Source organism: Physcomitrium patens, chromosome 9 (genome assembly GCF_059467195.1).
Source record: "Physcomitrium patens ecotype Gransden chromosome 9, ASM5946719v1, whole genome shotgun sequence".
Lineage (NCBI taxonomy): Eukaryota > Viridiplantae > Streptophyta > Bryopsida > Funariales > Funariaceae > Physcomitrium > Physcomitrium patens.
In genome coordinates, this window is record NC_143418.1 from 1218285 (window position 1) to 1290373 (window position 72089).

General features: G+C 32.8%; 4 protein-coding genes across 5 annotated transcripts; 2 read left to right on the forward strand and 2 right to left on the reverse strand.

Annotated features, from left to right (window-relative positions):
* Positions 1-12861: 12861 nt before the first annotated feature.
* On the forward strand, positions 12862-15753 carry LOC112287090 (plant UBX domain-containing protein 4). The gene is made up of 5 exons (XM_024529744.3): positions 12862-13541; positions 14021-14360; positions 14598-14693; positions 14945-15121; positions 15325-15753. Exons 1-5 carry the CDS (start codon positions 13057-13059, stop codon positions 15538-15540), a joined length of 1314 nt encoding a protein of 437 aa, XP_024385512.1. The 5' UTR covers positions 12862-13056; the 3' UTR covers positions 15541-15753.
* Positions 15754-27873: 12120 nt separating this feature from the next.
* Positions 27874-29849, reverse strand: LOC112287155 (uncharacterized). The gene has a single exon (XM_024529914.3). The coding sequence runs from the start codon at positions 29048-29050 to the stop codon at positions 28046-28048; it is 1005 nt and encodes a 334-aa protein (XP_024385682.1). The 5' UTR covers positions 29051-29849; the 3' UTR covers positions 27874-28045.
* A 10072-nt stretch (positions 29850-39921) lies between these two features.
* On the reverse strand, positions 39922-45203 carry LOC112286220 (COP9 signalosome complex subunit 2). The gene is made up of 12 exons (XM_024527905.3): positions 45115-45203; positions 43811-43903; positions 43568-43646; positions 43042-43282; positions 42517-42591; positions 42214-42348; positions 41830-42017; positions 41622-41690; positions 41115-41205; positions 40800-40934; positions 40445-40557; positions 39922-40323 (listed from the first exon to the last, which is right to left on the reverse strand). Exons 1-12 carry the CDS (start codon positions 45122-45124, stop codon positions 40233-40235), a joined length of 1320 nt encoding a protein of 439 aa, XP_024383673.1. The 5' UTR covers positions 45125-45203; the 3' UTR covers positions 39922-40232.
* Positions 45204-50235: 5032 nt separating this feature from the next.
* On the forward strand, positions 50236-53850 carry LOC112286398 (uncharacterized). Of its 2 annotated transcripts, XM_024528256.3 has the most exons (5): positions 50768-51079; positions 51255-52251; positions 52586-52676; positions 52794-53339; positions 53457-53850. In XM_024528256.3, exons 2-5 carry the CDS (start codon positions 51350-51352, stop codon positions 53553-53555), a joined length of 1638 nt encoding a protein of 545 aa, XP_024384024.1. In that variant the 5' UTR covers positions 50768-51079; positions 51255-51349; the 3' UTR covers positions 53556-53850. The 2 variants fall into 2 exon arrangements, with proteins under 2 accessions (XP_073392167.1, XP_024384024.1); XM_073536066.2 differs by having other exon boundaries at positions 50236-52251.
* The last annotated feature ends 18239 nt before the right edge of the window (positions 53851-72089 follow it).

Genomic DNA, 72089 nt, shown 5'->3' on the forward strand with positions numbered 1-72089 from the left:
ATCTGAAAAAACCATCAAGAAACGAATAACATTCGTGGCCTGCTACTGCGTCTAAGATACTATCCGTAAATGGTAAAGGAAAGTAATCCTTCTTTGTAGCAGCATTCAACTTTCAAAAATCTTGGCAAATTCGGACTTTTCCGTTCTTCTTGGGAACCATAACTATCGGCGAAACCCATTCACTATGTGGTACAGGATATATAAATCCCACCTCCAGAAGCTTATCCAATTCCTCCTTTACCATCAATGAATATTTAGGATTCAATCGATGTTGCCTTTGTCGTACTGGTGTAGCCGTGTCCTCCAATTTTATTCGATGCTCACAAACTTCAGCTGGAATACCCTTCAAATCTTTATAAGACCAAGCAAAAGCTGATTTATGTTTTATAAAATAATCTATCCAAAGCTCTTTAGTTTTACCCGTTATACCATCATAAATTTGAATCAATTTAGGATTATTCTTTGTGCCTAGATTTATTGATTGACACTTTGGTCCATTAAGAGCTTCAGCGGTAATCTTCTGCTCTGTTTCGGGAATTTTAAATAAACTCCAACAAATTAGAGCTTTCCAATTTGGGATCTATAGCACCAACTTGATTAACATCTCTTCGCTGCATCTAGTGTGCAATCATATGATCTGAATCATCAATAACGTCTAGAGGAACAAAATATTCTCCTGGTCCTCCACAATGGTAAATATTTCTATTTTGTACTGCAACTTCCCGTGCCTCGACAGCCTTTGATTTTGAAACAACCAGTTCTTCTTTTGTATACTCCTGTTCGCAGTCCGATGTATATTCTGGACTGGTAATTTGAGTTTCTCCATGATACTGGTCAGGATACATTTGGAGCACTATTTTATCCTTACCCTTTCCAATTGTTAGCGTTCCACGACCCCAATCATTCCGAGCTTCAGCTTGATATAGCCATAATCGATCCAACAAAATTAGATATGACAATACTGTGCTTTGCAATCGAAATACAATATAATCAATTGTGTATGTAATCCCCGCAACAACTGTATCAATTCCTCGTAAAATACCCATAGGTCGGACTCGACTTGAATCTGCCATTCACAAAACAACCGTAGTTGGCATTAATTGGTCCAATCCCAATTCTTCCATTGTATCCACATTCATGAGGTTAACGCTAGTCCCGCCATCCACTTGTATACCCTGAACTAATACTCCATCAATTGATACATCAATAGTCGGCGCGCCTGGATCCGGATTCAAACTTACTTCACGAATTTCTTTTTGACGAGTTCTTCGTCGAATCAAAGAAGAGTTTAAGGTATTACGGCATTCTGGTGCTACTGCCAATAATTGCTTTATTGTGATTGTTGGTTGAATTGAACCTAAATCCTTCAGAATATCATAGGGTTCCATATTGGTCATGATTCCCAATATCTTTTTTTTCTTACGGATTTCGGATCCCGGTCCCCGTATATTGGTACTTCTAATATCATGAATTGGTACTTCCTCGATTTCTGGTTGCAACTGCTCCTTGAAAATTGGATCCTTTAACTGGTGCGACTGTCCACCGTATTGGTGTAATATTGGTACTTGTGAAATTGGTGGACGCACCAATATATTGGTCGAATTGGGTTGTGACGGTGACGCTTCGTCCAATAATGGAGCAGATTTTGGTATTGGTCTGTTGACCGGGGTTGGTATCGATTTCTCCAATATTTGAATTGGTTCTTTGCCTTTTTGCTGATTTCTTGTCAATACTGCGTGAATCGCTTCCACCCGATGTACCGGTGATTCCTGTGGTTTGTTTGTTTCTTCTATAATTTGCACTGTTGATGTCATGTGCTGGTCCCTACTATTTGGATTAAAAGGCACATTACATTGGTAGTGGTAATGACCAGATTGCTTACAATTTGTGCAAAGAAGTGCGTATTCTTTGACAAATCTTGGGTTGTTGCAATCACTTGCATAATGACCCAATTGGCGGCATCGAAAACAACGAACTGGTTTTCTTCCTGTCCCATCAAGTACATTGGGAGTCTCCGTTGGGACATACCTTCCAGGTCGGTTCCATGTTGGTGCAGTAAAGGATCCAAGTTGACTAGTTGTCGCCATTGCTGAATTGGTCTATTGTATTGGCATCGATGGTTGATTTCCCATTTGATTTTGGCCACCATTCTACATATTGGTCCCGTAGGGCTGATTATAATTAGGATTTTGGAAATTTCCGAAACCACGATTCACTCTATTATTTCTATTTCCATTCCATCCACCCATATTTCTTGTTTGTACTTGATTTACATCCCATACAGTTGGTTGTATCATTGTTTGTTGTCTTGGTAAGTACCAACAATTGGCAGTGTTATGCTTTCTTCCACAATACATACACTGTCCCATCTTCTGATGAGGTGGAGGACATTTCGTATCAAAGTGTCTCTGCCCTTTACAGTTGTTACACCATACATTAGGTCTCATATTAGAAGGTTTATGTCTTTTCTCTTTATCTTTAGTTATATGCACGGCTAATTCTTCCATTTTCTTCATTATATTTAACAATAGAGCTTCATTAGAATCGTTAATTGTTGCATTCATCGGTATTTCAGGTTGTCGATATACCATCGGCAAAGGATAAGTTGCCACGGGTGGTATCGCCTGCAAAGGAGTGGCATTAACTACTCCTTGAGAATTGGGATTTCACATACTAGGCGCAATCATTCGTGGGTAGCTCCCTATCATCGTATTGGTCATTGAAACTTGATTTCCTATACTAGGAATCATTGTGGTTCCCACCATCAATAGTTGATCATAATGGCACTCCTCCCACACCTTTGCACGTACTAAGGAGGTAGCTACCGTAATTGGTTGAGACTCCTTAACAAACATCTTCAATTCTGGGGGATGCAACCCATTCACTATTATTGATAATATAAACGCGTCTGGCATTTGATTGTTTGGCCATTTACGTAATATATCTGCAACTCGGCCATAATACGACTGCACCGATTCTCCCACAAAGATTTTACTGTTCAGCAAATTTTCTCGAAGACGATCTTCGAATCCTATTGGTCGAAAATGAGTTAAGACAGCATTTTTCAATGCTTCCAAATTAGAAAATTGTCCCACTGGTTGTTGAATATACCATTCAAACGTTGTATCCTTTAAGGTCACTGACAGCCATCGCAGCCAGACATCTTCAGTTCTGCTATTATTGGCTACACATGCTGTCAAAAATTGGGACAGGTGTTGATTGGAATCAGAACCTGGCCATCCATTAAACGTGGATAATGGAGCCATGCTGGTGGTGCGATCTCCAATTGCTCCCATCTGTACCGCTATTGGCACTGCGGGTACTTCTTCTGCCATTGGTACTTGTGCTGGTCTTCTTGCTATATTAATATGAATTCTTCTTTTTGTTCCAATTTGATATTTGCTCACTCTTCTTTCTTCTAAACTATCGCTATTATTCAATTCTTCTGTACTTAAACTTCTTATAATTACTGAACTTGACTCTGACGCTTCGTTACTCGCGGTATCCTCTACAAGCGCTCGCGGTAATTTCTCCAATGGTATATAATGGTGCAATATTACACTTCTTTCAGAACTTGGATATGCTCGAATACTTGCACATGCATGCAGCCACGGCTTTATCCAACTCCATCGACGTTTCTTATGTTGAATCCCTTTTTGTTGTTGTCGTAATAAATTTCTGAAATAAAATCGCTCCTGTCTTTCCTTTACTTATTGATTCCTTCTGTAATTATCATAGTCGTAATCACCGCTCATACTCCTTCGATCTCGTCTTTTGTACCATCAATTCTTTAACATTTCATACTATTGTCAATCCCCGACAGCGACGCCAAAAATGTAATCGTCGTTTGACTCGGATTCAAAACACCAAGATATTTGATCAGTATAGGTGGATTCGATCTCGGAGAAAGACTCGTTGTATGAATTGGATATGTTATGTCACAATTGATCATGTATTAATTATCTAAAACTTCCAAAGTTCTCTTCCTCATCTCAATTCAATCCCTTCACAATCTCTACAATCGTTCATTGCCCTGCAGCTACTCAATATCACTAACATTCCTGACATCTACAGGATGCTTAATCTCTTTCCACAGTACTTCAATTCTCAATTCCTTTACTTTTACTCAATCTTCCAGTGCTACTAACACAATGCAATAATCTCTATTATCACAACCACACTTTCTTTCTCCAAATTAATTAATTCGAATTCATAATTTTCAATATCTCAATCACAGTTTCAGCAATCCTTTTCTTAAATCCAATACTAAAGAAAAATACAAAAGCAAAGAAAACAAAAGGGTAGCTCCAAGCTTTACCCTGGCTCATGACTATCACAGTCTGGCCCCCATTCCTTCTTCCTCAACCTCTTTATCCTACCAAAATATGAATCGTCATTCAGCAGATTCCACAAGTTGTGAAACTTTGGCTTCTTAACCGCATATGTTCATAACTTCTTACTATTAACAACTAATCGAACTAACCATTCATCTAAATCCCAACATTACTACTATTTAATCGATAACGAACCAGAAAAGATATTTATACATTCTTCAAGAACATAAGACCTTCCAAGAAGGTGATTAGGTGTTACTCTCCAATGCTAATTTGCCACTTGCTACATCAATCCAAATCTGTAAACTAGCATCTTACTGGATTGTACCTTTCTATATTTTTATAGTGATTTCTGATATCGCATACTACGTCAAGCTTCTGCCACATATTTGGATCCATTTAGACTTCTATATTTCACAAGTGAAGGAATTTCATACCAAGCTAAAGCTTTTTTTGAATCGACAAATTTTTTTCTTTGTCAATTATGGTTATCATCTATAATTTGATATTTTTTACTTTTAAAAAGTTGATAATCCTTTAGCAAATAATTTGACAAATTATTTGTTAGAATTATATGCAATAATGAAGGCATAGTTAAAGGAAGCTCAAGAACAACAAAAGATTAATGTAAATGCCTATCACAAGGAACAATTATAATTCAATGTAAGTAACAAGGTATGGTTACTTCATCACAATATCAAGACTACTTGTCTTTGTAACAAGTTGGACTATTGTAGGCTTGGACCTTTTTCTATTAGTGATCCAGTCAATCCTGTTGCTTATTGATTATATCTATCGGAGTCTATGAAGATCCATCCTATATTTCATGTGTCCTTTCTTAAGCCATATAAGAGAATAAATATCTTGGGAAGAACACAAATGCCACCTCTTCCTATAGAAGTGGATATATGAAAGTAAGAATGAAGCCTTCTTCATTCTTGTCAATGCCTTCCTAGTTCTTAGTCTTATTTCAAGACTTTCTAATCTTCTTATTTTTAACAATAGTCATTCTAATTTAATATTATATCATATTTGAGTGACTTTCTAATTCTTTTCATTGACACAAGACTATAATAAGGATTTTCTTTCTTTGAAATTCATATCTTTGACAACATGTATTATTGTGACATGCTAATAGAATAGTAGAAATTTTATTGTCCATCATACATCTCTTTAGCATCTATTGATTTCACATCTATATAATTTTTTCTCAATTATTACAAAGTGTCTACTATTGATTCTTATCTTCTTCCATTCTCTTTTAGAAAGATGGAAAGAAAGAGCTTGAGTTTTCAAAAATTTGGTAATTGATTCATATCAAGTAGGAGTAGTTGAAACAAATAATAGGTTTTTATCTATTAAGGTGTCATCAATTGGAGCTTTACTAATTTGATTTGACAACCTACATAAATCATTTGCTTGCTTATATATCTTTTTAGACTTGTATTCTACTATGTAATTAAATTCTTTTAATAGAAGCATTCATCTTACAAGTCTATCACTCAAATTTGCCTTGTTAATAAGATATTTGATTGCTATATGGTCTATAAAAAATACTACTAGATTCAATAGAAAATAGTGTCTAATCTTCTTGATAGAAAAAATTAAGGCAAACCATTTTGTGGTAGTATAATTTCTTTTTGTAGGATTTAATTGTCTACTAGCAAAAGCAATAAAATAGGCCTTGTTCTTCTCTTTGCTTGCTTGATACAAGGTACTTCTTACTGCCACCAACAAAATGTTATATAACACATAGAAAGGTAATTATCAACTAGGTGGCCTTAAAATAAGGAAGATACTAAGTTTTCTTTTAAGGATATCAAATGCATCTTGGCATTTTTTTCTCCATTCAAACTTCACTTTTTTTTGTATTAGTTAAGTTATAGGCATAAAAAATATAATATAGTCTTATATGAGTTTTCAATACTATCCAATGTACCTTAAGGTTCTTTGCACCTTATTTATTGCTAAAGGAGGAATTAATTCCACAATTACATTGACCTTCTCTAGATCAGATTTTCTACCCTTTTTTGATATTATATATTCTAATATGACTCTTCTTTTAATTGTTAGGAATATTTTATTAAGATTCAGCACTATCCTAACTTTTTTACATCTTTGAAGACTAGACCTTACATAATCATGGTAGATTATCCTAGAAGATTAGATATTAAAATCATTAATGAACACTGTCATTGATTTGTGTAGTAGATTTAAGAAGGCATAGGATATTGTTGTTTGAAATGCCACATGAGCATTGCAATATCCAAAAGGCATGACCACATAAATAAAGATATCTTAAGGTATAGTCAAGGTTGTTTTATGGTAGTTTTTTAATACTATAGAAATTTGATTGTAAACTAAATATTCATCCATAAATATATATAATTTATAATCCATAAATATATATAATTTTTAATCAATTATCTCATCTAAAATGATATTTATAAATGGGAGGGAGAAGTGATTTTTTTAAATGCACTTCTTAAGCTTCCTATAGTTTAGACACACTTGAAGTTTTTCATTCTTCTTTTTAACTAATACCATTGATAAAATTCAATCTTTAATTTTTAGAGGTTGAATAAATCTGCATTGAAGAAGTTTTATGAATTCTATCTTTACAATTTATTATAAATTAGGATTCATACTTCTTTCTTTTTATCTCACAGGAATTGAATTGAAAAGGAGAAGAATTTTATACTAAGCTACTTCTGGAGGTATGCTCTTAAGGTCCTTATAAGACCAAGAAAATATATCTTTATATTCTATTATTATAATTACATATTAATGATTTATAACTTGTCAATTTATCCTTTGTTAATTGAATTTCGACTTTGATGAATTTTAAATTGTTACTTTTGAAAGATACATCCATCAATTTATAATCAAGTTTGTATAAATGTCATTGTTTGATAGATTCTTTATACCAATTATTTGGTATTTATAGATAAATAGCTACATTATTTCTAATCGTAAGACAAGTAGAAATTTGTTTAAATTGTAGGAGAGGATTAAGGTCAAATTCTTCAATCATATCCTTTAATTCTTGACCTTGAGTGCCATTAAATTTCATTCCAAGGACATCTTTAATTTTAATATCATTGACTAAGATAGTTAAATCTACTTCTATTGTATCGGCTTGCGGAGTACCAAAACCTTCTATAGAATTGACATTCATCACTTCATCTATACTTAAAGTAGGATATTTTGCTAACTATTAGGTGAATTCCATGTCATCCTTTCAATTGTATAATCTAAGGCCTATACAACTTAGTAGGATAGATTTGACTATATTAAGTTGAATCAATTCATTCCTTTCTAAACTAAAAAATTTTACCTTTTTTTTTAATTCTTGCTTGGATTAAGGAATGTGGATTTCATCTTCACAAGAATTAGTAGAGATTTTTTTCTAATCCTAATGCTTGGAGTTGAGTAAAGATCTTTATTAATTTTTTTAGAATGCCATAAATGATATGAAATTTTTTTCTACCTCAATCAATTTTTTCCTTAATTGCCTTTGATCAAGATCTATCTAATAGTAAGAAATAAGAGTTCTTACTCAGGTGCATGTGAATAACATTAAAAGTGAGAGAATACTCTTCATCTTTTGTTGTCATCCTATATCTACTTATTTGGCCCATGATAGTGTCTTAGCTTTACTTAACTATATTAATTACATAGAAAGAAGGGTTGGTGATACTAAGATCTAACTTTTCTATATTTTATACAAGCATTATATTTAATCTACTATCTCAATCCACAATCATGTAATAAATGATCTTGTCAACTATTAATACTTCCAATTCAATTGTCTTGACTTCATATATTCCTTAAATTATTCTTGTATGGACTTAGATTTTTGTATTAGGACTTTGATGTCTTTTAATAAATAGGCTTGTTTTAAAAAGTCTTCTAATTTTTAGAAAAACCTCCAATAAATGAGCAATGATTATATCAGCCTAAATTTCATTCAAATTTTTCTAAAAATCAGAAGATTTTTTGGATCCTCAATTTTTAAGAGAAAAAAAATCTTTTACTATTTTGGATTTTTAAAGAGAATTGGATTGAAAATTTCAAAGAAATGTTTTTGACTTCTTTATGTTATTCATTTCCTCTCTTTTATGGCTTTTATTAGATCAAATAAGTGAAAAAAATCCTCTAAGCTATTCTCACTCTCTATCAAAGTAGGAAGAAGAAGACTAGTATACCTAGACTTTATCATAACTACCAAGGCCAACGTATTAAAAAAGTTTTTTATTCTTACTAAAAAATTCTTTATAGAAGATATAATTTATTTGAAAAGATGATGGCTAATCTTTGATTTGAGAACCTTATTCCTTAAATGTATTTCTAAATACCTTACAACTTGTGAATTTTGTTCTTTGTTTTGTTGGCCATATTGAAGTTGACCATCATTTAATGGAATAATTCTTCCTTGTATATTTAAACCTAAGAGAGGATGTTGGATTTGATGATCATTATTATAATCATAAAATAGATTAGGAGGTCTTAAAATATTATCTAAATTTAAGATTCTTGCTACCTTCAAATGAACTTGAAATTATTTTTGAAAATTTTAAGAAGGCTATCTTATGAAGTTGTTTACATACATGCATTGGATGGTTTTTCCTAAAAATTTTACATACTACTCCATTCTCTATCCAACAACTACCCAATGGGTGGCTTTTTTCTACAAAAGTAGTGCACCTCTTGTTGTTATTGTTGCTGGTTCTTAAAGCCTTGGATGAAACATTTTTAAGGTTGGAATTGAGAATTGGAATCCACCATACTTTGGCTCCTATGAGGTGAAATATATGATTGTAATCCTCTTTGATTCTAATGATAATTTTGCTAGTTTGAGCAAAATTAGCTTATATATTCTAATTTGCTATATTAAGTATACCAAAGTCTTAAAGTGTATCTACCAGTTTCTATAGGAGATGGGAGCTTCATTTAAATTTTGATTTTTAATAAAAATAGTCATTTTTTTTCAAAGCCTTCATTAACTAGACAAGTTTATTTTGAAACCTTCATTGGCTTTGAAGGACGTCATTCTTAAAGTCCTTCTATTTATTACTATCGTCTTGATATGTCAATTTAAAAAGATTAGAGTGTAATCTTACCTCAAGTCAATAAATTCTTATCAATATATTCTTTTAATGTAACTAATCTATTTTACAATAATCTATAGATCAATTTGAATGGTAGTCAAGGTCTTTCTTGCAAATCAATTGAACAATCATAGAGTTCATGCTCTAGAAGAATATCTGCATTTATCTTCTCAAAAATGTCCTAAAAATCTTGATTTTGGCTAAGAATATAATTTGATGTCTTTTCACAACTAAAAATAGACATGGCATATATTACAAATGATGATCTTTTTTTTATAGCATGCATAAAAGCTCTTATATCTACAAATAAGAATTTAAATATATTAGACTTATGTATTTTTACTTGACTAATGGAATTTTGGATCAAATTACAAGAAAAAATAAAATTAAAAGAAATTTAATCTATTTAAGGATTATATTTTTTTTAACCATAATAATCCTAAAATAATTAGGTTGAAAGAAGATCTTATCAAATTAAATATTGCTATGCTATTATGATCTTTAATTACTATATTTAAAAGAATAGTCTTACAAATAATATCTCTAAAATATACCAAACAATTATCTATGATTTCTATATATATAGAATTAATTTTTTTAACTAATAATATTTTTTATTTTTTGACAAAATCTTTATCTATAAAACAAGGCTAAAACTTTGTGATTTCATCTAACAAGGCTAAAACTTTGTGATTTCAATCTAAGAAGGCTAAAACTTTGTGATTTCAATCTAACAAGACTAAAACTTTGTGGTTTTTTGATCTTAAATAAACTTCTATTGTGAAACAAGATGAGATATCTAAAGAAAGAATAGGACCTTTATTAGAAATTACACAAGATTCTAGCCTCACGGTCTATATTATAATTGGAGAAACTTATTTTTTAATACACTATTCTCTTTAAAAACCATGCTTCTCATTTTTTGATTGTGTTGCTTCTTTAAATAATTTTGAGTAGTGTACTTGGATTCTCTACAATACAAGTGTAAATCTTTTTGATAATGACGAGTTTTATCTTTCTCAATAAGTAATTTAAAATATATCATGTTGATATGTGTAAGCTCTACCTTGAATAAGTAAGCTTCTGAAAACTTAGAAAGTGTCACTAAAGCTTGACTTATACTTCTCTAATCAAATATTTGTTCTTACCATCTTTTAAAGAATTGATTGTTGCATGCAATGGCTTATGTAATAAATAGCTCCAATAAATCTACTCTTAGAATTTATAAAGGTAATTTTTTCTCTTAACTCAAATTACAAAATGGCTTTAATTAAGAGTTTCTTGTAATTTGTGATAAAAAGAAAAAAAAGAATCAATATATTAAAAAATCCTATAATATTTTTATAATATTAATATCTACTTAAGACTATATTTTCTTATTTATTGTATTATTATAATAATAAAATTAATTTCAATCTATTAAAAATTATATTTTATATATAAGTAACTAAAAAAATATGAAATTCTCTTTCATGCTTCTTTTAACTACTAATTAATCATTGATAGGATTTTTATAAGTAATACATATAAATAAGAAGCCAATAAAGATTTTAGTCTCAATAACTAATCTTTAATACTTAATAATAAATAAAAGTATTAAAACAACTAACATAATTGCCTCCAAGACTTATTGAGACTCCATTTTTATAACCTTTCTTCTAATAAGACTTTTGTAACTTATAAAGATTTCAAAATTCTAATAAATACTTAAATAATAAAAAATATTCTTTAACATTAATATTTTATAATTAAATGACTCAAAATTATGTTTTTAATCAATCCACCAATTAAGATGCATTAGTAGAACTCACATATGGCGACCATCTAGGACTATTTATAAACATAGTGAAAACTCAATTGTTGTTTTTAATATAGTCTATAAAAAAATAAAAATATATACTATTATCTAATAGAAGAAATAAAATTTAAAAAGAAAATTACTAAGACATTGATCTAAGGATAGAAAAAAAAAAAAAAATTGGTTTAGATTCAATATATCTCCATATGTAGCAACTTTTTACTTAGTCACTAGCTCAATATTTGGTACTTCATATGTTTCTATTGAGATTTGAATTAGAGACTACATAATTATAAACTATATCTTTTTTTGGTATATGAAATAGAAGCCATTTTGCCTGTAGAATTTGAAGTTCCATCCTTATGCATTGCCATTGACAAAAGATTGGATACTTCACTAACAATAAAGATTACAAGGGCTTTCAATATTTCACTTCATAGTTGTATTTATTTGATTTATTTGTAAAACATAGAATCAACAAATAGATACAAAAAGTTGTATTTTATTTTTTATTTTTTATTTTGGAAATAGACAAAAAAATATATTACTATTTTATCATATAAGAAAAAAAATAATAATTAAAATTATTACAAAAAATATTTTAATAAATTATTTTAATAAATTACTTTATAATAAAATTATATTCAAAGTATCTTATGATAAAATTATAATTAAATTAATTTATTTTTGAGATTGGATTTAAATTTAGTTTAATATAATAATGATTTCAAGTTTAAATGGGATATTTTATTTAGAATACAAACATCATAATACTTATTATATGAAAATGATAGTATTTTTAAAATCTATAGAAATACTATTTGTATAAATTCAATTATTTTAAATTATTTTAGTTTTCACACTATATCATTGCACAATCAATACAAGTAAAATATTACTTACAATGTTAAAGGTTGTTTATTAAGTTTTCATGAGAAATAGGATAAATAATAATATTCCTATATTTTGCAATCTTGACCATATATATATATATATATATATATGCAAGTTTTAAAATTTTATAATCATTGAGAATGTTTGAAATGTCTAATCATAAAAGAATTATACTATTTTTAATTTAGAATGACGATTTTTTGGATAATGATCATTTTAATTTAATTTATTCCATTAAAAAAAACAAAATAAAAAACAAACAGACTTTTGTGTATTGAATCTCTTTCAATTATTATACAATCATCAAGGATCAATCATAACGGATTTTAATATAAACCAATTTCTATGAAATGAATCAATCTACATGCATTTCCCAACAACAATATTTTCAAACAACTCACAATATTAAGCAAATTACTAAACTTTCAATTTACTCAACACAGAACGAAACGAACCTCAACGAGGTGCATTGAACAGTCCGACGAAACTGCATTAAAGAGATCGCTCTCAACACCGAGTTGATACCCGCAACAAGCGCACAACTCAAGTATCAATCAGTCCAGACGGAACGCGTTCTCCACACAGAGTTTATACCCGCGAAAACGCACAACCCAAGTATCTACCAGCCCGGACGGAACGTGTTCGAGCAGGCAAAAAGTTTTCCAGAGCTGCCCGTCCCGCAAAGAAAAAGCAGAAAACCCTAGAAGGGGGGAGACAGGGAAGAAGAAGAAGACGACGAAGAGGAGGACGGGGTCGGTGGAGAAAAGGAAGCGTTGTGAGTGTGGAGTGTGGAGGGCATTTGTAGGGAGGGATCTCAACAGTCAGGGTCACTAGGGTTTCATCACAGACACACTCGCTTCTCTTTCCCTTGCTATCAATTGCGCAATCAATCTCCTGTAATTCGATCCGCTTTGCAGCGATGGGAGGTGGAGAGCAAGACGATGTGGTGAGTAGCTTCTTGGGGGTGACGGGGGCGACCGACGCGCAGGCGCGCTTCTTTCTTGAGAGCGCTAACTGGGAGCTGGACGCAGCTCTGATCTCGTTCTTTGAAGCGTCGGATGATGGGATGAGTGGCGGTGGACTCCCTGCGGTGGCGCGGACCGAGCGGGAGGAGGATGACGATGAGGAGATGAGCTTCCCATCGGCGCCGGTTCCAGCTCAAGCGCAGGATCAAGGGTTAGGTCAGGTGCCTGACGGATGGCCAGCTAGGTCGACGGGAGCGGGGGTGACGCAGGGGCAAGGGCGATTTCCTGGGAGTGGTCAGCCCAAGGGGAAGGAGAAGAAAAAAGGTAGCTCGTCGGGTCGGGGTGGAATTACGACTCTGTCCGATCTGGGTCGTCAAGCGGAGTCCGACGAGGATTCTGATGAAGGGCCGCAGGAGTATTACACGGGCGGTGAGAAAAGGTGAGAGATTGTAATTGGTATCTGGTTATATCCGAGTGTCTTCGACTCATCGTGATCTTGATTGACAATTGCATAAGGTGGATGATGCAGAAGTTTGAGGCATGACTCAAAAGATTTCTCCTTTCCGTTTTGGATACCAATTTGTGTCTGTAGTTATTTCTATCCCCATACCATAGGGTTTGCAGATATGAAGTTGTGATTACGTTATCGCCGCTGCTATTGAGAACCTCGCTTCTGTTTTAGTCCTCAGGTCTCTCTTGTCGTGTTTTCCCTTGTATTTTATTGAATATGCAGTAAGTCTTTGATTTTTTAGGCTTCGACATGCAATACGAAGTTGAAACAGTCAAGTGTTCGAAAAGTGCCAAGTGATCGGTTTGGTTATATTGCGCGTTTGCTCTGTTTTACAAAATGTCGGAAGAGCTTCTACGCCTGAACTAGCTCTCCTGTGCAAAAATGAATGTTTGGTGGGGTGTATGCAGTGGCATGATGGTGCAAGACCCCAGCAAACGAGGCCCTCGGGACGTGGATGCTATGTTTGATCGTGTGCGACGATTTGGTGCTCAAGAAGGGAGGGCCGAGCCACCGCAGCCACCTTCTTCTAGCAATAGATCAGGAGCCTTTGCAGGTTCTTCACGCACATTAAGTGGCGAGCCACGACAATCTGAACAACCCGCTCCAACAGCTTCTCCTGCACGGCCCGGAGCTCGTGCCCCACCAGAGCCAGTATTTCATACGATTACTTTCTGGAGAAATGGGTTCACTGTTGATGATGGACCTCTGAGGAGGCTTGATGATCCCGCTAATGAGCCGTTCTTAGATGTGAGGGACACTTTTCTGTTTGGTATGCAATACTTGGTTGTCCACGGTCGTAACCATTTCTGGTTGTCAAGATCGAAACTGAATGACCACGATTTCTCTGTGAAACTCCTTAGCATGACTTTTGGTTCTGTTATTGCGTTGACGTAGGCGATGAATCACTTTTTTCATGCATTAACTGGATTTTTTTCATACTAGATTTTTTTTATATAAAATTGCTTTTCTTCCTGGTGTTTGCAGAGCATCAATAAAGGGGAATGTCCTAAAGAATTGGAGCCTGCTGATCGTAGTACCCAAGTACATGTGAATCTTGTTAAGAAAGAAGAAGAGTGGGAGGTATTACCTGACATTTAATCTTTGATCTGGAAAGTGAAAGAATCTGGAGACCTCTTGAGTCCAATGATTGTTTTTGCTTGCAAATGCACTGAACACGTCACATATCCTTTTAAAGTTCGATAAATGGCATGGGCTTATCAGTCATTAATTGTAATTTGTTTGTACTGAGCTTCAGACTGTCTTCTTTCTCACTTACCATAGTTCCCTTGACGTTGTCATGTATGAATCTAATCTCAATTGAATTGTTTCAGGCTCCTCCGCAGCCGAAGTATGTTGCGTTTGGAGGTACAGGTCGTACTTTAGGAAGTTCTGCGCCCGCTCCCGTCTCCGAATCACTTGCAGCTTCGGCTGCCTCTGGTTTAGAAGCAGCCAATCAACCAATTCAAGGTTTAGTTGTGGACGAGTCCAAACCTTCAACTTCTATTCAGGTGCGTTTTCAACCACATTTCCCTCTGTCATTCAACCATATTTTTCTTTAGCAACCGTCGCTTAATCGGTGTATATGTTGCCTCAAGTGTGTTTGAGATGCTGTTCGAATCTACTTGTTTGTAAATATACAGGTTTTTCAATATGCTTTTTGATCACCTTTTGAGATCATGTTACATATGCTTACGTTAAAGATATACTGCAGCTTCGACTCTCGGATGGAACTCGTATGGTAGCTCGTTTCAACCACACACACACTATTGCGGATATTCGAGGCTTTATAGACGCTGCTAGACCAGGAAATGTCGGACCTTACTCTCTTCAAGCTATGGGCTTTCCTCCCAAGCCCTTGACGGACATGAAGCAATCCGTAGAGGCAGCTAGTCTGTTCAATGCTGTCGTCATTCAGAAGGCCTTGTAAATCCTCCTCTGAACTTCAAAAACGTGAATAAAAGTCGCTACCAGGATACATTCATTGTAATAGCAGAATCATTGTAGATCTGTTGAAATAATGGACAGAGTATTTTTGAGGTGCTAGCTTCTCAAATCTATTTTGCAGCTTCTCATTGGAGTTCAATTTTGAGCCAAATGAACTAATATCATGAAAATTGCAACTCTGTCTGCATTCCATGTATTTTGCTTTTTCACCTCTTGGGTGTGGTCCACATTTTCTTTCACGCACCACTTTTATCAATGCTCTAGAACGTGCATAGGTATATTTTTCTGGCAAGATTTGGAATCGCGGATTCAGCTTTTTGTTAGTCTAGTCACATGAAGTACGCTAACTGTTTCCCAGTAGTATATAGCGAGAGAAACTCATATTAGCTCCTGGCGTTAGCTCTCCTTCAGATGATCTGGGTTATCTCCTGTCAACGGAGGACTTCAAAGGTGATGAGAGTCCGATATCCTCAATGTCCTGTTCGAATGCTCTTGTTTGAAAGTTTAGCGAAGCATTCTCTCAGCTTTCATGAGATTCGGCGGAAGATATGGCAATCAGTGAAATGGAGTTGTAGCATGTGCACACAAACATGCGTGAACACGCAGGAGTGAACATGAAGAAACTTCAACAGAGATGGCACACCGCACTGGACCACTCAAAGCCCTAAAAGCTTTAGATTGAGGACATCTAGCAGGTGATGTTATGACCTTACAGGAACTGCATCTGGCTTGATTTGACCGGGCTCCCAGCTTCACCTCACTCGGGTCCGTGCTCTAAGCTGGGACCCCACGTCTGCTGCATTGATTCACTTCGTTACAGTCTCATGTAGTAATACTGTTTGGTGGGTGTTGCCCCTGGAGTGCTGCTTGCGAGTGCGTTTGTGTTTTAGGAAACTGTCTTAGTGCTCTTTGTTCTTAAGATTCCAGAACGAGTTGATGTGTCCACCGAAAACTTTCAACAATTATCTGACCATTTCAGCAAACTAGAGAAGCAGTTGTTCATCTCCATTGGCAAAGATTTCTTTAGGTGTCAATGTAGGTCATTGTTTTCTAGGGTTCATTGTTCAAGTGAGCTTCTTACTTGAATTCCACACTGATTCCAGTTGGGGAGCGAAATGAATAGCTTTCAGATTTGACCTCATGCATGATTTGCACCACAATCCCATTGCAACAGTCTCTTATTACTTGTTTAGATTGGCATGGACTTGGAAGGGTTATCGTGGAAGTTAGTGTTTCGGCATAAACCCATAAATATACATCGGCATGTTACAACACTTCAAAAGCTAAAGTTGGGGTTTTTTGATAAGTTTTTGGATAAGTCAAAGCAGTTTCAATAGTTTGAGTAATTTGGTTGTGGAAACAAATGGAGAATAACATTGAATTTAAGTAAAAAAATAAAATAAAATAAATACATATTTAAGTACATTTTTGCTCCTATAACTCAAATGTATGTATAATTATAAAAATACTATGTTATTTATCATTATAAATCTTTTCGAAGAAAGACTACATACATGAAATTTAAAATGTATAGATGTCTTTATCTTTTACAAACCAACATATTGGTAAGTTTCATAAAAAAGTCTACAATACATGAGTATTTATAATAAATACATGCTAAATTCTAGACAAACCTTTTAATTGTGTAGACATGGCATTACCTGGGATTAATTTAGATTGTAATAATAAGACAAGATGGATTTGGATAAAAATAGAAGAAAAAAGTGAAATTTTTTTAAATATAATTTTTTGGAGATCATCTACCTACAAAAGTTTTGAAAAATTAAAGAAATAAGAATTAGATGAGATAAGTTTAGAAAAGCATTTTTGAATCTTAACAAAGTTTTTCACAAATTTTTTTAATCTTTATTATGATAAAAATAAGTCACTAAAATTAAAATTTCAAAAATGGTTTCATTACAATTAATATCTTAAAGCTTAAAATGAAACAAGCAGTAAGAATATGGAATTTTTATTTCAAGTTATTTTGATCTGATTTTTAACTCCAGAGATTTGTTTCTTTTAAGCATAGGATTCATAATCAAAAAGAGAGAATTACAAAGATTTTCTTTCAGTTTTTATTGTTTAAACAAATATAGTGCAAGAAAAAAAAGAAAAAAAAGAATCAATGTATTAAAAAGATACATATAATAGAGATTTTATTCATTGAAAAAAACTAATATTGATTTTTTTTCTATATATATATATATTTATTTATTTATTTATATTTATAAGGAGAAAAAAATCATATTAAGTATTTTAGAATTAAAATATTATTCTTATTTATGAATTGGTGTGCTCAATTTGTAACATACATTTTTAAAATTTGGTCACAAGACTAAATACTATGGATAAAATCAAATAAAAAAAACATATAGACAATTTTTTTCTAAAAATTAAGCAATATGCACATGGCATCTTAGATATTGTAAATTTGGTTATCATAACACATTTAAATTTAGTAGAAAAATATGATAATTTTAAAATAAGAATTAATAGATTTTATATTTTAATAGAATTTACTAAAAATAAAAATAACTTTAAATTAATTTTATATACAAATATTGCTCAAATATTTTGGATACAAAAAATTTAATTATAAATAACTTTAGAATAAAAGAAAATCTTTTTAGAGTTTTATTACAAGTAAATCTATGTAACCACAATGTTTTGAAAAACCTATTATTCTGAAAGAAAAGAAAACATATACAAATACAATATGCAAAACAAGAAGAATAAGTTTGTGATTGGTATTATTATTAATTATTAATTTTTTAATATTTTAATCCAATTGTTTTACCCTTACTACTTATATCCCAGATTAAATAATTATTTTTTTATTTATAATGATTTCATTATGTTAAATAATCTTATCAATAAAAAAATTATATATTATCTATATTTTGAGATCATCATTGTACTATCATTTTTTGTTAGTATTTATTTTTCAACTTTCTAAAATTAAATATTAAGACTACACGATTATAACTAGAAATGTTACATGGGACTATCTACTTAATTACATTTTGAACTTGGTTGATTATGGTTTTCAATTATTTGCATATCTAAATTTATTTATTTATTTATTTATTTATTTATTTTTGTTGGTGGTTTAGTTGAGACAAATCAAAGATCACTCTTCTCAAATTTGGTTCTTTTTATTATTACTCCCACAAGATAACCTAACACACACTTCCTTACAAATAAGATTATGCAATTTTTTATTAGTTTAGAATAAAGTGTACATCCAGATGGTCTCCTCTTATGATTCTTTAATTTTCTGTATTAGATTGTATTTTGAATCCAAATAAAATTACAATAATGTATCCAAATTAATATAATGCATATATATAATTTTTATTAGAAGAAGATTTAAAATATATATATATATATATATATATATATATATATATATATATATATATTTACTTAATTGCATCTATAATTCTTATATTATTTTATATTATTTTAAATTTTCGAATTTTTTTTTATTATTTTTATTAAATCTAAAATTAAAAAATATAATTTCGAATTTTCTTTTTTTATTGCATATTTGGTAAAAAAGATAAATAAATTAATAAATAAATTATATTATCACCACCAAATTATAAAATATTATACTAATAATAATTAATTAATTAATAAAGAAATATTGGTTGAAAACATATAGATTGAAAAGAAGGTAGGCCAGGATGCTTTTTTCAATTAAATTAGAATATATTAATATATATATATATATATATATATATATAGTACTTGTGCAGCTTGTACTAGGATTTTAGTACGTCCAAGAACATTTTTTCTTGTGCTTCTTGTTGTAAATTTGATCTTATATATTCTATTGATTTTAATAGTATTGTAAATTTATTTAAATCCACAAATTTTATTTAGATAAATAAATAAAATAAAATAAGACACAATCTTTACTGTGAGTAATTTATTAATAGTAAAATTAGATTATTAAATATTTTTGTTCTTTTAGACCAAATGTAATTTGGTCTTACAATGTTTTTAGTCATAGATTTGAACTGCTAGCAATCTAATTGATAGTAGAAAGTCTTACATATCAGGCAATTTGTTTTAGTATTACATTATATATATATATATATATATATATATATAAGGTATAAAATGATTTAAATAAAAAATTATGTAATTTAATTTTCAAAAACTCATCATAAAAATCTTTTGATTAGATATAAAAAAAAATAAAGTTTATATCAGAACAAACTCAAATGTGAACCTACCTACAACATCTTTATCTTTAAATTAATATTTTTGGTATTTCCTGTCAAACATATTGAAGATGTAAGAATTCTCTAAGATAGTTTATCTAATCATAATAAGTTATAATAGATTATATATGTATTACTTTTCAAATTCTAAAATTAAAAATTAGTAATACTTAATAATAGATATGTTATTTGAAGTAGATAAATTTATTTAGTTTAAATACAACTTTTAAGAAATTAGAATTATGGTAATATGTATTTACATATTTATTTATATTTAATTAATTTTTTAAAAATAAAATTTTATCTTAATAATTTATAAAAGACTATTTTTATTTGAATTCACTACATTAAATATTACTAAATTACAAGTATTGTTTAGTTTAAGGTATTAATATAATATTGTACTACTTTATTCATATATAACTATAATACTTAGTTGTTTGTGGGTGGGAAGCAAAAATATCTTTATTAATATTTATTAATTATATTGAATTAATTAAATACTATTATAATTAAATAAATATATATTATTAATCAAATAATACTTTAATTAAATTAAATTTTATTAGATATAGAAATTTTAAAATTTTAATTAAATGATTGAAGTAAATATTAAGTTTAATATTTTTTAATTTAAAAGTAGTGAAAAATTCTTAGTGATATATGTATTAGAATAATTATATATTTATCTCAAGGATAATATTTTTTTATCTCTAAAGCATAAGTACCTTAAAGTATTAACATGTTAAAAGACTTGAAGTTGCATAAATGGATTATTTATATTCTACTACCATTATCAGACAAATATAAGCTATATAGGATAAATTAACTCAATTTTCTTGGTTTTTTATCCTACTTAATTCAAACTACTTGATGGATTTTATTTTTATTATTTTTAATTTTTTCCATGGATACCTCACAAGGCCTTTAAATCTTTCCCCAATTCTTTATAATGGCTTCTCAAAGTTGATCATACTTTGTCATAAAAATTAATTAATTAATTAATTAATTAAAATTTATAAAAGGTATATGAATACAAATAGTTTTTAATATATATATATATATATATATATATATATATATATATATATGGTGGAAATAGATGATTTTAAAAAATCTTAAAAAAAAGTACTAATTATTACAGTATATTTTATTTTGTCTATTAGAATAAAATAAAATAATTACATAATCAAAATAAAAATAAAAATAAAATTTAACTATAAATTTTATGATATTTAATATAAAAAAATATCTTCAAAATATTTTTAAAAGAAAAAAAATTGAATTTAAAAAAAATAACACAAAGTTTATAACTAATCTATTTTGATCATATTTGTGTCCTTTTATTTATAGATCTATTAAACTACAAGTTGTTTTGAAATTATAATTCAAAAAATATATATATATAATATATATAATATAGATTATAATATATATAATATAGATTATAATATATATAATATAGATTATAATATATATAATATAGATTAATATAGATATATATATATATAATATATATATATATTAAGTGCAAAGGATAGGATATTTCTAATGATACCATATAAAAATCTAAAAAAATAATAATAATTTTTTAATGGATAAAATAATAACTCTTAAATCACCTGTTTTATTTTTGGTTTAATTCTAAAGCAATATATATATATATATTGGCATACATATATATATATAATTGTAAAAACATCAAATATTAAAGGTAAAATCTAATACTTTGGTTATAATTATAAGGTATTTTTAGAAAAAGTTAAAAATTAAGGGCAAAGACAAATTAAAATAATTTTATATTATAGTTATATCTGTAAATTTATATTAAATTAAAAATTTATATTAAATTAATATTAAATTAAAAATTTATATTAAATTAATATTAAATTTAAAATTTTATATACGAAAAGCTAGAAAAAAATTGTAAATGTTTTGTTATAATAATCAAACCACAGCTTAATTAAAAACTTTTCTGATAATTCCAAAAATTAGGTTAAAAAATACAATAGTATATTTTAGTTCTAAATGAAGTGATTTTTTATATAATATTTTGTATATAACTAAATTCATTAGTGAGGTGTCAAAATTTATTAAAGTCAAAGTAAAATCAAATAATAAAAATGAAAAAAAAAAAAAAAAAACAAAACAAAACAAAACAAAACAAACTAACAAAGCTTATTAAAAAAATATTAAAATTTATTAAAAAAAAATTGTTTCAACTGGTTTAAGATCAAAGTTTGTGATTTTATTTGATAGAAATACAAGATTTAATATTAAAATTGATTTTTTGTGTTTATAATACATTGGTTAGTAGAAAGGTTTTAAGCTTATGGTTATTTATAAAAAATAATTAAAAGATTACAACAAAATATGAAATTTTCAAAAATACTTTTTAGATGTATACTTTATCTACAATAAAAATAAAACAAAAGACAACATTGTGAGTTAAATCTAAAATAAAAACATGTTCCTAAAAAACATATAATTATGGTATTAAAAACATTAATAGTAAAAATATTAGTATTAATATTTAAAATATTAATACTAAAAATATTAATTATTCTAATAGAAGTTGGTCATCTTCCCAAATGTTCAAACAACCTTTAATTTTGGCTAGTACCTTAAAAGAAGTTTCGCAACAACTTCTGATTTTGAACTTATCAGGGCTGGAGGTGTGGGTACCAGAATAGCATTTGCTCTTGTTAAGTGCAGCTCATCGTCTCAAAACCTAGTTTCAGGTCCACTTTGCAACTGCTTAATATGAGAATTAGCCATTGTTGGCCCATTCGAAAACAAAGAAAAAAAAAAAAAAAACTCATGTTTGCAACTGAAATGAAATACTAGTGATCTGGAAACTTGCAGCAGTTCCCATTTAGAGTTCAACTTCCTGAGAAACTTGCACCGAATTTCAATCTCATGCTAATCTACGAGAATTTGGCTAGTTTCTGAACAGATCACCGACACCATGCGGTGAGTTTTCAACAATTTTTGGGAAGAAACTCAACTCTTATTGGCATTGGACAAGTTAACATTTCGTAAAAAGGGAGCAGCTGCAGCTTCATCGTGAATTGCAGGTGTTTAGTATTGAGGTCCATGCTAGCCCTGTGCAAGATGTGTGATAAAACTTGGTGTCGTCTGATAAATGACACAAGATTAATATCTTTATCACTGAAGTTCGTACCTTACATCAAGGATAGAGTCTTCGACAAGAATGTACTCTCAACTAGGAATCACATAGGCGAGCATATTGTCGACGATATGCGTGGGTCAGGAAAAAAATTCTATAGTAGTGTCAAAGAAAAGAGAGCTTACTTGGTGGCTTCAGGTAAAGCGTTTCGATGTTTCAGTTCCATCTGTTCGACCTAATCATCTTAATCTTTGAATGCTTCAGTTCCCAAATTGTGAAAGTTTTTCACTTCCTTCTGCTATTTACACCAATTTCGATTTCAATAACTTTCCTAAGGCTTCTGTCATATTCTAACGTCTTTGTATTTGTACATGGAAGATGAGGGAAACCAGGAAATCGGTTAATAAGAAAGAGTTATCTTGTAGGAATCGGGTAGAGTTCAGTGTTTTTAGGCAAAGTTGAGGCGTCGATATCCCTCATGGACCCAGGCATGAACCATCTCTTCATCCTGTGATGCTTGCAGACTTGGCTACTCTATTCACCTCAGGGAGGATCTGTGAGGCAGTCTTCTACTGTAATTTCTTGTTTCGAAGTCTGCATAAGCTTGTCTTGTTGATGCCTGACATATAAAAGTGCTTATGGACATCAGGTTCTTCGTTAAAAGATATCGAGAACAATGTGGTTTTCGGTGATATCAGGGCAGTCCTCAGGTGACCATCGTTTTGTATGGGATCGTTCAACTGAGTTTCAGAATATTTCCTTGCGCTTAATTCGGACAGCACAGTGACTTCTGTTTCCTGTGTCTAAAGATAAGCCTGAGTTTCTAATTCGCAATAGATCAATCAACACGTTCGTAGTCATGTTTCTGCTTCAGTTCCTTAAAATATGCTGCAAATTTCGTCGATGATTTCTTCCTTTTGTCGGATGAGGACGTAGATGCAGGTGCGACATGGCCCATGGTCATGCGTTTGTAGTCTCTGGACTTGCACAAAGAGTGCGCAGCTTCTTAAGTAATAACTAATGAGAGTAAACCAATCACCTCAGAGGTAGTGAATCTGAATGTAGATGATCAAGAGTTTGCACCAGGACAGTTACTACGTTTGTATCCGAATGGTGTTTGTTTAGGATCTACTGTCATCACTGAGACGTCAGCTGGAGGTTAGACCTCGAACCTTTTTGCACAAGCTCCAAAACGAGCAACATACTTCTTATATTTGGGGCCAAAAGAACTCGAGACCAGGATTTTGCGATTCCTTCGGGGCAAGCTACTCAAGTAAGCCGGATCGGACAGTAAACTAAAGAGAAGCACTGGGAAATTGATTTGGAGAACGGAATTCAAAGTATCGAGTAGCGAAACCAGTGAATAATCTTAATGAAGCTCATGTAAGTCCAAGAGCAGAGCGAGAAAGCGAAAATGAATCAACCTGGCTATGGCTTTCTAGATCATGCACGATCCTTTCGCAATGTAGTTCAAATAGGTTCTGTGACTCAAGAAGAATGCGGGTTTCTCCACACACCTTGACAATGGCATTACTGTTTGCTGTACTTTGTACTTCACGCCACTACTGTCATGAACTGCACATGGATCATTCTGCCCCACTTGAAACTGCTTTTTAAGGCTCAGGTTTCCGATTTGGTCTGTCCCCTGAAATGGAATCAGTTAGAAACTGGGTACCATTCCGATGCATTGGCTGTGCGCCTGTAAGCATCAAATTTGCTTATTCCAACCATGAATCGTGTGTCGGCGTTCTTTCGCATTCTCATTTGCTTTGTTTAGCTTCCGGGAAACCTATTTTGGGTTGATCAATGGTGGAACGTACATACAACGTTAATATGACCTCAAAACATAGTCTTTATCTTTTTTTAATCTGTTTAAATTAAAATATCGTACTAACTTCTCACCATTGGGATCTGCTAATCACTACAGTGGTAAGAAAGTTGGATCAGAATCACGAGGTTTCTCTCCGAGAACTTCCTCACCATTACTTGAGAGTTTCTTAACACTAAAATAACACTTTTTTTTCTCTTTTGAAATTGGGGCACATTCAACTAACTTGCGATTCCACCACCTCGTTGCCATTACTGAGTTTCTATATATACTTTTCTGATTGGATGTAACTGCAGAATCCCATTTCTGGAAGTTTTCTTCTAAATAATCACAACTGATCGAAAACTTCAAAGCTTCAGAAACTTTCAACATATCTTTAGAAATAGATGTATTGTCTCAATAACTAAAAAAAAATTAAACCAAAAAAGGAAAATGGGATCTTATAGTTACTTTCGTGACGGTAAATTGAGGTTCCAAAGACTGGTAGAATTTCTTTCTATTATGTACATGGTGCTAATAGAAAATTTACATTAAAAGAAAACATTATTCTCACAACAAATATTAGACGCTTGAAGCTGCGCAGAAACTTGGATGATTGCTGGTGCAAGTGCAGAGCTGTGTTAGGATCAAAATGTTTTGAGGGTGTTTCTAAAGAACGAACGTCGTCGCCTCGTCAGGCGTGAACTCCAAATCCGCCATTAGCACTCAAATCGTGCACGAGCGCTGCGCATTAAATTGTTTTCTTTTCCTTCCTTTTTTAAAATTTTTTAGGATTATTTTTTCTAGTACCCAATGCAACGATATAGCAGGTAAATCTAAATTCAAGACCCTCTGGGTTACTGAGAGGGTCTGTTGCAGGACCCCCTGGCACTTAACCGTCATGGGCAAGGCGGCGTCATCGCAAAGGCGAACAGAGTAGACAAAGTCCAGCTCAAGACAAGACAAGCTTCCTGGAAACGGAGCAAAAAGGAAAAAAAGAGAAAAAAAAGAAGAAGAAAAAAAAAAAAAAAAAAAAAAAAAAAACCCGACAAAAGCTAGTGCATGGCAGAAAAGCATGCGCAGCCATGAGATAAAGCCATTGCATTACAATGGGGATGAGTCACACCAGCTTGCATGAGAAGTAGCCTTGAATTGCATATATCACCAGGATATAAGCGCAAGCTTTAGAAAGGCAGACAGACAGACAGAGAAAGAGAGAAAGGAGAAGAGAATGAGAGGAGAAAGGGGGAGAAAGCGTGGGCAGCGCTGCTGCTGCTAAGTTACTGCAAGGTCCAGCAAGCCAGCCAGCCATCACTCCTCCCACTGGCCTCCTTTTCATTGATGGACTTCCCGTCATGTCATACGCTTGTGGCCGCCTTCGTTCCCCCCGTGGCTAGAATGGAAAGCGACATCAAAGGCTGGGGATGGATCTAACATTCTGGCTGGCTCTGCCATTCTGGAATCTGTCTTTCTGCGCATCAGGGGTCTACACTGAAGCTTAAGGGCACTCCCCCCCCCCACTGGCCGGCGATGACATGACGTGCCACAGAGACAAGTTCGTCAGTGCAAATTAAGAGTTGAATTATCCAAAAGTGCGGTCAAATCAGTCTTGGTAGCGGAAAATCAGCTTTATTTGGCTTCTTACTCAATCACCTTGCTTTCGGAAAGCATGCGGCGAAACTGTGTGTCAGACGATGGGCTGGCTATTAGCGACCAGGCTTACGAAATCTAGCAATTGCCGCAATGACCACAGAGTACGGTCCATGTGGTGACCCTCGCTAATCATAGCTCAAATTTGGAACCTTAGAGTTAGGAGCCGTCCATTGGGATCTGCAAGTTTGCGCCTTCAGATCGTGCACTTGTGGATAGAAAAGCCACCGCTGGATGAGAGAACCCATCTGCGAGTTTCAAGGTTTGGAAACCGATCTTATCTGTGAGCGGTGCGTGTATTTTGTCAACGAGTAACTAGATTCTTACTGCGTATTTCTAGTCTTGGTTTTGCGTACATCCCCACTGTGGTTGGTATATTCTTCGTAGAAGAAGAATGGGAAAGTGAGTAGTAGTAACAACGGAGCTCCAATTCAGTGATCAATGGCATGACGTACCAGAGGTAACTATAATTGCTGGTTCTGTTTCCAGTACCTGAGAACAAAATCGGCGAATTGAATTGGCTCAACCAAAAGAGCAGCCCATGAGGCAATCTCACCATCTATATTTGGGTGCATGCTCAACCCTCAATTGCCTTTTGAAAAGTATGAGCAGCACTCTGTGGCAGTATTCCTAGCTCTTATTTCGGCTCTAAGGTCACCAGATCCAGTTTCTGCAGCTGACCAGAGATAACGGTCTATGAGGTAACTCACACTAGCGAGATTAAGCTCCAATTTGGAATGTGTAACTTGCAGACCAGACGTGCCGGAATACACTAAGGATTAAGTTTTCACCATCACTTCTCAACACCAGGGTATTTTGATGCTCGAGCCTTCTGAGCCTAAGAAATCCAACTACTAAAAATCGTTATCACTTCTAAAAGTCTTCAAAAAATGAATACTAAGGAATAGAAATTGGTTTTCATATCAAGAAGATATGAATATAAATTAAATAAATAAATAAAACCTTGCGAGTGTTGTCACAGGTGTTAATATTTCCCCAGGTACGAAGTAGTTCGTGGATAACGTGCACTGCACGTCACATGCACGCCTCCGCCCAGTGACAATTTAGGTTTCCGGCAATTCAATGCTCCAAGTACTTCGTACTCGCATAACCAAAAGCACATCCTGCAAAACCTTCATGCCACCGTGAACTTGATGGAAACCAATGAGTCCTCCTACTGTAACAGTCGTCGCGGCAATTGAGAGATCGACATCATTCAAAACCGATCTATACTCGAGGTTCTAGCACACAACTCCACATCATGAGCCCAAAATAATTACATGAACTCAATCCACAACTCCATGTACACGCAATTGAAAGCAAAAAGACCATGCATGTCCAGAGTCGAGAACCATCCGGCATCAACTGTCTACAGAAACGCATGAAAATAGAAAATTCGTCTCTCAGCAGCTCACTCTCATGTCAAGAGATGTGAAGCTACATACAGCAATCATAGCATTCAGACAAAGGCTCGAAACAACAACTGCAACATGGTGATTTGTAAGTGAGAGCGAGCATTACGCGTGAATAGTGTAACACTAACCATGTCTCTTTATAAAAGAATTGTAATGTAATTGCTTCTTCAAGCATGTAAACTGCAAGAGTCAGAAGCTCTGTCGCGGCAGCTGCTAAATTACGATGTGGTCTAAACTCTGGAACAAGCTACTCAATCAAAAAACTTTGACAACCGTGGCCTAGACGAGCAAAAATTGTCCACGGCCTTGTCGGCTGGCTGATCATCAGAGGAAGGGGGGAAATTCAAGTCCAACAAAAAAGGGGGACTTTCTCGCGCAGCAGGATTAGTCTTTTGTAGCAATGCAGCTACAATCTCTGGACTCTCTGAATTGAGAATCACAGAGGAGGAGGAGTCGCAGTCACTGGAGCAAGCTCTCGCCTCAGGCGTTGTGGCAGATCCAGGTGCTAGCAAGGTCGGTTGAAAGCCCATGACGAGGGCTGCATTATGGTCTCTACGACCGTCCATCGACCATTGAGATGGCGAAACCTCGAGGACAGGCACGGAATGAGTTAGGGGTTTCTTGACACTTTTGGATGCAATCCCCATGGCATCCTGAAAGAGGGTTTGGACGGGCGTAGAGGAAGGGCGCTTGCCAGAGTACGCAAGCTCGATACCTCCACCAGGTGAAACATAGGAACGACCGGCACTAATGCTCTCGTTTAGAACCTGAGCCATCTCTTGAACCTGGTAATGGTGATCTTGTGACGCCATGGCCGAAAGGTTGAGGTCAAGGCGGGTGCGCCATGAGTCTGCTTCCGAGGCAGCAGTGGGTCTTAGGAGTTGGTGGTGAGAGGTATGGGGATTTTTTAAGGGTTGCTGGTGTTGATGATGAGGAAGGTAAGCATTATGGGCGCTCGGGGGCGTAGACCATGACTCCACGGTGGAGCTCTGGCTCGTGCTCTGGTCGTCGCTGGAGGGAGGACATGAGAAGTTGGTCTTTGCTTTCGAGCCCCGCAATGCCCTTGCAGCACTATCGTAGGCTCTTGCAGCTTCCTCTGCGGTGTCGAATGTCCCTAACCAGACGCGGGTCTTCTTCCATGGATCACGGATCTCAGCTGCAAACCGACCCCAGGGCCGTTTCCTCACGCCTCTGAAGTGAACCCCCTGGTCTGCTTGGCTCCCTTTCGTGAAGGCCTTCTCTTCCCTCGAAGCCATTTGGCCAAAAGTCCTCTTCTTCTCCACTCTTCTCTCTCTTCTCTATCTCCCTTTGACTCTCTCGCACTCGCTCTCGCGCCTGGTCCTCCTATTCGCAAGCTCTCCACAAAGTCGGGATGTGGTTGACCAGTGCTCACACCAAACCGCGTGCTGTTCAATACGAAATCGAGTCGATAGTATTGTCTTCAATACATACTTAAGGGATAGACACAGCGATGTCCAGAAATTAGTCGACAAATATTTCGAGTACGCACAAAACTACGCGGCATTAAACCCAGAAACTCCTTTATGTACAGAGATACAAGAGACTTTCTATGCTGAGCGTCTCGTCACTGCCCCGAACCGGCACTTCGTTCCCACACCAACCTACAACTCTCTTCTTGCCCCCGGGTGTTGCTGCTGCTGCTGTAAGGATACCTTGTCTTACTGGAACTCACACCGGCGCATCGACCCACGGCACTAGTCCACTATGGAGCAGCACACAAACAAATCGCAATCCCCTCTCCCTCTAACTCTCTCTCCTCAAGCTTCGAGTCTACCATCAATCACTTTGCGGATTCCAGACTCGTAACCTGTGTCACTCCTCAAGTGATCACCGCCCACATATAAAGCACGACGCCAGCTATCAACTGGGCCGACTATATTTCATCAACCGAGGAACCCGAGCCGACGGAGCGGCCACCAAATCATGGCTGGCTGGCTGGCTGGCAGGCTATGGCGATGGGGGGCATGAAGCTAGAGCGATGAGGTCCCGCGACTGGCGAGAGTCAAGACGCAAGAGGACGACGGAGCAATCAACACGGGAACCCGTGCCTGCGTCGGCCAGGACCCGGTCCGGGCCAAAGTTTTACCATAAATCCACACCTTACTCATCATCGGGATTCGTCGTGGAATGGCTGCCAGCCCCCCTACGGATGGGCATTCGTCGACGGGTTGAGTCGTCGTCCGTCCACGCCGTCGGTTCGCTGCGCCGCAAGCATTCACCCGGGCATTTTACGCGGGCTCTGCGGCATTGAGGGCGTTGGCACTGCCATCGCCTGCCACCCTGCCGGCCATCGTACCTTCCCCCGTTTGCTACAACCACAGAAGAAGTTACAGGCGTTTTCATCCACTGCAATCCTCGCCGCGGTGGACAGGTAAGTTACCTATTCGTTAGGCGTTGGAGTTACGGCGCAGAGGCACTGAGAGGCGATGTTGACGCTGCGGGTGACATCAGTTCCGTGCAAGGCAATTACCAGGTCACTGTAGCCCGCACTCGCTTCATAAGCTTTATCCTGTTTACACTCCACCCTGCCTGCCTGCCGCCCCTCTTCATCTTGTCTGCTGCGGTGCTCACTTGCTCTTTTATTTTGCATGCACGAAATCATTCGTCTCGGTTGGATCATGACCAACAAAAGTGCCTCTCTTTAAATCCTCCCTTCCCCTTTTTCTTTTTATTACTCACATTTCACCTCCCTCGTCTCCCTCCTTCAGGTCAAAAATATAATAAAAATAAACAAATCCCTCCTGGCAACGTTCGTTTATCATCTCGAACGTTCACGAAACGGACACCACCCTCTAGCACGATCCCTGAATTGTGAGATTACTCTCCATCTCTCTCTCTCTCGCCCCGGGAAGCATCACGCTGAATCACCTACCCAATTTCATGCTGAGTTGGACCGTGAAGTGGGAGAATGTTGCACAGTAAAGAAAATCACTTGTTTAGCCCCTCGGTGCAGCTAAATTCCGCCGCTGACAGTGCAGGCGTGTGTGGGGAATTGTCGATCAGGGGCAACCTCTTTTAACGAACATTGCTCTCTAAACAAAGGATCGACGCCGCCTCTGACTGCAATTAGCCCCTCCTCCATCGGGACTCAATCTGCGGGCTGTTGGTGTTAATTTTGGGTGTGCTTTGGGAAGCCCATCACCCCCGCCCCCTTTCCTATCTTCTGTCTGCTTGAGTCTTTCCTGCCTTGTCTGTCTTCTATCTACAGCTTTGCTGCAGAATCGCCTGAACCCACACCCCCTTCCCTTCCATTTCAAGTTACTCCCATTTTGCTTCTGGTGCGTGCAAGGCAAGAGCGAGCCTGTTCCCACACCCATCTCCCCCTTAGTACTCTCACTCACACAATTTGGAGGGGAGCCCATTTTCCAACCCCTATTGCAAATAGCTCACATGAATGCTATAAAAACCTCCCCTTTGGAGAGGCGTTTTAGGGTTTCATTTTTATATGTGAGTTTTTTGCCAGTTTGCTGTGGGACTAAGCAAGCCCCCCCCCCCTTGAAAGGCTACACAGATTGCATCACATGGTCGGCAAGGGGTTTGAATTGGTTTTGTCTGGTTGTATTGAATTGAAGGGGGGTCTTTTGGTGGGAAGAAATTGGTAGGGGAAACCTTGTTAAGGGAAAGAGCCAATTTTATGACCCTTGTCCATTCCCCTGCTGTGTACATTTATTTATTTATTTATATGTTTGATTGAAAAACTGTAAGTAGACGCACTCACTCTCTGTTTCACTTGATTTTGCCCTATGCTATGATTAACAACATGCTAGAAGTGCAGAGCTTAATGATTAATACTGGAGTGGGAGAAGTATAGAAGTGGAGTGCAATGCATCTGATTAGATGCATGGGAAGAAGGCACACCATCAAAGCCTTGCCCACTGAGCTCATAACGTTATTCATTTATTATTATTCTGTTTTGCTTATTTTTGACTTTGTGGGTGTGGAATTATGGCAAAGGGGACAATGCCAGCAAGGAGATGGCATGAACTGAAGCAAGGAGGCTCTATTGGGTATTTTGGGTGTTTGTTTTGGTAATCACAATTTAATGGGGCCTCTTATTGTACAAAACTGCCCCAAGGTATATTGAGGAGTTAATGAAGATCTTCCCCAGGAGTCATGGACTTGTTTCAATTGGTTTGCTGATCAATTTCTGCCTTTTTCCCACATGCTTTAGTTTTAAAGCACAGGCCTTATCTTGGAATCGCCTAGATCCCCTTTGCTTTTATTTCAGACATCCAGCCCCCCCCCCTTTGTTGTTCTTGCATGACCCATCTTTCTATATATTTAAAAAAATTACTTTTGTGAGTGATTGCAGGGTCATCATCATCGGTTTTTTTAATGCCCACACTACTCTTTTTACTTGTTTCCTAAACTCAGTTTCCATAATTAGAACGGGTGTGGCTTAAAAAATAAGATGCCATAGAGGAGGACAGTTCTACTTAGAATTTCCATCTCTTTCTCATCAACTCCTAGACGATAGACCTTGTAGAAATGATAGACCTTGGAGAATAATTGATCCACTTACTGTAAATATACATACATATAGTTTAGAATAAATAAATGAACAAATAATTCAGCAAACGTTTTGAATATTAGTTTTTGTGAGCATAAAGAGAGAGAGGTCCTCCTCACCATTGTTAGACTTTTATTAGTTTGATTTCGTTGTTATTTTTGTCTTCTGGCCCATTTGATTGGGCTCATGATTAGATTGATTAACCCTCAAAGTTAACATGGCAACAAACATTACTTGTACAGCATTTTAATTGAGTGGAGTAAGTAGATGGAAACAAGAGAGAGAGATAGAGAGAGAAATAGAGAGAATAAAAAACAAATAAAGTGCAATAAAAACATGTTTGTCAGCATACTAATCAACTGATCACACACCAACCAAAAAAATTTCCCATAAGACAAGAGCTCCGCCAACAGGGCAATCTTTTTTTATTAATATGTTTACATGAGAGTGCATAAACCCACATGATATGGAATGAGCAGATTAGAACCATGGAGGGAGGGATTTTGATTTTGGACAAGTGCCCTGCTTTTCTCTGGCTTTTTTCACGAGATGACAGCTTTTTTAAGCTCGCAGCCTTTTTGTTAACCGCCCAATATGGAGTCCATAGCTCATGAAATCCAGCTGCAGCGAGATTCGGGGGGTGGAGAGGAGGGGAGTGCATCTCAGCCCAACCAGGAAAAAGGAGTAAAATAAACTATATTGCCTCTACAGACCTAACAGACCATGTGATTATCGAAGTATGGAACTCTACTCCACTGATGCCCACTGCTCCCTCCCACCCCAACTGCCCGCTGCCCTCAACTGCTCTACTGTCCTGCCCGTAAGCAAAGCTTCTGCAGCTTTGTGTGGAATAACTGGACTGTCTCAAAGGCTGGCTGCCGAAAGCTTTTCTCCTCCCTCTCCCTCTCTACTCTCATTCTTTATTTAGTCCCCCTATTTTTGCTATAAAAAACGTTCAAAGTTGGTGGGGTGGTCAGCAGGCAGGGCAGTTAAAGCTGCTCGGATCCTGCTACAAGAGCGGCTGCAGAGGGTCCCACGCTGTTTCGGCATATGCTACGGCCATCTCTTGACTGCTTCCCATTTTCAGTGATTACATCCAGTTTTTTCATGTAACAGGTTCATTCATGGATGAGCTAAGGTTAAGTTTTAGTATTTTTTTTCTTCTACAGAAGTGTTTGGGTTTCCTCCTCTCAGATAGGCAAATGAGGAAACCCAAACAATGAGAATGTGATGTAAAGTGGGGCTTTGAGCAGGCTACAGTTAATAGTTTTTTTTATGCCATGCAACATACTATTTTCATAACTTGTATTCAGCAGAAAATTAGCCATTGAAACTAATCAAACTAAATGTGTAGAATTCTATTCATATGATGTCTAAAATATGTTCAGCATTTGGATATCCATTGATATAAAGGAGATGGTACTTAATATGAGACCATGATCAGGAAGTTAAAATGATGAACCACAATTACGGAGTTTTGTTTATTTTACTGATAAATGTTACTTCATTATAACAGCTGAGGGTAGTAGCACCATCTGAGCATTGTCAGTAGCAATGAAACCCCATGAACAGTATGAAAAGGGATGGGGAGAGGGCTGACATGCCCAATTCATGGCCAACAACAGTATAGTATTGCTGCTGCTGCAGCCAAACACATCCTGTGGAGGGGCTCCCAATTTCCAACAGTGTACAGAATGGGTGAACTTCTCCCACAGAGCTGGCACTGCCAAAGCTCCAGATGGTAGGAAGCTCAGGTGGGGGATGGCCTTTTGACAAGTCTAGGGGAGTGGGGGATGGCCTTTTGACAAGTCTAGGGGAGTGGGGTTGTGGCAACCAATGTTCTCTCATGGAACTTGCTTGGAATAGAGAGGCAGCAGGGCAGCAGCATATGGGCATGCCATGCTCGTGCCCCCAGTTACCCACAGCAGCAACAGCAACAGCAACAGTAGTCACCGCATAAGATGAAGAAGGAAGAAGAAGAAGTAGCCATATTTTCTCAAGCTCAAGGCCACACTCCTCCTCCTCCTCATGGGTAGTGGAGGTTGAGCCTTGGAGTATGTTTGAAACAGTGGAGGCCACACTTTCTCCTCCTCCACTGTGAAGAGTCTCTCACTAACTTACCCATGTCTTGGGGGGAGGGGGGGTTGCAGTGGTTGCTGTGTAATTCAGCATTGGGTATGGTTGCTGCTTGGGCATTGGCATCCACCTAAAAAAGATGGTATGGACCCACAACATTTCTATCACACTATGGTGGTATCTTGCTATTTCCAAATGCAATGCCCTATCATGTAGGCACCACATCTACTAAGTTGGGAATTGATTCAGTTATTTTACTTTCACCATATCAACATGCTGATATGAACTGAAAAACATGGGTGACAATTTCCTCCTGATTAAATACTTCATTTTTATTATAAAAGGAACTATTAGTTTCAGAATAAAGAAATGAACTCTAATTCCTTGACCCACTCTATATATACCCCCCCCCCATGGAATAGAGGAGTAGCTTATTTTTATTCCAAATTAGCATACAAAAAAAAATATTGTCCCCCTGACCAGGAAACACAGATCTAGTGATTTCGGCAGAATTTTCTGACACAGAGCCACCATGAAATGACACGAATCCTGTCATAATCGAGGTATAATGAGGCGAGCTAAAAGCAAAGGCAATTGTCAAGAAAGACGCCGTCCCAAAAAGTAAAACCCACGAGGAGAAAAAAAATAAAATAAAATAAAAGGTAGAAAGAAAGGTTTAGGAAAAGGAAAAGGAAGAGGAAAAGTTTAGAGGCAGAATGGAAGTGGTAAAAAAGCAAGAGGAGGACACACACACACGGTGATGGAAGCACTAGCGTCTGGTACACTTCTTCTTCACAACGACGAGGAGGACTGGGATCGCGGCGCAAATGCGGGTGGGGTGGGGTTGCTTCCTTTCACCGCATGCCACAGATTCTCCACGTTCCCCGCCCTATCGCATGCTCCTCCGCAGCCGGCGACACGTAGAGTCAGTCCATCCGCGACAAGAGGGGAGAAGAGAGAAGCGGAGTCAGTCAAGGGGGGTATCTTCTTCGTCTTCTTCAAGGGGGAGGGAACCAGCGCCGTCGTTGAGATGGTGATGGTGTCTTCTTCTAATCTAATCATATTCTACTCTAATCTAGTCTTCTTCTGCGTCTTCTTCCGCTGTGTCCCCCCATCGGGGTGCGCAGCCGACGCTTCCCTTCCATTACAACAACAGTCGTCGTCGCCGTCGTAGTAGTAGTTGTGATTGATATCAATGGCCACTCCCCTCCACGCATGCATAGACGAATGAAGGCGTGGATGAATAGCTGGATGGATGTATATGAACCTCGGTCGCTTCTCCCCGTTTATTCATCTGTCTTAGAAAGTCTGGATTCTCTATCATTTTCGTTCTCTTTTTCTTTCTGTGTGTGTTTCTTTGTCTTTTTCTTAGTATCCCAGATTCCAGTGAGGCTCCCTCCCTTCCAGCTGAATCCGTTCCCCGGGGGGGGGGGGTCCTCTGCGAGTTCCCTCGTATGGCACTCGGAGTTCCATTCACGTGGGAACGCCTTCCCCTCATTCCTCGTTGCTTCCCAGCACGTACACATTCTCTCTCTTACACAAGAAGTAAAAATAAATTTATATATATTTGGTTTAAAGTAACTAAATTGATTGTAAAATCTTATTATGAATTTGATATATTTAAAGAACTTAAAACTATTAATGAATCCTGTATCTAACTTTTGATGACTTTTAAGAATAAACTTTAACATAATAAATTACAAGAAAAATCATTCAAAAATGAATATATATGTATATATAATTAAATATTAATATTATATAGTATTTATATATAATATGACATGTGATAAGTCCTTGGTTGAGATTATAGTTTTATTATTTTAAAATTTTACTTTTAAAATGATTTAGTCCATTTTATGATCTCTTCTTATATCACACTAACTCTAAATTAGAATTGAAGATTTTTGCTGACATAGGAGTTGGGAATGGTGAGGGTTGAATTGTATAGAAACCTATAATTCCTTCAAAATCATGTTGTTTGTTGACAGAACAGTTTAGGTAGAGTACAAGAATAATCTGGTCGTAACAATGGCTGAATGTTTTTAAACCACTAATTTACTTGTACTTAAGATTGAAAATTTGGCAAAATTTTGTAGCCATGATGGGTTATACATGTATATATATATATATATATATATATATAAAACAGAGAAATAAATAAGGAAAAAAAATTGAGATATATTTCATTCCAAATAACTTTGTTTGTGAAGATGAAGAAAAACTTGTTCCAGTGCACAGGATTGCTTTGATTGATGGTCTCTCTTTACTGCTCACTTCTGACCAATTGAGCTGCTGTGATTTAACAACAACCAGTTTGGTACTTATTTGCCAGTGCCACACTTCTGCCCAATCCAACAATCACCCACCCAATTAATTAACCAACTTCAACATGGAAACTTGGCTCTTGTGGAAGAATAGCTAAAACCTATTGCAGGAGGGGGATGAGAGAAACAAACACCCAGGCACCCCCCATAAAACTAAAATGAATGGGAATGTAAACTTGCATGATTTTGTGTCATACCAATGCACAACTTCCAAGTAGAAATGGGAAATGATGCATATATACATGGTAATATATCCCTTGTGGAAACCAAAAAAGAAGAAGAAAAAGAAAAAGAAAACACTCCTCAAAACCCAAAGAATGTACTTGTACTAAAGATTAGAAGTTTCTATGTCGCAATTTTTTTTAAAAAGGTGACATAAATAAATATATATATATATATATATATATATTATGCTTTGGGTGTATGGAATGGAGTTGGCTTCATCACCATCCCTGCTGAATTCTTACAATTGGGAACCACCCATTTCTAAACCATAGTCCTCACAACTAAACCCTAAACTGGGGCATTAGAGTATATAAAAAACACATTCCAATACAATCATCCATCATATCCATTCATTCCTTCCTTCATTCGTTGTTTCATATCATCCATCCATTCATATAGTGGAATAGCACATGTGGAATTCTCAGCAGCCTTTGACTGACCACTGTTACAATCAACCACAGAGAGAGATGCTCTGCTCTGCTCTACTGATCTTTAAGATTGTGAAGATCAGGCTGCCCACACACACAAACAAACAATGCAACCCAATAAATCGATTCATTTTATTTACTATTTTTTATGTTAATTTCAACTTGAGTCTTACCATCATCATCCATCCACCACGTGGGGTTAAGACAAATAGAACCTCCTCCTCCTCCTCCAGAAACCCTAAAATATATTGGGGAGTGGCCATTTGAAGCTCCACATGCTCCCTGCTTCAAAGCATAGTGCTTCTGTAGCAGCAACAATATACTATTCTAATACAAAGGCTGGCTTGGCCCATAGCGAGAGTAGGGAGTAGGCTCCTTTTTTCTAGGAAGTTGGTGGAAGCTCAAGAGCCACCACTTCATTAAGTCTTGTGCTTCCTTGTGCCAGTAGTGCTTTCTTCAGCATTTGCCCCCCTTAGAAGTGGCAGAGCTTCAACTATCCACTATGCTTTAAACAAATACTGCTATATTTATAAATAAATTGCCATAAAATTTTAATTGTCTTTAACGCCTTTCATTTTCTAGTCATGTTTAGAACGGGCTTTTGTTTGTTCATTCCACACAAGGGGGAAACATAGGGGTACGTGTATGGGTTCATCAAAAGGAGTCCAATTGGTTTATGGCTTGTACTAGCAACATTCCGTATACTTGTACAAAATACATACGAACACACACACACACAAAAAGAAAAACACTTTTTGAATATGCCAATGTGGCTTTGAATGCATATGTTGATAGATCTCTATAGGAAATTTGGGTTAAATGAGTGCATTTTTAGGTTGCATTGTTTAGGTGTTTATGTCGAGTTAGAACTTTATGAAAAAAAATATTTTATTTATTTATTTGTTGATTTTTTGCATGTATGAAAGTTGGGATCTATGGAGGGTAAAAAACGAGGTCACTAATTCCCATGGTGAATTAATTGGTGTCTATGGGGTATTAACTTGGTGAAAGTGATGGCAATGTCTTGTGTTCCTCCCTCGTCTACTATGACAGGTAAACTCATTCTCGAGTAAAAAAACAGGAAGAAAAAGAAATAATGAAAAAAGAATGGGAATATAAAAGAGAACAATATAAAGGGAGAGAGAGAAAGGAAGGAAGGAACGAAGGAAGGAAGAGAAAGAGAGACGGGCAGTGTTGGGGCAGCCATTTGAACTATATTTGTGTCGCTCTTCTACGTTCCCGAGTTCCCACGGTTCCCGCCAGGACCCACTCCACGTGATGAGCAGTCGCCACGAAGTTTCCAGTCAAGAGCATCTTCAAGAAAAACGTAAAAGTAAAAGGAAGCCTCTAGTCTGTCTGGATGTACCCTTCCGGGGGAGCAGGGGATGCAATAACTGGCTTCACATGGGTCTCCATGCTGGTGCTCTCTCAACCCCCCCCTCTTTTCAAGAAGCCTTCAAGATCCCCTTCAAGATTCCCTCTTCGGAGCGGGACTTGAGAGATGTGAGAGACTTGAGAGGGAGGCAACCAAGACTCCAAGCTATATTTTAAAGACTTGTTCGCTTCCCGTAGACTTTGGCAGTCTCAATTAAAATTATTAATATTATTATATGTTAATATAAGCATCACATTGTTCATATTGTGGGGAGGGGGGGATAAGGTGTAGAACCTTACTTTTCGTATAATCCATGTGTTGGAAAGTAATAAAAATGTTCCATTTTAAGTCTTATTCTTTTGAATACATGTATATAAACATATTGACTAGATAGAATTATAAATTGATAAATATTTTCTGAAGTTTTGAGACATTGTAAAAGAGTCACAAGCATAACTAACTATGTATAGTTGAGAGCATTATCATAATAATAATAATAATAATAATAATAAATGTTTTTTTCACAATGGAAATATATGTTATTTATTTTAATTGACTATTTTGAGAATTCTTTTGACATGATCAATTATTTATCTTTATGGAAAAATGTAGGATTATAATTGTAACAGTTCTCAGTGGTTAAAATCACAAGAAGAGTTTATACTATATTTTAAAGGTATATATATATATATATATATATATATATATTCTTTTCCACAACCATTTACAAACGAGGAATTGCATATCAAAGGACATTTTTGGGTTTTTCTAGCTCTAGGATTCAGAACCACCAACTTGAAAACAGAATTTTTTTAAGCAGATTTTGTATTAACTATGACTTCTTACTTTCAAGGATGTCTATCTATCTTTGCTTAACAACACAAGTGACCACTCAGTCTTGGAAAATCCATGCAAGGACTTTATTACTTGTTTTCCAACTCTCAATTGAATTATTAGCATTGATCAATGTTAATTGAACTGCCCTTCATCCGCAGTACTTCGTTTCTTCAATAATTTTGCATCCAACCCGAAAATTCTGTAAGTTATTACTTCACTGCAGTGGGAGATGTGATTTTTCCATCCAGGAGACTGCCAAAAGGAATACAGACGAGACCAGGTCCATGTGCATCAAGGAAGGTGACCCATCAATAACGCATACGCGAGAATCTGGAGTCTACAGAAGGTTGCAACAGATTTTATACCGCATCAAAACATTTCATTCTGTTTGTTTACATCTTGTCCTGGTGGGTTGACACATAGGCCAACAAAAACCACACACCAGGACAACTCAATCTGGAAGGAGAGGAGGTCACCAATGGGGTTCCCCTGGATATCTCCCTCGCAGGTAATGGTGATCCAATAAAACCTCAAAAAGGTTGGGACCGTAACGATAAAGAATATACAGTGGCGAAGAAACACATGCGACAATAACCACTTATCTATTCGTGCACCAAAGCTATACCGTTTTAATGCATGTTGCTAACCAATCCTTGCCGTCACTGTTTGAGAAAGTGACTTGAGTTGAGTGTTCCATTTATCAATCGCTGTATATTTCCTCAGCCCCTTTGATCTGTTTCCACAAACCAAGATGCCCAGGTGCCTAGTCAGTATTGTTAAATGCTCTTCAGCAAGCATGGAGAAGGCGAATCTGGCAGCAAGACCGCGACAAACAGATGGCAAAGCATGATTACCTGTCACCAAGCTCCAGCAATTGGTTTACTTGATCAATATGACCATGCACTCTATTATCCAGGATGAGAGATACAAGAAGCTGCTCCACATCCTTTTCAGGTATGTTCAGCTCCTGCACGCCAAATAAAATCAATACGGGCAACTGAATTCAGAGATGAATTTTGTACCATAAATACTGCTCACTAAAAAGAATACATAGTTCCTTTTGCTGGCCTACTTTACAAGACATGAACTTCTCTAGGCAAATGCATAAAAATCCAAAGAATTCAAAATCGAACTCAAAGCAGTATGTGAGAGCCATTCTAGTAGCCAGTATTCACTACATGCATCAAGGAAATGGCCTGAAAGGTTCACCTTAGATATAAAGGGAATGCGAATTCGGGTATAAGGCTTGATGAGCTTCAGCAACACTTGTGTGCGGATTTTGCTAAGCAGATCTTCAATGTAATTCCTTATGAAGGGATCGTCCATTATTGTCTTTCTGTTGCTCTATATGAAAAAACGAGCATAAGCCAGAGATAGAATAAGTGTACTTTGAGGTACGCATGCGATCTCAAGAACATGTTTTTCACCACAGAACAAGTTCGACTGCAAAATTTTATCTCTGATGATTAAAAATTTCGCGTCGATATTATGATCAGTCCCCAAAACTTGCTGAAGTGGCAGTACCTTGAGAATTTTCTCAAATTCAAGGATTTCATTCCTTTGATAAGCAGCCACCAAATTTGTCATAGCCAGAATTTCTGGGTCATTCTTGTACCTGTAGCAAGACAGATACCGCATCAGAAACAGATGGCAAAATACAGTAACATGTCATCATATTTGTTGATCGTTATACCGATATTTGGTAAAGTGACAACAATGCATGCAACTGTTACAGTCGACCAAAGACATTACATTACTATAACTCAAAAGCATCAAACTATCAACCCTGTCATGAGGAAAAGCACTAATAATTTTGCAACATGTATCAACAGTGTGCCTAGTCTCCGATTCTAGACTTTTCTTCAAAAAAATTCCAGACTTTGAATCTGTATAGAAAGTTCGGGCAAGCAGAACAAAATAATAGCCAATAGAAATTACGCTTACCATACCATATGAACACATCAGCTTGTACAAATAAAACATTCAGTCTGCTGTTTACAGTACATTAACCAGTAAGCTTCAGAAACTTACGGTTTAGCCTCCTGAGCATCAAATGGGTTCACTTCAGACTCCATTAGCATGTTAGCAAGCACCAAGTACCTGCAACTCCATCAACAACCTTGATAAATACCAGGTCTCTTCACTCAGAAGTACATGCTTTTGCAAGTTGTTACGTAGCTGTGAAGTATTCGCAACCAATAAATATTAATACAAGAAATTTAAAATACTCTAAACTTACTTGAGACACTGGATCCTCCTGTGGGTACCAGCCTCATCGTAATTCTTGAATGCATCAAAAAAATCGGTAGCCGCAACTGCCCACTGTCGCTCAGCCATGTTCATTTTGCCTCCACATTCGTGGATAATCCCCATAATGCGCGGATGTGGAATTGCAGACTTGATGTTCAACGCTTTTAGATATAGTTGCTGCAAAGTTTATACCAGAGAGAATCAGCACAAACCCTAAAAAGTAAACATATTAACCACTTACCCACAACTATAAATTTTGACACCGAAAATGAAGGGTTGAGAGATCCTATGATAACACGGCTTAAACAGAATATAAATTGTTTCATCAAATCAAAACAAGGTAGACTGCACGTGGGAATCTGGTTGAAAAAACCTTGAGCTTCTTGTTGTTCTTGGTCTCTGTATACATCTGAATCTCTATCGCATAAACCTCGAGCAATTGTGTGCCCTTCTTCTGATCATCTGTACCATCTTCTTTCTGACAAGATTTGTGGAGCTCCTTCAAAATCTGCAGTTCTAAGAAATTAGAAGCATCTCACATTTGTGTACGAAAAAATATATTCTGCGAACATATATCTCGAACTGAAAAGCATTGAGATAAGCGACTGACATTTATTATCAGATAAAATAGGACATATGAAGATATTGTGGAGAAATCAACTGGCAGCGAACTTACCTTATTCATTCGACCATATTCACCCATATCAAACCACAATTTACACAACTTCAAGTTTGTCTTGAACCATAACCTCTGCAATAAAAACGAAAAAATAAAAAATAAAAAAATAAAAAAATAGAAATCAACAAAACATTTATGAGCAGGTACAGGGTTCCAAAGTTTAAATCCTTTAAAAACCAAAATTTTACAAGGTCCGGCATTAATTGCAACCAGTAAAGTGCTGTGTTATCTCCATCCCCAAAACTAATCACTCTTTAAAAGTATGGTGTATAGGAACAAATCTCACCTGAAGGCAGACTAACCTCATCTTTAGGGCAAGATAACACAATCAAGAAATATAGCCCATGTAAGGAAACATGCTATCCTCTACTTGCTTGCAAAAGGAATGCACTGACAATTATACGTAGAATATAAGCATAGAAACGATGCGGCCTATGCAATGTTGGTAACTTAATTTCTACCTAGTACATAGAACACACAGATTGCAGTTATGAAAGAGTTATGCAGTGACGGCATATTAACCTCATTTTTGGCTTCCTCCAAAGCCTTCAAGGTAGTCTGGTAAAACTCCTGGAGCAACTCCAAATTCTGATTGGCACCATTCGACACAAAGTCGAGGATGTTGTTGATACATTTCTCGCTGTAATTACGTGTAACAGCCGACTTGATGTAGGTCAACATCTCTCTGTAAGCATCCATCATTTGCTTGTAATTTCCAATTCGATAGTGAAGCTTCACTGTTTGCTTCAGCGCCTTAAAACCCCTGAGAACACATTAAACGCTTAGCTTTGCCACTAAAATCTGTTACAGGAAATAATTGTAGCAACACACTTATCGATGCCAAGAAACAACTGTCCTCATAAGCTCAGTAAGACCACTTGGAACATCAGTAATGCCTTCTGAAAGTAAAAACTGACAATTTGGCATCAACATATCAAAACTACTAGATTTCCATTAAATATCCACATACCTAGGTGAGAGTTCCCTTGTCATCCTGAGAAAGCTTTTTAGCAAATTAGTTCACAAAGAGACAGAAGTTACAGCTTACCACTCCCCCTTCTCTCCTTCCATCCTCACAACCTCCGCAAATCCCTTAATTGCTCCTTCAGGATCAGCTTCTACCAATCCTGCATCATTTGCAGCATAAATAAGCATTCATGAGACGATTTCAGCATGACAACTCACAATGATCACGTAGATTTTCAAATTGAAACGTAGATCATAGCAGACCGGAATCGAGGGCGGTGTCAAGAAATCTTCTGTGAAACAGAAGCTTCGTGTCAGCACATACCTTTGGTATTATAATACTGATTCTCAATATCGACATCTTGCTCTTCAGGCTCCTCGTCAGAATACTCAAACCCATAATCTTCCATGTCTGCATCTGTGATCAGGTCAGCCAAAAGATAACGGTTAACTAATGCATACATTCACTCTACATATATATCGTTCCTCATCGTAAAGAGCCAGACTCAAGTATAATATGTTCACCAGGAGACTTCTTCTCAATTAAACTGTTCTAGCTGGATTATCATAGGTGTTGGAATAGAGCACTGTAAGAAAGCTCACAGAGCACAATTCCTATAATTCAGAAAAGTTGCGAAAGGCTTTCCACATTGTTTGCAATCCACCAAACGTTGAAAGCAACATACACAAAAGAACATGTAACAAAGAAGCTGAATGAAAGAAAACCATTCTTAGCGTTACTAAGTTGATCAAGTCAAGGCCAACAAGAGAGCAAAGGAACATCCATCAGTATTAGTTTACCCAACACTTCACCAGAGACTTGTGAAGTAAAGGAAAAATCTGCTGAAGAGTCCGCAACTCCAACAACCCCAGCATAATTATTCATTTCTTAAAACAAGATTAATGGGAAGGCAGTTCGACTCGGAGCCATACAAGAAAAATAATTTCACACCTTCAACTTTTGGAAAAGGCTTCAAGAGGAACTGTAAATCATGGACATATTCTGAACTGTCGATTCCACATAGGATTCATTGAAAAGAAAACCCCATAGAAACAATAGACATTGAACTTCGCATAAAAACCATCGGTATCATCACCTGCTGATTTCTGGCATATCATTGCACCAGTTCTCAACCAACCTATTGATACTTCAATTTCATCCGAACGATGAAACCACGAAATCACGTTCTAGCTCAGACAAACATCGCTGACAGCCGATCTAATACATGCAGCATATCACATCGAGAGACGGGGCGTCTGCTGCTAGATTCAGTCGACGATAATCTCTAATTAATTGGATCTTTATTCACAACCAAAAGGAATTATTCAGCGGGATTAATTCGCAGATACGGTGCATCATTAGACGTCAAAAAAACCCTAAATTCCAAAAATTCATCAAATTATGCAAGTTGAAATCCTCGTTGAATCAACCTCGAGTTCCCAAATACAGAAAATTCCATGAACATTTCACAAATAAACGATAAATCTAAAATTCTTCAATCTCAAGAGATCAAAACATCAACTACGCATTAGTTGCAAGGAGCTCTCGAACACAAACAGAAACAGCCAAACTTGAGCTTGAAATGAATGGAAAAACTGAATCGAAATTCCTATGGCACGACGCAAAACCTGAATCCATGTCTGGGGGGTGGCGAATTCGAGCTCGGCTTCCGCTGTGATCGCGTGTAGAAAGTGAGAAATCACGCGATGAGATTGAAGCGAGAGAGAGACTGTCCCCCCTCTTCGACGCTCTTTCTCTCCTCACTCCGCCAGGCAGTTCTCAGTGCCATCTGGGCCCTTGAAGACCAAGAGGCCCAGATTTCGAGAGTACGGAAATTGAGGCCAGGAACTGGGCGGGCTTTACGGCGGGTATATGCCTCGTGTTTCCCGACCGGTTCTCTGACGCAGATCAGGGCCAGTTAGACGGTGATAGAGGGGGCACGGTTTAGCACGCTTTAGAATCCTGCGCACCGGTCTTGGATTCGATTCTCATCGCCGGCGCCTCCTTGTTGACTCCCTCGAATGGGCACTTTTCTTATGCCCAATTCTGTTAATTCTGTTAACAATTGTGTGAAGGATTTATTTTCCTTACATGATGGTGTTACACTAAATAAATCTTTTTCTATTTTTGTGTGGGGTTTTCTATTTATATCTTTGAAGTAAAATATTGCACAATAAAGGATGTGTATTTAATGAAAAATTATTGTTAGATGAGGTTGAAGACTAAGTTGCTGAATAATATAATTAACATTTAATACTATCAAAATAATTAACAAAAAATCTTTGTGGGGGTTCTAAGATTGTTCTGATTCTAAATTAAAAAGTGGTTTATTTCATGATTTTGGTTTCATGTTAAGTTAATGTTACTAAAATGAGATATTTAAAAACATTAGTGGTGGAAGCAGAATGATGAAGTGCAATTAGATAAAAGAAATATATCACAAAAACATATCATAAATAAATAGTAGCTATAGATGTTTATAAGGATGACTTCGAGGATTTTTGATCTAGCATCTGTATCACATAATAATAAATTAAAATAAAAAAAAACTTACATTCAAATTTACTAATGGATTTACAATTTACTATTGTTAAAAAAAAATTAAAATTTGAAAATTGCAATGTATGTTTCTTAAGGACAGATGTTTTTACTCCTTTTTATGCTAAAAACGCTTTCTCAAAACAAGATTTAAAAATTCTTTATTATTCGTTGATTGTTTGAATCAAAATTTGATATAAACTCTTGGAAAATTCCAAATACCTTGATTTCAGACCAAACCCAAGTTAGTAAGCTACATTCAAGGTCCTTGAAATTTATGTTTGTAATCATATTTTGCAAACTTCAGATGTATTTTATATAATTAATTGAAAAGGATGACATACAGTAGGACAAGTAGAATGAAATCCTTTTTAATATAATTTATCCAATATCTTGTAACTATTTACTTTTTGGATAAAGGAGTAAGTAATGTAAGTTTATAAAAAATATATAATTTAAAAAAAACTAATCATCTAATTAGAAATTAATAAATACAATTTTAACTTGGTTTTTAGAATTATCAAGGAAATTTATCCACTATTTTAAAGTTCACTTAACATACTATAATCATTATTTCCTTTTTAATCCACCATAGTCATAGTTATGATTTAAAAAATAAGTGCACTTTAACTTGATTTTTTGGAATTACCAAGGAATTGTTTAATCTAACACATGCATTGCATGATGAAAAGAAATATTTATCAATACCTTCTTAGGTGAGTCATAACATAGTTTAAAACTAACTTTGGATATCTTGATATGTTTTTAAGAGTTTAGCAACAAAATTTTACGGTGTGTTTTAATACAATTTTTTAAAAATTCATTTAAGGGTATTGTAGATGATTATGGTTCTTCAATTTATTATAAATTTTTATGAAAATGTACTTTTCACTTATAAATGTCATAAATTTAAGACATTACAAATCTACTTAGTGAAATACAAATTATATTCACACATTTTTTTTTTATGACCAAATTTCTTAAATTTTTTATTTTTTATTTTTATATTATTTTTTTGTTGATAATGGATTATTTTTTATTTTATTATTTTTTTGAATTTTTTTTAATATCACTTTAAATTTTTTTTCATTACAAGAGCATTTCTAAAAGTTCAAAAAAATATATCTATAACATATATATGTACATAATTAAACTCATTGCTAAATTTTAATTTGCAATAACATAAAATTATTTAATTTATATTTTAATTTATAATAATATATTAATTTTGAATTATAATTAAATTTTAAATATATAATATGAATTAGTCCAAGTAATAATTAATTAAAATAAAATGCTATAATATATTTGATGATTACTTTAAAGATATATGCGACTTTAAATGTAATATAAAAAATATTATTTATAATTCTATATATATATATATATATTTTACTTGCATTTTGTTAAGGTATTGCTAATACTACCATAGTTTTTGCTATTGCCACCACAACCTCCATCCACCACATGTCACCTTTATTCAATACCTTTTAAACCAATAATATTTTCTTTGTTCATTACCTTTCAAACCATTTGATTGAACATAATTTTTGATTGCAACTAAAAAAACTCATGAAATATGTTGAATAGGTGGCAAGTTGTTGTGGCAATAGCAAAAATTGTGGTAGCATTTGCAATACAATTTTTTTTATATTTGATTTAAATTATCATTATTATTATTATTATTATTATTATTATTTTGATTTTTATCTTTTTAATCATATATGTTTATATTAATTAAATTTTACAATCAATAATCTCTATTTATAATTACCACATATAAAAAAAAGAAAAAAAATTACATAATATTTTGCATTAAAATATCTAAAACAATTCTAGGCTTTATTTATTTATTTATTTATTTATTATAAATTAATGCATAAATAAATATTATATAATATTTTTTTATACATTTGAAGTGCTAAATTACAGAATAAAATTTATTTTAAAATAAAATATTATAAATTTAGCAAAATACTTGAGATGAATATAGACGTTAAATGTTTTGCTATAAGTAGTGCACTAATACACAACCAGAAGAATTTTTTCTAAAACCGTAAAATTATTAATTTTTAATTATTTTCTTTTTGAGTAGAAGTAAATTAGTTAAAGCGTTTAATAAAAAATAGAAACATTACTTTGAAAATCATAATATACAAGTTTTTATAAAAGAAGGCATGTTTGACTTGTTTTGAGCTAAAACAGAAATTTAAGTACTAGAGGAAAATATGTGGAATGTAATAAAATTTATTAAAAATAAAAACTGATAAATCAGTTAATGTTATTGATTTGTTAGCTTCACAAGAAAAAAAGGAAAAAAAAAAGAAAAAAAAAGAAAAAAAAAGAAAAAAACCACAATAAAATACATTGTCTAATTCTTGGAATTAAGATGTTAGGACAAAGATTTGTAATAGAAAAATAATGATAATGATAATAATAATAATTATAAAATATAAATAAAATAATAGTTTTAAATTAAAAAATTCCAATAAATTATTTTAGTAAAATATCTCTTTATTAAAAAAAATAAATTACTATATTGAATGAAACATTAAGATTATTAATATTAAACAAAAAAAGGTATAATTATCAAAACAATTAGAAGAGAACAACTAACAATAGTCTTTATTTAGAAGAGGTATCACTAGTTGGCTATAAAAAACTAAAAAATAACAATATTTTGTGTTAATTATTAATACATTTTTTTTATTACAAATAATTTATATTATTACATTCTTTATATATGACTCTAAGTCTGTGGCATATAATAATTAAAATTTAAATACATTATAAATAAACATAGTTATACCTTCTTAACAGTAAAATAGTTATATAATAGACATATATTTCTTTAATTTTTTTTCATATATTTTAATTTCATTTCTAGTTAAGTTTTTTTAAAAAAAAATTAAATTAATTTATTTATTTATTTCTTTTGCAAAATTATTAAATCTTTTGATTTTTTCATTACTTGAATAGAAGACAAGGGGCCGGTTCTGCAAAGTTGGCAAGAGAACTTCAAACAAAAAATATTGTTCCATGGATACCTTATATATTATTAAAAGCAAATCTCAATTTTTTTATAATTCTAGTAGTTACCATCAAAAGATATCATTTGAGTAAGAGACCCTTGGCTTCCCATTAGGCAAAGTGGGCCTCTTCATCTCCCTTCTTTGCAGCCTCCTAACTTAATGTATCTTTTGATACGTTCAAATTTTGGTTACTCGTGTTCATTCTATTGCTACTGAACCTCATTCTTATCAAACATATGCGAAACAATTGCATACTAGATTTTCCAACAATGAAAGAAGCAAATATAAAAATGGGGAATGTTAAACACACCCAGGCTTTTATAAAATTGACCCACCCATGATGAAGAATATAGTGATCATGATGAACTTGGTTTTTATTTGTTGCAGATCCAGTAGTGAATATAAAACGTCATTTATTTTTATTTCTTTTTCATTATGGTTATGATTTGCACATCAGTGGGTTGATTTTGTAAAAACCTGGGTTTATTTAACATTCCCCTTAATATACATATAATTATTCTTGTAGCATTTTACAATGGGCCTTTGTCACGTTACCTAAAAATGTCAAATTTGTTTGATTGTTTGTTTGTTTTTGTTATTAATTTTTCGATATATATGTGAGACCCTTCGTCTTCATATTGTGAAAGAAGACAAACGTGGGCAAGTTCTGCCATCATGATACAGAACTCAGTCGATTGGGTGGGGAAGGGACGGAGTCTGTGAGGAGCCAGCTACCATGATAATAACAACGCACAAGGCCCAGCCCTGCCGCTGCTGCTGCTGCTGCTGCTGCGAGGTTGCTCTGCAATGGCCATCAATGCATCCCACACCCACTCACAAAACAAAACAGACGCACACAATCTCAGGGCACTGCCTCATCAGCGATAATTCTGGGCACAGAAATCCACAACAGAACCAAAGCAGCAGCAGAAGCAGAATCACTCCACTGATGTGCAAATCATACAATTGCTCACAAAAAGTGTACATCACACAACATGCAGGTGCTCAGTCCGCTGGTAGAGCTTGCAAGATGGAGCATACTCTTTAGATGGGTAATACTCAAACAGATGCTGGAACAGAATACAAACAGTTTATTTTTATTTTTTAAATCTTTTATCTTCCCCTTAGTGGGACAAATGCGAAGTTAACTTACTGCTACTGAAGATGTACTAGAAGAATTTGACCTAATAAAGGCACATGCACAATTAGCGTTGCGGTCATAGCGATCAGACAGCAAGGAGACTTGGTGTGGCGTTGATAAAGGCAGCGCGCGGCCGCGGCAGTGCGGCGAAGAATTTGATGAGTCAGTGGATTGCCATGTTGCTGACTGTTGGCTAACTTCACTCCCAACTCACGCTGTGCAGATTCGGTGCAACGTGAGGAATTGGGGGAGGGAGGAAGTGGGGAGAGTTCCAGATGCTCGAAGCATGGCAGAGTTAGAGCGAGGGGTGGAGTAATTATGGAGCGGTAGTGTGAAACTTCGACGACTGTGGGTGATGACAGAAGATGAAAGCTACGGTGACTAGGCATTTCGTGCCAACAATGCGGTAGATTCATACTCTGCTGGGCATGCACTTTGCCGGCTTTACCTGCCCGCAGCAGCCACAGGTGCTACTCAGGTTCAGGTGCGAGAGAGAGAGAGAGAGAGAGAGAGAGAGCGGGCCATTGAGCGTCTCTTGTACTTGTTTGATCGTCGTATCGATGATTCTGAATCAGGCAATGGTGCTCAGTCGCAAGTGAGGAGAGTCCACCATAGCCAGTGCCTTCACTACTCGTTCCCTGCTCGTGTGGTTCTCAGCTGTACACTTATTCCGGTACCGCCCGCTTGGCCCACAACCTGGCTTGTCGAGTGCAGAATCATCTCCGATGCTGGTTCATGCTTCCGAAGTGGGCGTGGAGGAGCTGCAGATGTTTGTTGTTTCGCCGTGTAGGGTCAAAGTAGTGTAAGCTAGCTAGTTTCCACGCTAGGGACATGAGAGCTGATCGAGAATGAATTGAATGGCGAGTTAGAAGCTGAGTACAGGTACGAGGACAGGATAGCAAGGTGACCTAAACCTGGAGTTGCATTGTGGTCTGCGGAAGGAGGGGATTTTGTGAGGAGAGGAAATATTGTGATGCTGATGTGCTTGGTGTAAGCTATGTTGATCGACGAGCTTCTCGACTGACCAAGTGTTCCCTGGACGATTTTGGAGTGACAGTACTCTGGTTCTGTGGAGGTGAAAACTGGCTTGGTGGTGAGCATGTGCTGAGGTTCGGTTAAGGGGTGTGTGTCGGCAGCTGGGGAGAGGGAGGTATGGGAGTTATGGCGAAGGTGGAGACTTCCCTCAAAGGTGGTAAACACCGTGATATCCCGGAGAACAGCAGTGGCCTTGGAGGGTGCACCAAAATGAGCCTGGTCATCGTGGTGGCATGTTTGTGTTCGTGCATATATGCCTTGTCACTGGCTTCTATCAGCTCGAAACCTTGTTGGAGCAGCCTGAAATCATGTGAGAGTCGTGTCTGTGAAGGTGGGAATGTGTCAACCTGGCGTGGTATCGGCGGCAGGAGCTCACGAACTTTGCAGAGTCAGTCCGTTGCTGTAGTCAAGTCGCCGGCCATGAGTAAGAGAGAAGCTTTAACTTCCCCGCCACAGTCACGGATTCCTCCTGTGGCGCCTGCGACGCATGTGCGTTTGAAGCGGAGGAACACGAGCTTGTCCCACATTGTGTTTGGGATCGCAGCGTCTGCCAACCTGTGGAAATCTCGCAAGCATTATGTGAAGGAATGGTGGAAGCCTGGCAAAATGCGAGGCTATGTCTGGTTGGAGGAGCCCGTAAAGAACGAGACTGGGTGGGGAGTGGATGTGCCCCTGGCCCAAATCTCGGCCAATACCTCTCAGTTCAAGTACACGCACAAGGTGGGCAGCCGCTCCGCAATTCGCCTGGCACGCATTGTCACCGAGATGTACAGATTCAAGCTCCCGAAAGTAGACTGGTTTGTCATGGGCGACGACGACACCATTTTCTTCACTGACAACCTTGTTAGGATGCTGTCGAAGTACGATCCCACCAAGATGTACTACATTGGAAGCCAATCCGAGAGCCATTGGCAGAACACGGAATTCTCGTATGGCATGGCGTACGGGGGAGGGGGGTTCGCTATCAGCTTTCCTCTTGCCAAAGCTTTATCCAGAATGCAGGATGACTGCTTGCACAGGTACTAGTGGACCGAATGCTTGATTGAGAAGTTTTGTGGGTAGGATTTATCCTTATTTTCACAACACTCAAACTTAATATCTGGTGCAATCAGACGAAGAATCAACGAAATTCTCAGCTCTAGAAGCGTCCTTGAAGAGATTTGAGAAGTTCATTACGAGCTCACAGAAACAATTTGCACAGAGCAAACTGACAACTAGGGGATTGTTTGTTTACTAGTGGATCAAGCTTTGGCCAGGCAATTGGGTAGAGTCTCAGGCCGAAGTGCATTGCTGAACAGGACAGAATAATCAAACAAATGTATGCTGTTTTGATCGTGGTTCTTTGGTGATCAGATATCCGCAGTTGTTCGGGAGCGATGACCGGATGCACGCCTGCATTACAGAGCTTGGAGTACCCATCATCAAGAATCGGGGGTTTCATCAGGTATTCAACAATCTTAGCGCTACAATGTAAAAAATTAAAACGAGAACTAGATTTAGTTCTTCACCCTGCTCTTACTCATTTTAATACTGATCAGTGCATGTTTGTTGGATCTGGTAGTTTGACATTTTCGGAGATCCACTAGGGCTGATGGCTGCGCATCCGCTGACACCGTTGCTGTCGATCCACCACTTGGACGTAATAGCTCCAATCTTCCCCAACATGACCAAGCTTGGAGCAGTACAACGTCTAATGAAGGCAGCCAAAGTCGAGCAGGCCAGCATGCTTCAACAGACAATCGTCTACGGGCGCCACCGCAAGTATTCGTTCTCCATCTCCGCAGGCTTCGTGGTGCGTGCTTACAATGGCTTTGTACCGCCATTGGAGCTGGAAGAGGTACCCAGGACTTTCCGTTCATGGTACGGCGACACGGCCAGGTCCCATTTCCCCTTCAACACCCGAGAATTTCCCACCGACATATGCAAACAACCGACTCTGTTTTACGTTCACAATCGAACATCCAAACGAACCTCCGAAGAGTTGATCGAGACCATTTACATGAAGGAGAACCTTCCAGCACGCAATTCAACTGCTTGTGACACAAAACTGAACCAAGTGCAAAAAATCCTTGTTCGGAGCCAGCGTCTTAACTACGCATGGTTTGAGGTTGCCTTACCCCCTAAACCCTAAACCTTGTTGTGGCCAAACTGAAACTTTTTGCTGCAGTTTGCATCCAGTGACATAATTTGGCAAGTCGGTCTCAAATTGGGGTGTTGGGTGCAGTCGAGGAGTCTCTGCGGGAAGGTGGCGTCATGGCGGAATGGCACGATCGACATCCTCGTGAAGCCTTGCGAGGAAGATGAGCTGATCATCGGAAACTGAAACAGCTGTACTTATACCTTCAACTATTCTTTCTAGAAATAACGATGCACTGAATGCATGACGTGGCCAGGTTAAAATTAGGTCAGCCGTCGGCGCGATTGTAGAGCTCAGGAAATCAACACAATCTTCTCCAGCTGCTGTTCCGAGGCGGTGGTGAAGATGTGATCCTTGTTAGGAATCAGCACCTTTTGCATCAACCTGCAGGAGGATCAAATGATCCCCTGTAATGTCCTCCAATTTGTTCACCGACCCAGTGGTTGGAAAATCTTATCAAGTTCGCTTTTAATTCACTGATGATCTCGCCTTCCTCACCAGTTTGTGAGTTTGTGTGCGTTTGCGGCGCCATGAAACCAAGATTGTTGCTCTTCTAGATTTTCTGCGCAGTCTCCGCATCCCCAAGTCCTCGCATCTCGTCGTGCTTTGTGCTCAGATCCTGATGTTGCATTGTGGTTTGTATCATAATTCTTTCACATGCACATTAATCTTAACGTTTTCTTGTGCACATTGTGATGTGATGTTGCATTTTGTGGTTAGAATTAGAATTCTTTGTGGTGTGCAAGTAGTGGTGCTGCATTGTTGTTAGAATTGGGATTCTTTCTTCTGCATAACTTTATTAGTGCAATGACCAGATGGTGGAGTAGGGAAAATAGATATAGGAGAATTTGGGATTATTAATAAGAATCAATTCAATTATGGCAGATTTGGACTATCTCAATAGGTTTAGAAAATGCAATTGTAGATGATATATAAAGATAATAAAAAATATTTTATACACAGTGGAAGATATTTTTCTTCATCTTTTGTTTTGTTTTGATTTGTTTTTTGAAAAAGTTTTGTATGTGAAATGCACAATTTATTTTGTTTGATTTTATATTTTTAGTGTTTTTTGGTAAAGAATATTCTTTAACTTCTTCCATTCTACTACTAGTCATTTTGTATTTATAATTGATAGCATCATTAATGGATTATTAATGTAGGTTTGGTGAAGTAGTTACACTTCTTGTGCTTTTAATGTCATGTGTATGTATTAAAAGGTGTAAATTGACAATATAGGCTATACTCTATGCTTGAGTTGAACTGGAGTTTCAACATCTATCAAGAATTTTTATTGAGAATGTTTTAAATCTTTGTTAACATTAAAGTATAAAAATAAAAAACTAATAAATAAAAATTTAATAATAAATAAAATATACATATTTTAGTAAAAACATGAGTTGATATAAGATGTTATAATGGAGCTAGCAAAGTAGATTTTAGAAAATTTCTTCTAAAATTGCTACTTATGTTAGAGAATCTTGTTTTTTTAATAGTAATGATTATTTTGTACACTACAATACAAGAATGTTTTTTGATATAGCTTTAGAGCTAGATACAATCTAAAAATAAAATAGATAATATAATTTCTTCTTCTTCTATATATATATATATATATATATATATATAAATAAATCTTTTAAAATAATTGCTATGTGGAAATTTAACCATTTAAAAAATTCCTCATTTTATAGTTTTATTTTGTAAATTTTTATCAAAAAATATAAATAGGTATAAAAATTAATTTAAAACATATTAATAAGTAAATATTTAATTATTTATATATTTCATACATATAATTAAAATAAAAATTTAAAGATAAAATATTAATCTCAATATTCAATAATATACATATATTATAATGCTTTTATTATAAAAATTAAATATTAGAATTAATAAAATAAAATAGAAATAAAATTCCTCTATATGTATATATTAGAGAATGTAAATTTGAGACATTAATATATAAATATACAAATAGATCACAATCTAAGCATTTTAAAAATCCATCTGTTTAATAATTTTTTTCTTCTAAAATAGTTAAAATTACTTTTTTAAAATTTTGAATTAATAAAAATATTAAATATTAAAATTATTAATTATTTTTCTTTTATTAAGCTAATCTATTAAGTTCAATTTTATTATAAAATATGGTCACTTTTATGAAGATATTTCATGATATATAGTTCCAAACTCTTATTTCAAGAGAATAATTATAATATAGTCTATCATTTAAAGATAACAATGATATATTTTTCTAATTGTATGTTTTTCTCTTTTTATTTTTTTGTACACAATTCTATGCTATTTACTTTAATAATGCGGTAATAATTTATTATTGTATACAATAATAATTTTGAAATTGAATCATGTCATGAAATATAATTTATTTGAACTTGTAGTGTAAAATTCATCATCAAAAATTAAAATAATGCTATGTGAAATTCTAAGATGTCTCTAATACTTTATTTTATTTTATTTTATTTTTCTTATTAAAAAAAGAAAAGAAAAGAACAAAGATTCTTAAAGGTTCTTTTTAATTTATTTTTTTTTAATTTTTTAATTTTTTTTAAATTCCTAAGTCTATGACCAAAAGATATGGCTTAGAAAGTAAGTGTATATATATATATATATATATATATATATATATATATATATATAATTTTTAGGAGATGTTTTTTTTGATAAAATGATAGAAAAGGGATATTTGTGTAGAAAAAATGGTAGTAGGTATTTTTTGTTGCAATTTCTTTGAGAAGTGTATTTTCTATTTTATTATTGTTTATGTTTATGTGTGCTCTTACTTTCTATATCAATAAAGTTTGAGTTCTTTGTTATAGCATAGAAATTGTTTTGGAGAATAGTATTTTGTTTAGATAATATTTTTGTGATGTTTGATGTTTGATTTGAGTATAGATGAGTTATATAGAGCTTATGAAGTTTGTAAATATGTCTACTAATTCAACTTGATAATCCCTTATACTAAATTAAATCATTGCATAAAGTGCCATTAGTTTTGGTCCTAAGATAGTCTTAGAAGGCATTTTCAGATTTGAGGATCTTTTACTAAGTTGTAGATTCTATACAAAGTAAATTCTTCTTTTCAAATGTTTTTACTAATTATTTTTGGAAGATAGAATGATCCATTAAATAGTAGTTATATCTTAATAATAACTTTGAAGGAAGTATTTTGTTATAATTTACTAGAAGACAAGATAGAATGTTAATATTATTTAAAGAGTAATTGGAGATAAGAAGCATAAATGGATTATATTGAAGATATTTATAATTGAATCAAGTAATAATAGTATTAAAAAGTGATGTGAAAATTTAAATAAAATAGTTCTAAAAATTTTATATTTATGTCTTTTATAGAACTATACAATTTTTATTTAAGATTTTTAAAGTGAATGTTCAAAAATCAATAGATTTGGAATTTCTTTATGGTATTGATTCTACACCTATTTTAATCTACAAATTAAAATAATAATAATATATTATCAAATATTTTTTTTATATATATGGACTTTATCTTCTTGTATTGTAATAGTTTCATTATTGATGTTTATATCTTCTATAGACTTATATTCATGGATAAATATGTGGACAAGTGATATTTGTATGGATGGAATTATATATCATGTGTCTTTGATTTGTGGAAGTTTGAAGAATTTTCTTATTATTTTGGTATAGTGGTTATATTGCCTTTGTATGTAGTAAATCAAAGTATTATTATATTATGTTATAGGATATTTGGATATTAGATTTTAAAAATAATATTTTAGATTTTTTGTGATAAAAAATAGTTTCTATTTAAGTTTATATATTTGTATAAATATAATTTTTATCCTTTCTTGATTCTAAAGGTATCTTTATACTTATAATATTAATAATCTAGTATTAAATATATTAAAATATTTTTGATTTGGTGCCAAACTTGTGGTATGGGTTTAGGTGGTATTGAGGGATTTGAAAGATTTGAAGGTTCTATGTATAAAAAATAGCCATATTCATTAGTATATTTAATTAAATTAAATAAAAAATAAAAGTAAGTAAAAATAGAGCTAAATTATAGATATCTTATTGAGAAGCTTCTTAAAAGATGTAGTCTTTAGATGTGTTTATAAATGGTTGATAAATTAATAACTTAGCCTATAAATTGGCCACATATTTCATATTTAGCCACTTGTATTAAAATTTGGCTATAAAGTGCATATATAAAAAAAATTACTAAAATTTAGACATATGTATTATAAGTTGGATACATATCATATAGCCTATAAGATATTGTTATGTAGTTATTTAATACATATTAGATATGAAGACAAGAATGAGGTCTTTCTTGTACTTTATCTTTGTTCAAGACTTCTTAGTCATATTGCATTTGGTAATGGCCTTTTTAATTTCCATTCTATACTTTTTTTTTAGTTTTTTAATTCTTTTTTAATATAAGAATATGCTATCATATTTATAATTTATTTTTGGTTCATGACTTTATCAATATGTGTAGTGGTAGAAATATTGACATTATTATATAGACATATAAAATAATTTTTTGTATTAGTATATTTGTTGGTTGATGGTTACAACATGATTGACTATAATTTATTATACAAAGTAATTTTGAAATAACTTTTAATATTCTTTTTAATAATTATATTTATTTTCTATAATAAATTTTAAAATAAATTAGATCTATTAGTTGTATACTTTATGATAGTATTAATTGATTTAAATATATAATTTGATATAATAATAATTTTTTAAGATCTTTAATAAGAGTTTGAATATATTTTAGAAAAATCTAATTTTTATGAGTAATAGTTTTTTTTAGTAGTGTGGCTTTTAGAAAGAAGTTTTTTATGTTAATATAGAGATGAGTGAAAAGAAGATACAAGTAATTGGTGATTTAATACATGTTTATTTTGTAATATAAAATTTATGATATTTTAATCTATTTTTAGTAATTATATAACTAATGAAACCTAAGTACATGATTTGAAGTCTATAAGGATTATTTAGAACATCTTAATTTTTTTTAAATCTATTATATTTGCTATAGTTTCTATATTAAATTTAAAAAAATCATAATTTTTTATCTACTATTTTATAACAAGCTCACAAAATTTTAAAAAATTATACTTAAAAATTAGGAAGAAAAGCTCTCAATTAGTTAGGATGTTGGCTATCATCTTTCTTCAATCTTAATATCAATCTTCTAGTATTAATAGCTCTTTTTTACATAATTTATTTATTATTTATTTATTTATTTATTATTTTTTTAAATATTAAAAACTAAATCAACTATTAGCTTACAACAAAATCATTTCAATCAAACTAGCATATTGCTTAAAATCATAGAAACATTCATTTATCTTCAAAATTTAATTTTCAAGACTCTAATCCACTTGAATTTTAACAATTTTTAGTTTAAAATTTTAATTCACTTCAAATTTATACATCTATTAAGACTATTTTTACAAATCCAAAAATATTTAATTATAGACCTACCACAAAAATTACATAAATTATCAATATATATATATATATATATATATATATATATATATATATATATATATATTTTAATTCTATAAATAATAAAGTCACTCAAAAGAATCTTAACTTTGGAAAGCTTTAACAAAGTCATTATCTACTTAAATCACTCAAAATTAATATTTGAAGAAATTTTATAAAGTATAATTGATATTATTACATCTAATCTAAGTATTAATCTAAGATTTTTTTAGGTGATTTTTGCTAAAAGCTATGTGAATGTAAATTTTTACTCCTCAACCCAAGTTATAAGATGGCCTTAATTAAGAGTTGCTTGTAATTGGTGGTGTAAAGTGAAATAAGTAAATAACAAGAATAAAAAAAGAACAACCACAAAGCAATTGAAATAAATGACATGAAGTAATTACAACATCCAAAACTAAATTACATTCTATTTACTATGTTTTTATCTACTAAAAAATAAAAAATAATTTTTTAGATAGGTAATTTTATTATCTTTTCAATGACATAAGAAACATGTAAATCCAAATTACTATAAGTAAGTTATGAAGTTTTAAATATATAAAATAAATAATTTAAAAGTAAAGTGAAAATATTTTACCTCAAAGGTAACTTGCTTATAGATCAAGGGTCAAGCCTCACTAAGGCTCTCATGTAGCATATGAGGGTGTCTATGAGAGGCCACGAGGCCTTAGTCTTATCCTCCTAACTACCTTCAAGGTGCTACAACCCATATGGGACTTATGTACTCCCCTTCTTACAAGGACTACATTAGCTACTGGTCCTCCTATTTTCTACTTGAAGGACCAATATTTTTGTAATTTTGACCTCAACAAGGTATTTAAAAAAATCCAATTAGCCTAGGAACCTTGAGTGGCCTTCAAATCTTGTTCCATTTCTTCATAAAGGCTCCCAAAGTGGTAAAACTTATTTTTACTAAGATTTTGAAAATTACTCTAAAAATTCTTAAAAAATTCTAAATAAATTCTAAATAAAAATTTAAAAATTATATAATATTTATATAATACTAATATCCATCTAAGGCTAAATTTTTCTACTTTGGTAATTTTTGATAATAATAAAAATTAATTTAAGTTCACTATAAATCCTATTTTTTATATCAATAATTAAAATGACATGAGATTCTTTTTCATGCTTCTTCTAACTACTAAAATTTATAATTTTTATAAGTAATACATATAGATAGAAAATCAATATAAATATTGGTCTTAATAAATAATCCTTAATATTCAACAATGAATAAAAATACTAAATCAATAAAGATAATTACCTCCAAGACTTACCAAGACTCCATTTCCACCACTAACATTCTAATTTTCTATTTTTCTAAGGATTTCTATACTACTCACTATATATTATGATTTAAAGTATTCTAAATATATATTTTTATCTTAAAATAATAAGTAAGTCAATTTAATGACTGATAAGCCACTCTTAGATTGATACCTACATTAGGATGAAATCACTTAATATCACCCACTATCTTAAAGAAACCAAAATTTTAAGGCAACTCTACATTTGGGAGATTTGTTTTGTAAAGGTTGTATAGGCAAGGCATGAATTTAATATTAAAGTTGAAGATTTTATTTTTTTGTTAATAAATTATTATGGATATACTAAACAAAAGACCAAATAAGAAGTTGAACAAAAGAGTTTGAAGAAGAAAGGTAGCATGGACTTCATGAAATCAAATGAATACATGATCAATATTAAGAAGTAAGCTAGAACTCTAAGAAATGTGTTGTTAAGAGTAAAGATTTCCTCAGCCTTCACTTCAATGTATATTAGGTATTAGAAATTTTTTCAAAAATTTTCCATGTTGTTTGAAGACAAAAAAATCTTTGGATCCTTTTTGGACAACTTTCTTAATCTTTCTAAATTTTTTAAAAATCTATTGAAATATTTTGAGAACCTTTTTTGAATCTTTTAAAATATTTTTAAAATATTTTAAAAATCTTTTAAACCTTCTATAATCTAATAAAATATTTTAAAAATATTTCTAAAATCTTCTTATTAGATGTCCATAATATTACATCTTCTTTCAATTCTAAGTTCTATAAAGAATATTTATTTTATATCTACAAAAATTCAAAGATTTAATAGACAATAGTTGCAATATATGGTGTTCATTGATTTCTACTCAAAGAATAGAATGGTTTATTCAAATAGCAATAATGGCCATTTTCATATGTTTATGGAAGACCTATTCTTTGGACTTAGTTAACATTAAGGCCTTCAAAACATCTATGAAAAGTGACTCTAGCTCCATCAAGTTCTATTGCATAAACTTGTAATAGAATGATCAAGACTCAAGCATCATCTTAAAGGTTTTCTTATTTGAATTGATTATGGTATAGATGTCTTTCCTTTGAGAAGGTCTAGCTTCATCTTAAGGATGAACTTGCAAAGGTTATAAGAATTGGAACATTTGATTTAGTAGCTATCATAAAGAAAGATCTAGCTTTGACTCTACTTAAAATTCATGATTTAAAGATTCTCTAAATACTTTCCAATTTGATATATTAGATCAAAATTTAGATATAATAAACTCTAAAGTTGTTGTAAATAACACCTATTTTTTTGTATATAATATCTAAGAAAAAACTTCATAAAGAAGTCACCTTAAAATAAATTTAGCTTTTTAAAGATAGCTTTAATGAATTTCTTGTACTTTTTGTAGCATATTAATTAGATTTTTTGTTGGTTTTTATCTACTTTCATTGATATCATGGCCATATCAATGAATAAAGTACTCCAACTTGCCTCTTCTTTGCTAAGAATGAAGGATTTTTTCTACCTCATATTCCACATGATTATCTATTTCAATACAAGGTAGTAATGGTTGTATTCTCTTTAGAATAATTCATTATATATAAGCTTCTAAGAGAGAAGCATGAAAGACTAGATATATTTTTATGGATGTAAGTAGTTCTAACCAATAAGCCATTGAATTGATTTGCTTTTGAATATAAAATTATCCTAGTCTTTGGTAGTCCAACTTATTGCAAAGCCAATTGGTTTTGATATTTTGTTGAAGAAACTATATTTTATCTCCAATTTGAAAAGCATAGATTTTTTTTAAAAATTTATTTGAAGATACTTTGTAAGAATCTTATGCTACTTATAAATAAATTTTTAAATATAATAATTTTTTTACAAGATCTTCAACTATTAAGTTTTGATTCTTTAATGTATTTAACAAATTAAGCTTTGAATAATAACCATAATTAATATAAAATGGCATTTGCTAAGTTGAGCATGAAAAATATTATTATAAGTAAATTCTATTAAAGATAAATATGAGATTCAATTATATTGTTGATAATTGATGGTACATTATAAATATTATTTCAAAATTTAATTGAATTATTTTTTTTGATCATTGGTTTGAAGATGAAAGACAAAAAAAAGTTTGATATCCACCTTTAATATCTCAAATAGGGATTTCTAAAACTTTGATATTAACTAAGATCTTTGGTAAAAAATGATATCATCAAGTAGGCTATGATATTAATATATATTAAAAAAGAGCCTTGCTATTTCTTCTCTAAAAATTACCTTTTTGCATAGAACAAAATGTGCCATCTTTACAAGTCAATTTATAACAGTATAAATAGCATGAAATATAGTTGATGGTAGCAGAACAATGATGAAGTCTATTGATATTAAAGGCCATGGTTGCTTTGGAATTAGTAGTGGTTGTAAAAGTCTATAAAGACAATATTAAAAATTCTTAGATCTTGAACAGATATCATAAGAGAAGACAAAGTCCTTCATGACCTTTCATATTTGAGGCTATTAAAAATCTTGAGAAATAAGCTCTAATATTTTGTTAGAATAAAAATGTCATGCAATTGAAAAATCATGACAAGATTGGAGAACATGAAATCACATGAGTTCTTTTGGAATATGTAAAAAATCTTCAAAATATAAAAGATCTTCTTCAAACTTGAACTTATCATTATCAAGGCACTACTTAATATTAAAAATTAATGAATTCTTAGGTGATGCTACATAGGTTTATTCAAAAAAACTTAAATTAATAGGTATAATCATAAAAATAGCATAAAAATAAAATTATTTTGATTTGAAGAGAATTACATATTGCTAATTAAATGCTACTTCTTTGGCCTTTAAAACAAGATATGATTTCTTTGATAAAACATTTGATAGTCCTTGTTTCTTTCTTAATCAATATGTAATTATAAAATCAAAATAAAATAATGACATATTTTAATAAGCTTGGCAACGATTCAAGTCTCAAACTGATATGAAATATTTTAAGTTTTTGTGATTTGTATATATAGTCACATGTTATATAGTACCTTTTAGCAAGTGATGCCATTCTTAGAAAGAATTTATAGTTATAAGAAGCTCTTTATTATAAATCTTAAAATTGATCTCTATAATTGAAAACTTTTTAAAATAAAATATGATTAAATAGAGTTTTTGAACCTTTTTTTTATTTGTGATAGTATAGCTTCAAATACAAAGTTGGAAGTATTAGTCTCTAAATAGAAATCTTTTATGAAATCTAAATGCATTAAGATTGGAATTGTAGTAAAAGTTACATTTAAATCTTGAAAAGTCTTTTGTGCTTGAGATCCCCATTCTAATTTGACTTAAGATGTCAATCAAGTAAAAAGAGTAATAATTTAGAAATAATTCTTGATAAGTATCTGATAGAAATTAGAAAATCTAAGAAAATATTGTATATTTTTTTTATTATTTTTGGAATTACTCATTCTATTACAGCTTGAATTTTCTTCAAGGCCATCAATAGACCTCATTAGATATAATATATCTAAAAAATTCTATTTTTTATTGATGGAATATATATTTTTTTAATTTGATATATAATCCTATGTCTAATTTTTTTTATAATACTAATTTCATATGTTTTTTTATGTTTTTCAAAAGTCTTGATAAAAATTAACATATCATGAAGATAATAAACAAAAAACTTATTTAAGAATTCTTGAAAAATATTATTCATCAAATGCTAAAATATAGTTGGAACATTTGTCAATCCAAAAGGCATGACATTATATTCAAAATGTCTATACCTTGTAAAAAATGATGTCTTCTATTTATTTTTTTTAATTTACATGAAATTGTATGTTTTATGGAGATCTATTTTGGTGTAAATCTTTGCTTAACAGAGTTGCTCTAAAAGCCTTAATATCAAAGGTAATAGGTAACTATTTTTTATTATTATTTTATTGAGGCTCCAATAATCAATGCATATTTGTAAAGATCTATCTTTTTTCTTCACAAAAAATATAAGTGCACCTACTTGAGATTTGAAAATTTGAATAAACTTTTTTGTAAGATTTTTGTTAATATAATATTTTAATGCTAAAAGCTCATTTTATAATAGGTTGTAGATTGAGCCAAATATAGTTGATCCTTTTCTTGAAGATTCATGGTGCAATCATATGATTGATGCTCCAACAATTTGTTAGTATTTTTTTATTTTGAAGACATCTTGAAATTTCTTATATTCTTTTAAAATAGCTACTATAAAGCTTATTTCTTCACAAGTAGAGATTAGATAAATGAAAAATGGTATTACCTCCTTAGTAGTCTTCATAAAAGCTATTGCTTTAAAAAATAAAGACTTTGTAGTTAATGACTTTTTGATAGGTTTTTTCCAAAAGAATTCTATAGAAAATTCAAAGTTATGAAACCTCTAATATATAGATAAATTATATCTTTTCAACCACAAAATTAATAAAATAAAAGAATTAGATGAATTTTTAATAATATTATTTTGCTATTATAGCCCTCAAATGATATTTTTAGTGGTATGATCTTATGAGTAACATTATTTAAAGATAAAGATAAATCATCTATTACTTCTACAAATAGGTTTTGACTTTTATATTAAAAAAATTTATAGAAGTAATAGATGATTTATCTTTTTATTTTTTTTAAAGGATTGCACTTGTAGTCTTGATTGTATGTTGTTTCTTTAGATAGTTCTAAAATTTATAGCATCCTTCACCACAATATAAGTATAGGCCTTGTTCAAATTGAAACTTCTTTTCTTTTGCTATAAGAGGTTTGAATCCTACTATATCAATTTTCATATCTTCAACTTTGGAATTTGGAAGCAATATATTTGTTGAAGTAGCAAAGTACAAATTTTTTAGTATATTGTTTTGTCAAAGTCTACAAGTATTGATATTGAGAGCATTGAAATAATCAATTATTATGCTTTGCAACTTAGGTAATGGCTTCATTGAATATTTAAAGAAAAATTAATGATAATAATAGGTCTTTCACATTATCTCTTCGTACTCAATAGAATAGGCATATAAAATCTTGTTCATCTCAATTAATGTCACAAGCTAATTACCTAAAATCAAATGCATAAATTGACGGAGAGCATAATTCTTGACATTATTGTATTATATGATGTTTTGTTTGAAAATGCATTAGTTACTTGGTTGTAGAAGATAAATTTATATTTTATAATTATCCAAGAAACCTTATTAGGTTTTATTCATATAAAAAAAATAAAATTTGAATTTTAATTTAACAGTACTTAAATTTAATATAAATTACTCAAAAAAACTCTTCTTAATACCTTCAATTATACACAAACTCCAATTGCCTTATTACATTTATAATTATGCAATTTCAATTTTTTATTAGAAATCTTAATTATAATTAGTAAGCTTTAATAAGCTATAACTCCTAATTTGTTTGTCTAATTGGTGCAAAACTTTGCATACAAATGCTACTATGAGTCTTTTACATGCTCAAAAAAATTCAGCCCAATCCAACTTATAAATTGTGAGAAAACGTCCACAAAACCACACTAATATCACTTGGCTGTCCATTTAAAAGTTATTGCAGATGTTTCAATAGCAATTTCTCCTTCTCTAACTATTAATTTTAGCTCAAAATTAGTATGTAGCTTGATCTTTAAGTCTTCTAAAACCATGTCAAATTTTACCTTGTTCCAACTAATGGATCTTTAAATATCATAGAAAACCTACCCAACTTCAAACTACAAACTTTTAATACCTTCTTGTATCAAAAACCAAATATCTCTTAATTACACCATTAGATTAATATGAAATTTTATGCACATTCAGTACACTTAATCAACCAAGTATCATCAAATTTTAAACTATAGATATAATATCAATTACAAAATCATTCCAAATTTTATAAAAATAAGTCTTACGGCTTTAAAATGAGCTTGAAGCTAACTCTCCAATTTCAATTGTTGATCTCCAAATATCCTCTTACTTTATCCTAGATAGTTCTTTTGATGACTAGAGGTCTAATTTTAATCCTATTTTACAAATAATCAACTTCTAAATATTAATCCAACCTATCCTAGGGATTTTTTAGCTCGACCTTATCCTCAACTTAATCTTAGTATCACTCATATTAATTATTAACCTCTTCTATCTTATTTTTATCAATTTATGGCCTTGCTAAGGTAATAAAAGAATTTCTACAACCTACAAGGTAAAATTACAAATCAATCTTTAATCTATTAGCTATTAAGATAAGAAAATAAAATAAGAGGCTTTTATAAAAGCCATGTATAAATATCTTGAATTATTATTGAATCAAGAAGATTAAATATTAATAAAAAAATTATTTTTGATTATATTTTTATCATATAGTTGTGTTATAATACGACATCCATCTCTTCTAAACTTGTACATCTTTTGATATGCACAAAATGAACCATATGTCATAATTGGTAATATATTATTTCTTCATTTTTTTTTTTATAATTTCACTTTATAATAGTACTCTCTAAAAATCTTTGGCAATAGATTTTTTCTAAATTTATCTCAATTTTCCACATAATTTGGATAGATAGTCAAAAATTATACTATCCTTCTTCCATCCTCACTACAAATTTGTGCATAAATCAAACTATCATTAAGTACCTTTTTTTCGATTTGAATTTCAATAATATATGATTGCCTCAAAATGAAAAGATAAGATTTTATATCTTAAATAAATATTTTTTACTCTATTACTATATTATCAATTCAAATTTTTATATCTAAGTAAGTACCATATAACTCATCTTAAATATTATTAGCTACCCGTATTGTTCATCCATGCTCCATATTAACTACCTTTGCTTCATATAAAGATCCTTAAATATAATATTTATCTCCAAATCATAATCAATCAAAGCAACAACCGACTCATCTATATTTCCAACATTCATCAATGCCTTTGTAATTGTTCTTGCCTAATGCTTTTGAATATAATGACTTAAAATCTCTTTATTTTTATTATTTTAATCATCAAAACATACTCTTTGATTAAAACTCCTCTCCTCACTTCCTGATTGTTTTCAACAATTATCAAATTTATTTTCTACATTTATATATATGCGTGCATCAATAGCATGATTCAATCTAGCTTCAGCCTTTAAATGCCACTTCTGCTTAATATTATCAATAATGATATTATGAAATTCTTTTTTAGTAATTTTTTTTTTTTTTTAATATAAACTCCACCTTAATATTTAATACATATTCTTCCAGTACTTCTTTTAAAGTTGTTGCTACTTTAATGTTAAAGAATAGTTTATAAGCTATTGATTTACTTTTATCTTTTGGTTCTTTTATTTAATTTAATTTTTTTTGACATATTCTTTGCAAATAATTCTTGTAAAGCCTCTTCATGAGCCTTGTTTCTTCAAATTTTCTTCTTAGAAGAAATTTCCTCCCTTATATTATCAAAATTTCTTCACCTCTTTTCCTCTATCAAGGCTTCATGTTGGCTCTCAGCAATATATGCATGAATTAAAATATCTTCAATAAGATCTTTCTAATTTGTTGTACCATATATTGTAGGTATAATTCTCAATATTTCCTCTTGAGGTGTTTTTTCTTTTTTGTATCATAGAAATGGCAAAAGTCCAAAATCTACTTGTTTCTATACTTCCATCAAAGTCATCATCTATTCTAGTACCATATCTTATAACTTCTATTGGTGCAACTTCATGAGCAGCCAAATAATCCTTAAACAATACTTTCATACCTTTTTTATTAAAATTTGTTTGAAGAAGATTACTAGTATCCTTTAATACCACCTTTCTATCTTTCTTAGAATATAATACCTTATTGCACCATTTCATTGAATTTAATACAATCTTTTTGAGAATGATAATCATCATCACACCAAATACATCTTTGTACATATCTTTGTTTAGAAGTAGCTTTTAAACTTATTGTAGAAGTCTTTTCTTCAAGTCTTACAAATTTGATTTGTAGATCTTACATCCTATCTATAATCTTTTCAAGTTCCATGTCTTCTTTCTTTACTATAGTCATTGGAGGTTGGATAATAGGTACTATTAATTATAAAGTAGGTACCTGAATTTTAGATACTTGTCTAATTTTTTGAATTTCAATCCTATCTTTTCTTCTTTCTTTCTCTGCAAATAATCCTACAACATCTTTAACTTCTTTCCATTTTATTTTCAATATTTCATCTTCTTCCTTATCTTTAAGAAGAATTTTCAACTTCTTTTATGATTTTTCATCAGCTGCTTACAGAAATAATTCAACCTTGTTTGATTCTATAGTTAATTTTTCTATCTTTGATAATCAAGAATATTACCTTTCAAACTTCTTCAAAAGCTCTGTAGCTTGTAAATTCTTATTGAATTGCTCAACCTATTTCAAAAATGATTTTTTGGTAATTTAATTAATATCTTCTAAAAAAAATATTATCTTTTAATTCATATAAAAATATATTTCATGAATCCTCAAAATTCTCTAATGTTGATTTAATATATATATATTTTTTATCTTTGATATTGTAATAAGTCCAAATAATTCAATTATCTTTTTTTAAAAAACTTGATTTATTTCTATTTTTCATATATAATATTTCAAGTACTTTAAAATATCTCTTCCATCAAATTAGTCAATTTTGTTAATTACTACTTACAATGCTTTGGTTGCCAAAGTCTCTTTCCAATCATTACTTTGTTATTGTTGTATAAATAATGAAAATACTTAAAACATATTTGTATTGTTTGAATCAAAGTATATGCTTTAAACACTAGTAAAAAATCCACTCTAAACTTCACTTGAAGCTCCATCCAAAGCTCCATTAAAAACTCCAAATTCAACTTCTTCTTTCTTATGCCATCAATTTTAAACAACCATAAATACAATTAAATACCTTCTATTTCAAACTTTTACTTTGAATTCACTACTTATGTTGTTTTTGGCTTAATCTTCAACTCTTCCAATACTATGTCAAATTTCACCTTGTTTTGATTAGTGGATCTTCAAATATCATAAAAATCCTATCTAATTTCAAAATACAAATTTTTGATACTTTCTTATACAAAAAACCAAATATCTTTCAATCATCCAATTAAATTAATACAAAATATTATGCATACTTAGCACACCTAATCAATCAAACATTCTTAAATTTTGAATCATAGATGTGATATCAATTGTATAAATTAGTTAAGAATGCTAGCCTTAATTATATTGCATAAATTCAAAGTCAATAATAAAAATCCTAACTTTGAACAACAATTGCAAAGTTATTCCAAATTCTATGAAAATAATACTTATGGCTTTGAAATAAGCTTAAAGCTAATTCACCAATCTCAGTCTTTGATCTCTAAATGCCCCTATACTTTACCCTGAGTAGTTGTTTTAATAGCTAGAGGTCTAATTTCAATCCTATTCTACAAACATTCAACCTTTAGGTATCAATCTAACCTATCTTAGGGATTTTCTAGCCTAATTCTATCCTCAACTTAATCTTAGAATCAACCATATTAATTATTAACTTCTTTTATATTATTTTTTAATCAATTTTTGGTTTTTTTAAGACAATAAAAGAGCTTTTATAACCTAAAATATAAAATTACTAATCAACCTTTAATCTACTGGCTATTAAGATAAGAAAATAAACTAAGAGGCTTTTATAAAATTCATGTTTAAATGTATTGAATTATTATTAAATCAAGATGATTAAATATTCATTAAAATTTTATTTTTGATTATATTTTCACCAAATAGTTGTATTATAATACGACGATGTAATGAGTGAATCTTTATTGTCATCCATTGGATCTTATCATGTTCTCTAAATGCCTATGCTAATGATTCTAAAAAAGCTTCAAAGTTGCTTAAGATTGAAGATCTCTTCTCAAATAAAAGAGCAAACCAAGATAAAGCTTGACTTGTAAATAAGGTTCTAACTAAATCAACTTGTGACTCTTTTGTTGGATAGAGCTTAGATTATAGAAAAGTTATCAATCAAATTTGGTTAAAAAATCCTCAAAAATTAAATTACATGTTATTAAATATTTTTAAAAGACTAATCTAAGGCTTCTTATATTGTTGAATAGTTGAGATTTCTTGTTGAGGTATAAGTGCCATTGCCCCTTTAAATGTAGAAGCTTAAGAAGATAATTGCATTATAGATTGAATTACTCTACGTCTTGCATCACCATGAAGTTTTACAAAAAATCCTTCAATTTCAATAATTTCATAAGATAAAGTATTCAGCATGTTCATAATGGCATCTATGAAATGGAACTAAAATCTCTCTAAAATATAAAACCCTTCCAATCTACAGCAATATAAATTCCATCATAACATAGGATAGAATAGATTAAAATAAAACTAAACAAAATTAAACAAAATTAAACAAAACTAAACAAAATAGAACAATGAAAGATAAAATAGAATAAAATAAAATAGAATAGAATAAAATAAAAAAATATGAACCAAACTTAATTAAGAAAAAGGGACTAAGCCATATTTGATCAAATGTCCAAATGGCCTTAACTAGTCTTATTTATATTTTGTACAACCATCTTAGAAATTTTTAGAATATTCTTAATGGTAAATTCTATTAAAATAATTACTATTTTTAGAAGGTTCTAGAGGTGGACTACATCTAAATAATTACCTTAAGTCCTTTTAGAATGTTCTATGGTGGATCCTATATGGACCACCAACTTAATTCTAATTTTAAAAACTTCTCAAAAATAGCTCCAACTACCTATTTCTATGTGTCAACAATACATATGCCACTTTACAATCAATCTTCCTCCACTAATACAAAACATCTTCATTTTGCTCTCGATGGTATTTCTAAATTGTCTTTTGATAATAAATGAGGTCCTCTGCAGATTTCCATGTTATATTGTAGATAGAATAATTTTTTTAGATGACTTTGTATTGAAGTTGTAAACACCCATTGCTATAGTAAAGATAATAGTGTTGTGATGTACTTAATTTAAGTATATGAAAGTTATTTGGAGGATAATTAATTTTATTGGTAAGAGAAGAAGAATATAATAATAATATATTTACAAACTTGAATGGGATTTAGAATAAAAGATTGTTGGCTTGAATGGATTATTCAAGCTTGAGGGTATTATCTTTTAGGATAGATACCCAACTATATAGTGGTTCAAGATAGCTATTGGAAGAAGGTTAGGGCAGAAGTTTTAGAATCAAATAATATTTTTTTTTGTTACTAGAGTTTTTGGAAGAAGAGATTTAATTCTAGTTCAAAGTATTCTATGCTGCTTTTTGTATTTTTTTTTATCTTTTTGTATTCATATTTGAAAGAAGCTAGATTTAATTGTGAACTTTTCAACAAGCTATAGTATGCCAGAAATAGAGCTATGAAGAAAGAGATCTAAGCAAATTTAAGGGAAGGAGATTGCTCAAGTTTTTAAAATTTGAGATTTAATAATAATTTAGATTTTTCTATACCACTTTTTACATTTTTATTCTTTTGTATTGATATTTATAAAATAGTTAGATCTGGTGGTGAACTTTCCAACAAGTCATAGCATACAAGAAATGGAGTTATGAGGTGGGAGATCTAAGCAAATTTGTGGAAAAGAAGCTGCTGGAATTTTAGAATAATAAATTTTAAGACTAATTTGGAGTTTTCTATGCCATTTATTGGATTTATTTTATTTTATTTTATTTTATTTTTTAAATTCTCAATGAGATAAATTTTACTTAAATTGAATTAGTAATAAGCAAGTTATAGATATTTTAGTGAAAGAGAATTTGAATTTGAAATTAGAATTAAAAACTGAATACATCTTAATGTAAGAAAGAAATTAATCTATAAATTGTACCTAGCATTTAGGCTGCCTTTTATTTTTGATTTCACTTGAGACAAAAT

What these genes read in the sequence shown, in the direction of transcription:
- LOC112287090 (XM_024529744.3), top strand. Translation starts at nt 13,057, where the DNA reads ATGGGAGGTGGAGAGCAAGACGATGTGGTGAGTAGCTTCTTGGGGGTG. An exon ending in TACACGGGCGGTGAGAAAAG is followed by an intron (nt 13,542 to 14,020) that starts GTGAGAGATTGT and finishes GGGTGTATGCAG; the next exon opens with TGGCATGATGGTGCAAGACC. An exon ending in AACCTTCAACTTCTATTCAG is followed by an intron (nt 15,122 to 15,324) that starts GTGCGTTTTCAA and finishes GATATACTGCAG; the next exon opens with CTTCGACTCTCGGATGGAAC.
- LOC112287155 (XM_024529914.3), bottom strand. Translation starts at nt 29,050, where the DNA reads ATGGCTTCGAGGGAAGAGAAGGCCTTCACGAAAGGGAGCCAAGCAGAC.
- LOC112286220 (XM_024527905.3), bottom strand. An exon ending in TGGAGGAAGCCAAAAATGAG is followed by an intron (nt 42,592 to 43,041) that starts GTTAATATGCCG and finishes TTTTTATTGCAG; the next exon opens with AGGTTATGGTTCAAGACAAA. An exon ending in GATGCTCAGGAGGCTAAACC is followed by an intron (nt 41,206 to 41,621) that starts GTAAGTTTCTGA and finishes GTCTTGCTACAG; the next exon opens with GTACAAGAATGACCCAGAAA.
- LOC112286398 (XM_073536066.2), top strand. Translation starts at nt 51,350, where the DNA reads ATGGGAGTTATGGCGAAGGTGGAGACTTCCCTCAAAGGTGGTAAACAC. An exon ending in CAGGATGACTGCTTGCACAG is followed by an intron (nt 52,252 to 52,585) that starts GTACTAGTGGAC and finishes TTTGGTGATCAG; the next exon opens with ATATCCGCAGTTGTTCGGGA. An exon ending in TTAACTACGCATGGTTTGAG is followed by an intron (nt 53,340 to 53,456) that starts GTTGCCTTACCC and finishes TGTTGGGTGCAG; the next exon opens with TCGAGGAGTCTCTGCGGGAA.